Source organism: Oncorhynchus gorbuscha, linkage group LG15 (genome assembly GCF_021184085.1).
Source record: "Oncorhynchus gorbuscha isolate QuinsamMale2020 ecotype Even-year linkage group LG15, OgorEven_v1.0, whole genome shotgun sequence".
In the NCBI taxonomy this organism is placed as follows: Eukaryota; Metazoa; Chordata; class Actinopteri; order Salmoniformes; family Salmonidae; genus Oncorhynchus; species Oncorhynchus gorbuscha.
In genome coordinates, this window is record NC_060187.1 from 75,676,093 (window position 1) to 75,748,181 (window position 72,089).

At 44.8% G+C, this 72,089-nt stretch overlaps 2 protein-coding genes across 4 annotated transcripts in view; both read left to right on the forward strand.

Moving 5' to 3' along the window:
* The first annotated feature begins 41,728 nt into the window (after window positions 1-41,728).
* On the forward strand, window positions 41,729-46,002 carry LOC123997327 (meprin A subunit beta-like). The gene is made up of 9 exons (XM_046301467.1): window positions 41,729-41,779; window positions 43,175-43,268; window positions 43,701-43,818; window positions 43,951-44,129; window positions 44,370-44,588; window positions 44,687-44,842; window positions 44,999-45,223; window positions 45,309-45,755; window positions 45,977-46,002. The coding sequence occupies exons 1-9, from the start codon at window positions 41,729-41,731 to the stop codon at window positions 46,000-46,002; spliced, it is 1,515 nt and encodes a 504-aa protein (XP_046157423.1).
* A 15,165-nt stretch (window positions 46,003-61,167) lies between these two features.
* The window catches only part of LOC123998041 (probable ATP-dependent RNA helicase ddx6), a 16,040-nt gene continuing 5,118 nt past the window's right edge, over window positions 61,168-72,089 (forward strand). The window contains exons 1-8 of one of the 3 annotated variants that reach the window (XM_046302872.1): window positions 61,168-61,292; window positions 62,819-63,882; window positions 63,976-64,080; window positions 64,197-64,326; window positions 64,909-65,055; window positions 67,678-67,772; window positions 69,047-69,169; window positions 69,364-69,492. In XM_046302872.1, the coding sequence (XP_046158828.1) occupies window positions 63,643-63,882; window positions 63,976-64,080; window positions 64,197-64,326; window positions 64,909-65,055; window positions 67,678-67,772; window positions 69,047-69,169; window positions 69,364-69,492 (969 nt within the window). In that variant the 5' untranslated portion in view covers window positions 61,168-61,292; window positions 62,819-63,642. Of the gene's footprint in view, window positions 61,293-61,617; window positions 61,811-62,818; window positions 63,883-63,975; window positions 64,081-64,196; window positions 64,327-64,908; window positions 65,056-67,677; window positions 67,773-69,046; window positions 69,170-69,363; window positions 69,493-72,089 lie in introns of those variants that run through there. The other 2 variants (XM_046302873.1, XM_046302871.1) reach the window with 2 other exon arrangements.

Genomic DNA, 72,089 nt, shown 5'->3' on the forward strand with positions numbered 1-72,089 from the left:
GGTCAGCACATGCCTGGAGCACACATCCTGGTAATCTGTCTGGCCCTGCAGCCTTGTGTATGTTGACCTGTTTAAATGTCTTGCTCACGTCGGCTACGGAGAGCATGATCACATAGTCGTCCGTAACAGCTGATGCTCTCATGCATGCCTCAGTGTTGATTGCCTTGAAGCGGGCATAGAAGTGATTTAGCTTGTCTGGTAGGCTCGTGTCACTGGACAGCTCGCGGCTGTGCTTCCCTTTGTTATCTGTAATAGTTTTAAAGCCCTGCCACATAAGACAAGTGTCGGAGCCGGTGTAGTATGATTCAATCTTAGCCCTGTATTGACGCTTTGCCTGTCGTCTTACCGGAGTGTGCTGTTCTATCTTGCCGGTGCAGCGTATATCCCGCTAGCTGAATATAATATCCACGTCTTCATTCAGCCACAATTCCGTGAAACATTGGATATTACAGTTTTTGATGTCCCGTTGGTAGGATATTCGTGATCGTATCTCGTCTAGTTTATTGTCCAATGATTGCACGTTAGCGAGTAGTATTGATGGCAACGGCAGCTTTCCCACACGCCTTTTCCAGGTCCTGACGAGGCATCCGGCTCTTTGTCCTCTGTATCTGCATCGCTTCCTCTAACAGGAATGTTGGCCCTATCGGGTGTTTGGAGAATGTCCTGTGCGTCTTGCTTATCCGAGGTGAGGGATCGCTGTCCTGATATCCAGAAGCTCTTTTTTGCCATAATATATGGTTGCAGAAACATTATGTACAAAATAAGTTACAAATAACATGAAAAAAACACATAATAGCACAATTAGCGCCCGTAAAACTGCTGCCATTTCTTCCGGCGCAATTTTTGCATTGCTTAAATAGAGACTGTTATTTCCTGGGCCTCCTAAGTCCAGACATTTGTATCTCATTTGTATCTCTAGCTCATGTAATAATAATAATAATAATATATGCCATTCATGTGTCAGCAACAGGTTAATCCAGTGATAAGTCTCTGTCCTTTTAAATGTCAATAGTTGTAATGGCATGTGACATTCATACCCAGAAAACATGACTCTCATGTGGGTATATGGTGGGCAAAATGGGCATGGGTCATCCCACACCATCCCAACAGGGGCCATCCCACACCAGCCCAGCAAGGGCTAGCCCTCACCAAGCCCAGCACAGGCTAGCTCACAGCAAGCCCAGCACAGGCTAGCTCACAGCAAGCCCAGCACAGGCTAGCCCTCATCAAGCCCAGCACAGGCTAGCCCTCATCAAGCCCAGCACAGGCTAGCCATCACCAAGCCCAGCACATGCTGACCATCACCAAACCCAGCACAGGCTAGCCCTCACCAAGCCCAGCACAGGCTAGCCCTCACCAAGCCCAGCACAGGCTAGCTCACAGCAAGCCCAGCACAGGCCAGCCCTCACCAAGCCCAGCACAGGCTAGCCGTCATCAAGTCCAGCACAGGTTAGCCATCACCAAGTCCAGCACAGGCTAACCCACAGCAAGCCCAGCACAGGCTATCCCTCATCAAGCCCAGAACAGGCTAGCTCACAACAAGCTCAGCACAGGCTAGTCCTCACCAAGTCCAGCACAGGCTAGCCCTCACCAAGCCCAGCACAGGCTAGCTCTCATTAAGCCCAGCACAGGCTAGCCATCACCAAGCCCAGCACAGGCTAGGCCTCACCAAGCCCAGCACAGATTAGCCCTCACCAAGCACAGCACAGGCTAGCTCACAGCAACCCCAGCACAGGCTAGCCCTCACCAAGCCCAGGAACAGGCTAGCTCACAGCAAGCCCAGCAGAGGCTAGCCATCACCAAGCCAAGCACAGGCCTGCCCTCACCAAGCCCAGTACAGGCTAGCCCTCACCAAGCCCAGCACAGGCGAGCTCACAGCAAGCCCAGCAATGGCTAGCCCTCACCAAGCCCAGCACAGGCTAGCCGTCACCAAGCCCAGCACAGGCTAGCCCTCACAGCAAGCCCAGCACAGGCTAGCCCTCATCAAGCCCAGAACAGGCTAGCCATCACCAAGCCCAGCACATGCTAGCCATCACCAAGCCCAGCACAGATTAGCCCTCACCAAGCCCAGGAACAGGCTAGCTCACAGTAAGCCCAGCACAGGCTAGCCCTCACCAAGTCCAGCACAGGCTAGCCCTCACCAAGCCCAGCACAGGCTAGCCCTCACCAAGCCCAGCACAGGCTAGCTCACAGCAAGCCCAGCAATGGCTAGCCCTCACCAAGCCCAGCACGGGCTAGCCGTCACCAAGCCCAGCACAGGCTAGCTCACAGCAAGTCCAGCACAGGCTAGCCCTCACCAAGCCCAGCACAGGCTAGCTCACAGCAAGCCCAGCACAGGTTAGCCCTCACCAAGCCCAGCACAGGCTAGCTCACAGCAAGCCCAGCACAGGCTAGCCATCACAAAGCCCAGCACATGCTAGCCATCACCAAGCCCAGCACAGGCCAGCCCTCACCAAGCCCAGCACAGGCTAGCCGTCACCAAGCCCAGCACAGGTTAGCCCTCACCAAGCCCAGCACAGGCTAGCTCACAGCAAGCCCAGCACAGGCTAGCCCTCATCAAGCCCGCTAGCCCTCACCAAACCCAGCACAGGCTAGCTCACAGCAAGCCTAGCACAGGCTAGCCCTCACCAAGCCCAGGAACAGGCTAGCTCACAGCAAGCCCAGCAATGGCTAGCCCTCACCAAGCCCAGCACAGGTTAGCCATCACCAAGCCCAACACAGGCTAGCCCTCAACAAGCCCAGCACAGGCTAGCCCTCACCAAGTCCAGCACAGACTAGCCCTCACCAAGCCCATCACAGGCTAGCTCACAGCAAGCCCAGCACAGGCTAGCTCACAGCAAGCCCAGCACAGGCTAGCCATCACCAAGCCCAGAACAGGCTAGCCATCACCAAGCCCAGCACATGCTAGCCATCACCAAGCCCAGCACAGGCTAGCTCACAGCAAGCCCAGCAATGGCTAGCCCTCACCAAGCCCAGCACGGGCTAGCCGTCACCAAGCCTAGCACAGGCTAGCTCACAGCAAGTCCAGCACAGGCTAGCCCTCACCAAGCCCAGCACAGGATAGCTCACAGCAAGCCCAGCACAGGTTAGCCCTCACCAAGCCCAGCACAGGCTAGCTCACAGCAAGCCCAGCACAGGCTAGCCATCACCAAGCCCAGCACATGCTAGCCATCACCAAGCCCAGCACAGGCCAGCCCTCACCAAGCCCAGCACAGGCTAGCCGTCACCAAGCCCAGCACAGGTTAGCCCTCACCAAGCCCAGCACAGGCTAGCTCACAGCAAGCCCAGCACAGGCTAGCCATCATCAAGCCCAGAACAGGCTAGCCATCACCAAGCCCAGCACATGCTAGCCATCACCAAGCCCAGCACAGGCTAGCCCTCACCAAGCCCAGCACAGGCTAGCCCTCACCAAACCCAGCACAGGCTAGCTCACAGCAAGCCTAGCACAGGCTAGCCCTCACCAAGCCCAGGAACAGGCTAGCTCACAGCAAGCCCAGCAATGGCTAGCCCTCACCAAGCCCAGCACAGGTTAGCCATCACCAAGCCCAGCACAGGCTAGCCCTCAACAAGCCCACCACAGGCTAGCCCTCACCAAGTCCAGCACAGACTAGCCCTCACCAAGCCCATCACAGGCTAGCTCACAGCAAGCCCAGCACAGGCTAGCTCACAGCAAGCCCAGCACAGGCTAGCCATCACCAAGCCCAGAACAGGCTAGCCATCACCAAGCCCAGCACAGGCTAGCCCTCACCAAGCCCAGCACAAGCTAGCCCTCACCAAGCACAGCACAGGCTAGCTCACAGCAAGCCCAGCACAGGCTAGCCCTCACCAAGCCCATGAACAGGCTAGCCCTCACCAAGCCCATGAACAGGCTAGCTCACAGCAAGCCCAGCACAGGCTAGCCCTCACCAAGTCCAGCACAGGCTAGCCCTCACCAAGCCCAGCACAGGCTAGCCCTCACCAAGCCCAGCACAGGCTAGCTCACAGCAAGCCCAGCAATGGCTAGCCCTCACCAAGCCCAGCACAGGCTAGCCGTCACCAAGCCCAGCACAGGCTAGCTCACAGCAAGTCCAGCACAGGCTAGCCCTCACCAAGCCCAGCACAGGCTAGCTCACAGCAAGCCCAGCACAGGATAGCCCTCACCAAGTCCAGCACAGGCTAGCCCTCACCAAGCCCAGCACAGGCTAGCCGTCACCAAGCTCAGCACAGGCTAGCCCTCACCAAGCCCAGCACAGGCTAGCTCACAGCAAGCCCAGCACAGGTTAGCCCTCACCAAGCCCAGCACAGGCTAGCTCACAGCAAGCCCAGCACAGGCTAGCCCTCATGAAGCCCAGCACAGGCTAGCCCTCACCAAGCCCAGCACAGGCTAGCTCACAGCAAGCCCAGCACAGGTTAGCCCTCACCAAGCCCAGCACAGGCTAGCTCACAGCAAGCCCAGCACAGGTTAGCCCTCACCAAGCCCAGCACAGGCTAGCTCACAGCAAGCCCAGCACAGGTTAGCCCTCACCAAGCCCAGCACAGGCTAGCTCACAGCAAGCCCAGCACAGGTTAGCCCTCACCAAGCCCAGCACAGGCTAGCTCACAGCAAGCCCAGCACAGGCTAGCCCTCATGAAGCCCAGCACAGGCTAGCCCTCACCAAGCCCAGCACAGGCTAGCTCACAGCAAGCCCAGCACAGGTTAGCCCTCACCAAGCCCAGCACAGGCTAGCTCACAGCAAGCCCAGCACAGGTTAGCCCTCACCAAGCCCAGCACAGGCTAGCTCACAGCAAGCCCAGCACAGGTTAGCCCTCACCAAGCCCAGCACAGGCTAGCTCACAGCAAACCCAGCACAGGCTAGCCCTCATGAAGCCCAGAACAGGCTAGCCATCACCAAGCCCAGCACATGCTAGCCATCACCAAGCCCAGCACAGGCCATCCCTCACCAAGCCCAGCACAGGTTAGCCCTCACCAAGCCCAGCACAGGCTAGCTCACAGCAAGCCCAGCACAGGCTAGCCCTCATCAAGCCCAGAACAGGCTAGCCATCACCAAGCCCAGCACAGGCTAGCTCACAGCAAGCCCAGCACAGGTTAGCCCTCACCAAGCCCAGCACAGGCTAGCTCACAGCAAGCCCAGCACAGGCTAGCCCTCATCAAGCCCAGAACAGGCTAGCCATCACCAAGCCCAGCACATGCTAGCCATCACCAAGCCCAGCACAGGCTAGCCATCACCAAGCCCAGCACAGGCTAGCCCTCACCAAGCCCAGCACAGGCTAGCCTTCACCAAGCCCAGCACAGGCTAGCCCTCACCAAGCCCAGCACAGGCTAGCCGACAGCAAGCCCAGCACAGGCTAGCCCTCACCAAGCCCAGCACAGGCTAGCCCTCACCAAGCCCAGCACAGGCTAGCTCACAGCAAGCCCAGCACAGGCTAGCCCTCATGAAGCCCAGAACAGGCTAGCCATCACCAAGCCCAGCACATGCTAGCCATCACCAAGCCCAGCACAGGCCAGCCCTCACCAAGCCCAGCACAGGTTAGCCCTCACCAAGCCCAGCACAGGCTAGCTCACAGCAAGCCCAGCACAGGCTAGCCCTCATCAAGCCCAGAACAGGCTAGCCATCACCAAGCCCAGCACATGCTAGCCATCACCAAGCCCAGCACAGGCTAGCCATCACCAAGCCCAGCATAGGCTAGCTCACAGCAAGCCCAGCAATGGGTAGCCCTCACCAAGCCCAGCACAGGTTAGCCCCAACCAAGCCCAGGAACAGGCTAGCTCACAGCAAGCCCAGCAATGGCTAGCCCTCACCAAGCCCAGCACAGGTTAGCCATCACCAAGCCCAGCACAGGCTAGCCCTCACCAAGTCCAGCACAGACTAGCCCTCACCAAGTCCAGCACAGACTAGCCCTCACCAAGCCCAGCACAGGCTAGCTCACAGCAAGCCCGGCACAGGCTAGCTCACAGCAAGCCCAGCACAGGCTAGCCCTCACCAAGCCCAGCAATGGCTAGCTCACAGCAAGCCCAGCACAGGCTAGCCGTAACCAAGCCCAGCACAGGCTAGCCCTCACCAAGCCCAGCACAGGCTAGCTCACAGCAAGCCCAGCACAGGCTAGCCCTCACCAAGTCCAGCACAGGCTAGCCCTCACCAAGCCCAGCAAAGGCTATTCCTCACCAAGCCCAGGCTAGCGCACATCAGGCACAGCACAGGCTAGCCCTCACCAAGTCCAGCACAGGCTAGCCCTAACCAAGCCCAGCAAAGGCTATCCCTCACCAAGCCCAGGCTAGCTCACATCAAGCACAGCACGGGCTAGCCCTCACCAAGCCCAGCACAGGCTAGCTCACCAAGCCCAGCACAGGCTAGCCCTCACCAAGCCCAGCACAGGCTAGCTCTCACCAAGCCCAGCACAGGCTAGCTAACAGCAAGCCCAGCACAGGCTAGCCCTCACCATGTCCGGCACAGGCTAGCCCTCACCAAGCCCAGCACAGGCTAGCTCACAGCAAGCCCAGCACAGGCTAGCCGTCACAAAGCCCAGCACAGGCTAGCCCTCACCAAGCCCAGAGGAGGGGGCTCATTCACATGTTTTCTAGTTAAAAAAAAAAAAAAAAAGTTTGCTGGGTAAAATGTTCAGAGTTCCACTTTGGAATGTGCTACAGACAGATGTGTCTTACTCTTCCCTCTGGCTGGGTCCCCACTGTGTATGAGTGTCTTTCTGTGGGCACACACACACACACGTGTCACACCTCCATGTTCACGTCCCCTCCTCCATCCAGCGTGGAGGGGCAGAGTCCACTGACAACAGGACATGTGGGCTTCTCAGTCTTTCCCCCGATACTGAGAAACAACTCACTCAAACATTAAGCCGACAGTACACAAACACACTGTGGAGGGACAAACAGACGTGTGAGGGGCACATATGGAGGAGAAATCACAGCAGTGAAAATTATAATGAGTCATAGCAGGTTCAGACAGTGTACTCTCCTAATATGAAGCCATCTTAGACAAACCTGCTTAGTGCCTGTCTTCATTTTTTGTAATCTATTTTTTTAAACTACCCAATTTCTTTCCTAAGCAGAGGCAACGTTTCCTTGAATATATGTCCACATGATCTCCAAAGCTTCCTGATTCAGGACGAGGGTCCGGCAGGAAAACAAATGCTGATTTCAGATGACACCCTCTCAGATGGCACCGAGGGGGGGGCTCTGTCTGTTCACACACACCCATCACTCAGGAGGACACACCATCACAGAGCCAAAAGGCATCGTTAAACCCTGATCAAATGGCCTTCCTCATCCCAACAGAGGAGTGTAGTTTAGAGTCATATACAGTATCTCCCTCATCTCATTGACTGTCTATTGAGGAAGACATGATTTTTTAAATTTCACCTTTATTTAACCAGGTAGGCTAGTTGAGAACAAGTTCTCATTTGCAACTGCGACCTGGCCAAGATAAAGCATAGCAGTGTGAACAGACAACACAGAGTTACACATGGAGTAAACAATTAACAATGATGGCCTATTGAACCATATGATGGGACCTGGGAAGACGTCGAGAGGTAGTCAATCAGTGGAAAGACACAGGACGGGAGTCTCTTTGAACAAGCTGCGTCTTGCAGCTTATCCCACTATGGTGGTGACGCACAGAAGGAGATTAGACATTGTTTTGATGCAGATAAGAGGTTGTTCCAGAAGGAATGGCTGTAGTCAGGGATGGTTTGGTTCTGGCATCAGAAGAAGTGGACATGAGGAGATACTGTGGATAACAAGCACATGTAGATGAGTCATTGTAAATATCCAACCCTGAAGGCAGTGTTTCATTGTGTTGTTTTACCCCAGCATTCCCTTTGATATGACTTGGATCAGACCAGATTGTTTGTAATACAAGGGCCCTGTACAACAACATCCACATAGCTGGTGTATTTTTTAATCCCATTTATATGGGTGCTGTTTGTGATGCATTTCCCTATTCATAAATGTGTGTGCTAACCAGCTGTTGGGATATGAGGGAAATACCTTTTTTAAAATCTGATTTATCTGATCCCAGGGCTGTCTGGGATTTCCTTCAGAATAATAATAGTGGGAGTGCTAAGAGCAGCAGTAAGTTAGACTTTCCTGCCACCTGGTGTCAAAACTGTGATACTGCAAGAGAGATGGAGCGAGAGAGAGAGAGAGAGAGAGAGAGATCTACATCATTACAACACTGTATATAGCCATAACATGACATTTGTAATGTCTCTATTCCTTTGCAACTTTTGTAAGTGTCATGTTTACTGTTCATTTTTTATTGTTTATTTCACTTTTGTTTATTATCTATTTCACCTAGCCATCCAAATCCGCCTGTTTAAGGGAGAGAGAGATATGTTTTGTTTTTTGCATGGGCTGCGTCGCAATCTACCGCATCTGCCGATATTGCTCTTCTGCATCTGCGGTGAAAGGTGGCAGAGCTAGAGTGGTGTTTGTCAACCATGAGACTTCCCGAAAATAGGTCTTCTCACAAAAACGTCTGTAGTGTCCGAACGGTTTGGCCTACGAAGTATTCTGACCCCTCTATTGAAAGACGAGACTCTCACTATTGTGTTCTTGACATGTCTGAAGTCGGTACAGCCTCTTCTGCCAACTTCTGACTGTAGCGTCCGAACGGTTTGGGCTACACACTAATATGACCACTCAGTGGACAGCTGAGACTCTCATGAACACTCTCATGAATGGTCTGAATGTCCCCAGTACCAGTTAAAGAAACAAATGGAAGGGAAAGGGGGATACCTCGTCAGCTGTCCAACTGAATTTATTCAACTGAAATGTGTCTTCCGCATTTAACCCAACCCTTCTGAATCAGAGAAGTATAAGGTACCGGTCAACAGTTTTAGAACACCTACTCATTCAAGGGTTTTTCTTTATTTGTACTATTTTCTACATTGTAGAAAGACGCTCTATTGGGTTGAGGTCTGTGGACTGACCAGGTCTGGGGACTGACCAGGCCACTCAAGCAAACTGAGCTCGCTGTCATGTTCTAGGCAATGTTTTTCCACTCCTCAATTGTCCAGTGTTGGTGATCGCTTGCCCACTCGAGCTGCTTCTTCTTGTTTTTAGCTGATAGGAGTGGAACCCAGTGTGGTCATCTGTTGCAATAGTCCATCCATGACAAGGATCAACGAGTTCTGTATTCCGAGATGCCGTTCTGCACACCACTGTTGTACTGCACCCTTATTTGTACGTTTATGGCCCGCCTGTTAGCTTGTACGACTCTTGCCATTCTCCTTCAACCTCTCATTAACGAGCTGTTTTCGCACCATTCTCGGTAAACCCTTGACAGTGTGAAAAAAAGCCCAGGGGGGAGGTCGTCTTTGAGATACTGCATCCAGCACGCCTGTCACTGATGTTCATTCCACACTCAAAGAAATTTAGGCCACCTGTTTTGTGCATTCTAACGTAACTGAATGCCTCGATGCCTGTCTGCCTACTTTATATACAGTAGCAAGCCACGGCCACATGACTCACTGTTTGTAGGAGCAATCCATTTTCGTGAACGGGGTTCTGTACATAAGAAACGGGCTGATATGTGTATATCCAGTATATACAGTACCAGTCAAAAGTTTGGACACACCTACTCATTCAGGGGTTTTTGCTCCCCCCCGCCGTCCCGGCCTGGACGGGTTGCTAAGGTCAGGCGACCACAAATACCGTCCTTTGTGTAGCCAACCTGCAGGTTACTATGAACCTTGGCATGTGGTGTAAGTGTGTGCTGGGGCCTACTTTTTCTTTGTGTGTGTCGTGTTGCCGCAAACCTATAACCATTTTTTTTTAGAAACAAAATAATTGAAGAAACAGTAACTTTGACTGTCTGCATCCTGCCTTTGTCTGTTGTTAGCGGAACCTACAAAACGTTTTGACACAAGTAGTGAAGTAAATGGTTTAAGTTGAACAATTTCTTATCCAGTGTGTTTCTTCCTGAGCGTGCCATGGTTATTTAATAATAAAATAGTTGTGTTAGGCAGTGGTCCAGACCCAAATACAGCTTCTAACTTCACGGTGCTTCATCAGATTAGAACTACGCTCTTAGTAAAATGGTTTCAAAAGGGTTCTTCAGCTATCCCCATTGGAGAACCCTTTTGAGTTCTATGTAGAAGCCTCTGTGGAAAGGGTTCTACATGGAACCAAAAAGGGTTCTTCAAAGTGATCTCCTATGGGGAAAGTGACCTTGACCCTGGAAAGGATATCCAGAGAGAATATATATGCATGCCTGTCTTGTTGTGAGCTTAACTGTCTCACGTTTTGGCTGGGGCAAGTAAAGGGTACTTTCCACACATATTTATTTTATTATTTAGAAGGCCTACTCTAATTTATGTCTGTAGCTCAATATGTTAAAATAACTATGTTGAATTTGATAGAATATAATTTATTGTATTGTGAGAAAATTATATGCAAGTTATGCAAAACCGTAAATCTAAAGATAAAATACATTTTTAGAATTGTGTTTTTGATCATTTCTTGTCTTTAAAAACAATCTATCATTCTCCCCAGGCTGTTCCTAAGGTCACAGGTAGGTCTGGATATTTTAAATGAAAATAAAATGTACTGGCTACAGTCTTTGGACCTGAGTTCTATTTTTTGGAATGAACATACTTATACTGTAGCAGGTGTTTATGTATATGGTGCTTACCATTAATATTATAGACTTTTTCCTCTTCAAGACATCGGAAATGAGTTGGGCATTGACAAAATAAACAAAGGTAAGGTTGACCTTAAATAAAAACATATGCAATTAATTATACAGTACATAATGCATGAATAAAACACATATTTGTCACAGTTGTGTTGAAAGAATACAGATTTATAGAAAGTCAATTAATATTTTAATAACATACTACTTATTAACCCATATCGGTTTTCTTCAGACATACGTTTACGTGAAGGGGACATGATGGAGGTGGTTACAGCAATGGTTTACATTATTTATATGTTTTAAATTATAAAGTCTACATCTGAAGAACATGGGTTAACCAAACCGTAGTGTTCCAGAAATATCACGGGAATGACATTCTGGGGGATAACAAACGCTGGCAGTCTCCAGTTCCCTATGTTTTATACTCAAGTCTTGGTGAGTAAAGACATGGAAATCTAATTTTGACTATCTTGTATCAAATATCATACAACTGTAGCATCTATGCTGTAAGCAGAAAAGTCACTTGTTCAAGTCCAGTTCCCAGCTGTATTATATTTATTTTGTATCACATTACTGATCTTTCTAATGTGGTCACTGTATTTTCTATTTGCACAGATATGAACACTAAAGGGATCATTCTGCGAGCCTTTGACCAGTTCAGGCTAACCACGCATGGACTTCCAGCCCAGAGACTCTGAGATGTACTACCTGACGATTGAGAAACGTACAGGGTAAGACATGTACTGGTAGATATTTTGCTAATCAACAATGAATTATATTGTATTTGTGTTAACATGTCTATCCCTGGTAGGTGCTCCTCCTATGTAGGGAGAACATTTCCAAATGGACAGGTTGTTTCCATTGGACAGAACTGTGATATTATTGCCATCGTGGAACATGAGCTTCTACATGCTCTGGGCTTCTGGCATGAGCAGTCCAGATATGACAGGGGTGAAGATGTAACCATGGTCAATGAAAACATCCTAGAAGGTCTGAGTCAATGTTTTTCCCAACTAAACAACAGCTATTTATCGTTTGTGTAGTTTTCAGATTATAGCTTTAATTTGGGATTGTTCAGTCATCTACTGCTTCTGATGAACATTAATGATGTGTAGTGAATGAATACTGTACAGTTCTAAGTCCTCATATTAGAGAAAAGGGGGAAATGTAAAATATACAGTTTGAATTAATCCAGTAGACCTTACAGTGAAATGCTTACTTACGAGCCCCTAACCAAAAGTGCAGTTTCAAAAAATACAGATAAGAATTAGAGAAAAGTAACAAGCAATTAAAGAGCAGCAGTAAAAAAAAAATATATATATACAGGGGAGTGCTGGTACAGAGTCAATGTGTGGGGGCACCGGTTAGTTGAGGTAGTATGTGCATGTAGGTAGAGTTCATTAAAGTGACTACGCATAGATGACAACAGAGAGTGGCAGTGGTGTGGAGAGGGAAGGGGGCAATGCAAATAGTCTGGGTAGCCATTTGGCTAGATGCTCAGGAGTCTTATGGCTTGGAGGTAAAAGCTGTTAAGAAGCCTCGTGGACCTAGACTTGGCGCTCCGGTACCGCTTGCCGTGTGGTAGCAGAGAGAACAGTCTATGACTAGGGTGGCTGGAGTCTTTGACAATTTTTAGGGCCTTCCTCTGATACCGCCTGGTATAGAGGTCTTGGATGGCAGGAAGCTTGGCCCCAGTGATGTACTGGGCCGTTTGCACTGTTGTCCTGGCACCACACTGCCAGGTCTCTGACCTCCTACCTATAGGCCGTCTCGTTGTTGTCACTGATCAGGCCTACCACTATTGTGGCATCTGCAAATGTAATGATGGTGTTGGAGTTGTGCCTGGCCGTGCAGTCATGAGTGAACAGGGAGTGCAGGAGGGGGCTGAGCACGCACCATTGAGGGGCCCCTGGGTTGAGGATCAGCGTGGCGGATGTGTTGTTACCTGCCGTTACCACCTGGGGGCGGCCCGTCATCAGGAAGTCCAGGATCCAGTTGCAGAGGGAGAGTGTTTAGTTCCAGGGTACTTAGCTTAGTGATTAGCTTTGAGGGCACTATGGTATTGAACGCTGAGCTGTAGTCAATGAATAGCATTCTCACATAGGTGTTCCTTTTGTCCAGGTGGGAAAGGGCAGTGTGGAGTGCAATAGAGATCACATCATCTGTGGATCTGTTGGGGCGGTATGCAAATTGGAGTGTGTCTAGGGTTTCTGGGATAATGGTGTTGATGTGAGACATGACCAGCCTTTCAAAACACTTCCTGGCTACAGATGTGAGTGCTATGGGTCGGTAGTAATTTAGGGAGGTTACCTTGGTGTTCTTGGGCACAGGCACTATGGTGGTCTGCTTGAAATATGTTGGAATTACAGACTCTGTCGAAGACAGGATGAAAATGTCAGTGAAGACACTTGCCAGTTGGTCAACGCATGCTTGGATTACATGTCCTGGTAATCCGCCTGGCGCTGCGGCCTTATGAATGTTGACCTGTTTAAAGGTCTTACTCACATAGGCTATGGAGAGCGTGATCACACAGTCGTCCGCAACAGCTGATGCTCTCATGCACGGTATCTCTGTGCATTGAAATTGGGGCGGCAGGTAGCCTAGTGGTTAGAGTGTTGGGCCAGTAACTGAAAGGTTGCTAGATAATATCCCCGAGCTGACAGGGTAAAAATCTGTCATTCTGCCCCTGAACAAGGCAGTTCACCCACTATTCCCAGGCCATCATTGTAAATAAGAATTTGTTCTTAACTGACTTGCCTAGTTAAATAAATATAAATAAAAATGGCTATTGATAAAATGCAATTGTGTTGGTTATCTGTAGATTATGCCTGCCCATACCATAACTCCACCGCCACAATGAAGCACTCTGTCAGCGAGTGCCACTCATCAGCAAACTGCTCGCCCACATGACGACATACACTCTGTCTGCCATCTGCCCGGTACAGTTAAAAGCGGGATTCATCCGTGAAGAGCACACTTCTCCAGCATGCCAGTGGTGAGCATTTTCCCACTCAAGTCGTTTACGAAGCCGAACTGCAGTCAGGTCAAACCCTGGTGAGGACAAGGATTTTTAAATTCTTCGCTTTTACTAACCTACAGTTTCATTAGTTGTCCGGGTGGCTGGTTTCAGACGATTCCAAAGGTGAAGTAGCCTGATGTGGAGGTTCTGAGCTGGTGTTGTTACACGTGTTCTGCAGTTGTGAGGCTAGTTGGACGTACTGACAAATTCTCTAAAACGATGTTGGAGGCGGCTTATAGTAGAGGAATGAACATTAAATGATCTGGCAACAGCTCTGGTAGACATTCCTGCAGTCAGCATTCCAATTGCACGCTCATCTGTGGCATTGTGTTGTGTGCCAAAACTGCACATTTTAGAGTGGCCTTTTATTGTCCCTAGCACAAGGTGCACCTGTGTAATTATCATGTTGTTTAATCAGCTTCTTGATATGCTACACACTTGGCAACGAAGAAATGCTCACTAACAGGGATGTAAACATTGGGAAATGCTTAGCCTAATGGTTGTGTTTTCATATTCTAATGATTGGGACGTAGTGGCTTATTATGTTTAAGTGCTTAGCCTTTAACATTATGCTGATTGTGACTGCTGTCTTTCCATCAGCCCTATGCAGTGGTGTAGCAGAGCCTGGTTAAGTGGGTATACTCAAACTGGCCTGCCCAGCAAAGAAAAGGCACCCTGTGTGAAAAATCATATGAGTCTTAAAAATATATTTCTCTGATTTTCACTCTCAAAAATCACAATTTTGATTAATGGAAAAACAAAAATGTGTTGTGATTATAGAATACAGCATATCTTTGTTTGTATATGTATATGTATATGTAAGACTACAGTTTCAGTGGTTTGTTCCAAACATCAGAAACCAAAGACTGTCCAACTACTCATTATTATGTCAACTTTTATTTGAAATGTTTCTGTATCCTTTGTTGTGGGCTCATTGCCACCACTCTCCCTCCTCCAACAACGACTGAGGACACAACCACTCTCCCTCCTCCAACAACGACTGAGGACACAACCACTCTCCCTCCTCCAACAACGACTGAGGACACAACCACTCTCCCTCCTCCAACAACGACTGAGGACACAACCACTCTCCCTCCTCCAACAACGACTGAGGACACAACCACTCTCCCAACAACGACTGAGGACACAACCACTCTCCCAACAACGACTGAGGACACAACCACTCTCCCAACAACGACTGAGGACACAACCACTCTCCCAACAGCGACTGAGGACACAACCACTCTCCCAACAGCGACTGAGGACACAACCACTCTCCCAACAACGACTGAGGACACAACCACTCTCCCAACAGCGACTGAGGACACAACCACTCTTCCAACAACGACTAAGGAAGTTAACCCCTCCCCCTTTACACATTACTCTAACGTTACCTCATGTCAACATTGTGGCCATAACAGTAGGTAATACATACATAATACATCATTAAAGTGAATTCTAGCCAAAGAAAATGAACACTATAATCTTTATCTCACCTCTAGCATCCTTGCCTCCTCCCCTGTGGTCATCCTTCTGACTCATCTGCTGCTGTTGACTCACTGATGTGACAGCTCCCATCCTCACCTGGCCTGTGAATAAAGGGAGCAGGAGTGAAAGTCTGGTCCTGGTTGTAGGAAGTCGAGCTAGCCTATTCTCAAACCCATAGATGTTTTTTGCATTTACCAATGTAAGGAATCTGTTTAAATTCATCTTGATTTTGTCCACAACTGACAATAGGATGAGTCATCTCATGTACAGATAATTGTGAATGCAATGACAAAATGGCAAATTGACACAATTGATCATTAATGGTGGGGGACCTATATAATGACACTTTTTAAAATACTGATTTTATTACATTTTATATTTTTCTTTCAATGAGCAGTCAATGTATTAATTCACTCCACTTCTTCTAGTTATGTTTGACTGTTATGATTGAAAATAATATATATATTACTTAGTTATGATCATACCTAATTGTCAATGAAAATAGAAAAAATGATAAAGTAAATGTACCTTCTCAATGAATGCGATCTAATATCTTAATAATTTGAATGTGTTTCTAATAAACTGTCAGTGTGCAGCGGTGAGTCAGGCGCAGGACACAGAACCGAGTAAAATAACGTACTTTACTCGAAAAGAAAACCATAAAATTCCACGCAGGGAAAAAACACCATAACACAGCAGTCTAATACTCAACAAGGAACAAACATGCACAAAACATATTGGGAACCAGAGGGTTAAATAGGGAAAAGAATTATAACGGAATGGGAACCAGGTGTGTACAATCAAGACAAAAGAAATAGAAAAAGAAACGTAGATCGGTGGCAGCTAGAAAGCCGGTGAGCCGAACACCGCCCGGACAAGGAGAGGCACTAACTTCTGCGGAAGTCGTGACATAAACACTATCACACTAACACATGCCCCTTTCAGTCCCCCAATATGCTTCTACATCCTTTATTTTGAAACAAGTCTTACCGTGTTTGTTTAAAACGTTACCTAGTAAATGAATATAACCTTTGTGTCACAGTGCCATGTTTACCTTCTACGTGCAAATAACAGTCTGACATGGATGTTGTGACTTTGAAAGAATGTATACAAGTCAATCAATCAATACAAATCACTCATCCCTCATATCAGCGCAAATATGTGTAACAACAGGAACAAATAGCAACAAACCTTGCGTCACCATAGACAACAACTGACAGTAACTCTGTTTGATGCTCTTGCAGCTGACTGAAATATGTACAGTTGTCTCTGCATGAGTGATGACACTGTTTCTTGCTTGATGATGTGTATCACAAAAGGACAGACTAACCTGATGCGTCTTTGTCTTTTCAGACATTTCCCATCTCTAATGTCTTGCATAACAGTGAGCACTGACACTTGACGAACTGTCCCCACTCTTTCCTGAACACATCTATTTACGGTCTTATACTGTATGAAGAAAACACTAATCAGGTCATATCAAATATTGCATGTGTCTTAGCTGGAAGGTAAAATGTGACAAATTATCGGCTTACATAAGTATCAGCTTACATAGACTACTGTATATGGTGGTTGGTGGTCCACAAATACTCCTTTCCTCAAGAAGGCTGAACTGGTGTCTTTCATTTTGCTCTTTTGCTTTTTAATGATTTGGAGGTCAGATATAAAGATCTAATATTAATTACCTCATCCGATTTCCACAGTTTAGTGAAACAGTAAAAAAAAAGATTTGAATGAGAAATAAAAATCATCACTAGGGATATTTAGATGAATGAGGTGATCTTTCTAGTTGCGTTGGAGTGTAATTATTACACTGTCTTTTGTTTTGATGAAAATATAATATGTAAGGGTGTGGGCAATAATGTGAGCCTGCAGCATCTTGACAATGTTTCTTGAGGTCTGGGAACACCGTTAGAATAAGGGAATCCATGTATAGGCTCAACCTTTTCCTCCTCATAAGTGTGACTGTGAAGACAGTTTGAGGGAAATCAGAGCTGCTGAAGTTCAGTTGAGGAATAGTCATCCCCATCCAGGTGGATTCTCAGATAAGGTTCCACTGATTAAGTTTGGACCAAAGCATTAGGGCAGCAGATGGCCTGGCAGTTAGAGCAATGGACCAGTAACTGAAAGGATGCTAGTTCGAAACCATGAGCTGACAAGGGGAAAAAATATTTCGATGTGCCCTTGAGCAAGGTACTTAACCCTAATTTGTCCAGGGTCGCTGTTGATAATGGCGAACCCTGGCTGTGATCCCACTCTCCCAAGGGTCTCAGGGAGAGTTGGGATATGCAAAAAACCATTGCATATCATCCAATACAGACTTATACGTGATATATATAAATGATCATTTGTTTAACTGTACGATACAGTGATTGCATGACTAAGCAGTCAAGAAAACACTATTGTTCGCAGTCGAATTCCTTTGATGGAAAGAAATTACAGATTATACAGAACTATATTACTAAATGTTTCTGTTGCAACTTTGTCTAATCAGGCAGCTTGACTGTTACAAGGACAAGGGAGGATGTATACTTCTTGTGGTGAGCTTGACTGTTACAAGGACAAGGGAGGATGTATACTTCTTGTGGTGAGCTTGACTGTTACAAGGACAAGGGAGGATGTATACTTCTTGTGGTCAGCTTGACTGTTACAAGAACAAGGGAGGATGTATACTTCTTGTGGTGAGCTTGACTGTTACAAGGACAAGGGAGGATGTATACTTCTTCTGGTGAGCTTGACTGTTACAAGGACAAGGGAGGATGTATACTTCTTGTGGTGAGCTTGACTGTTACAAGGACAAGGGAGGATGTATACTTCTTGTGGTGAGCTTGACTGTTACAAGGACAAGGGAGGATGTATACTTCTTGTGGTGAGCTTGACTGTTACAAGGACAAGGGAGGATGTATACTTCTTGTGGTGAGCTTGACTGTTACAAGGACAAGGGAGGGTGTATACTTCTTGTGGTGAGCTTGGCTGTTACAAGGACAAGGGAGGATGTATACTTCTTCTGGTGAGCTTGACTGTTACAAGGACAAGGGAGGATGTATACTTCTTCTGGTGAGCTTGACTGTTACAAGGACAAGGGAGGATGTATACTTCTTGTGGTGAGCTTGACTGTTACAAGGACAAGGGAGGATGTATACTTCTTGTGGTGAGCTTGACTGTTACAAGGACAAGGGAGGATGTATACTTCTTGTGGTGAGCTTGACTGTTACAAGGACAAGGGAGGGTGTATACTTCTTGTGGTGAGCTTGGCTGTCTCACAACGTATGTTTCTGGTACGAATATGATTCATTACTACCTACAATTTAAATATCCAATGAGTTAAAATCGATTTCCGCATGAATTAAAACTGGGACATTAGGCCTACATTTTCATTATGTTGCACTACTGTTGTGTTTCTTTGTTTGACCATATCTCGTGTTTCAAAACTGTAGCTTAATTCAACCAACAAATCCTAAGTTATCGATGATATAAGAACAGATTTGTCAATGTTTCAAACCCAGACATTAATTGTCACGACTTCCGCCGAAGTCGGTTCCTCTCCTTGTTCGGGAAGCGTTCGGCATTGACAGTCTTCTAGCCATCATCGATCCACTTTTCATTTTCCAATTGTTTTGTCTTATCTTCCCACACACCTGTTTCTCATTACATGTTGTGTATTTAACCCTCTGTTCCCCCCATGTCCTTGTCCGGAATTGTTTATTGTAAGTGCAGGTGCACGTTATTCTGGTGTGCGACAGGTTTTGTACCCATTGATTGTTTGTTCTGGATGCCGGTGGTTTTATGTATTAAACTGCTCCGTTGTAAACCCAGTTTTTGCCAGACTTCCCTGCCGCTAGTACGCACCCCATACATTAATAAACTGTCATATTTATCTGTGTGTTCAGCCTGAACTAGAAACCTAATACGCACCCCGTACATTAATAAACTGTCATATTTATCTGTGTGTTCAGCCTGAACTAGAAACCTAGTACGCACCCCGTACATTAATAAACTGTCATATTTATCTGTGTGTTCAGCCTGAACTAGAAACCTAGTACGCACCCCGTACATTAATAAACTGTCATATTTATCTGTGTGTTCAGCCTGAACTAGAAACCTAGTACGCACCCCGTACATTAATAAACTGTCATATTTATCTGTGTGTTCAGCCTGAACTAGAACGCACCCCGTACATTAATAAACTGTCATATTTATCTGTGTGTTCAGCCTGAACTAGAAACCTAGTACGCACCCCGTACATTAATAAACTGTCATATTTATCTGTGTGTTCAGCCTGAACTAGAAACCTTACGCACCCCGTACATTAATAAACTGTCATATTTATCTGTGTGTTCAGCCTGAACTAGAAACCTAGTACGCACCCCGTACATTAATAAACTGTAATATTTATCTGTGTGTTCAGCCTGAACTAGAAACCTAGTACGCACCCCGTACATTAATAAACTGTCATATTTATCTGTGTGTTCAGCCTGAACTAGAAACCTAGTACGCACCCCGTACATTAATAAACTGTCATATTTATCTGTGTGTTCAGCCTGAACTAGAAACCTAGTACGCACCCCATACATTAATAAACTGTCATATTTATCTGTGTGTTCAGCCTGAACTAGAAACCTAGTCATATTTATCTGTGTGTTCAGCCTACGCACCCCGTACATTAATAAACTGTCATATTTATCTGTGTGTCAGCCTGAACTAGAAACCTGAACTACATTAATAAAGTCATATTTATCTGTGTGTTCAGCCTGAACTAGAAACCTAGTACGCACCCCGTACATTAATAAATTAATGAAACTGTAAACTGTCATATTTATCTGTGTGTTCAGCCTGAACTAGAAACCTAGTACGCACCCCGTACATTAATAAACTGTCATATTTATCTGTGTGTTCAGCCTGAACTAGAAACCTAGTACGCACCCCGTACATTAATAAACTGTCATATTTATCTGTGTGTTCAGCCTGAACTAGAAACCTAGTACGCACCCCATACATTAATAAACTGTCATATTTATCTGTGTGTTCAGCCTGAACTAGAAACCTGTGTGTTCAGCCTAGTACATTAATAAACTGTCATATTTATCTGTGTGTTCAGCCTGAACTAGAAACCTAGTACGCACCCCGTACATTAATAAACTGTCATATTTATCTGTGTGTTCAGCCTGAACTAAAGATTTAACCTAGAAGTACGCACCCCGTACATTAATAAACTGTCATATTTATCTGTGTGTTCAGCCTGAACAGCCTCAGCCTGCACCCCCGTACATTAATAAACTGTCATATTTATCTGTGTGTTCAGCCTGAACTAGAAACCTAGTACGCACCCCGTACATTAATAAACTGTCATATTTATCTGTGTGTTCAGCCTGAACTAGAAACCTAGTACGCACCCCGTACATTAATAAACTGTCATATTTATCTGTGTGTTCAGCCTGAACTAGAAACCTAGTACGCACCCCGTACATTAATAAACTGTCATATTTATCTGTGTGTTCAGCCTGAACTAGAAACCTGCAACATTAATAAACTGTCATATTTAAGCCCTAGAAAACTGTCATATTTATCTGTGTGTTCAGCCTGAACTAGAAACCACGCACCCCGTACATTAATAAACTGTCATATTTATCTGTGTGTTCAGCCTGAACTAAACCTACGCACCCCGTACATTAATAAACTGTCATATTTATCTGTGTGTTCAGCCTGAACTAGAAACCTAGTACGCACCCCGTACATTAATAAACTGTCATATTTATCTGTGTGTTCAGCCTGAACTAGAAACCTAGTACGCACCCCGTACATTAATAAACTGTCATATTTATCTGTGTGTTCAGCCTGAACTAGAAACCTAGTACGCACCCCGTACATTAATAAACTGTCATATTTATCTGTGTGTTCAGCCTGAACTAGAAACCTAGTACGCACCCCGTACATTAATAAACTGTCATATTTATCTGTGTGTTCAGCCTGAACTAGAAACCTAGTACGCACCCCGTACATTAATAAACTGTCATATTTATCTGTGTGTTCAGCCTGAACTAGAAACCTAGTACGCACCATTAATAAACTGTCGTATAAACTGTCATATTTATCTGTGTGTTCATTAATAAACTACGCACCCCATACATTAATAAACTGTCATATTTATCTGTGTGTTCAGCCTGAACTAGAAACCTAGTACGCACCCCGTACATTAATAAACTGTCATATTTATCTGTGTGTTCAGCCTGAACTAGAAACCTAGCACCCCGCACCCCGTACATTAATAAACTGTCATATTTATCTGTGTGTTCAGCCTGAACTAGAAACCTAGTACGCACCCCATACATTAATAAACTGTCATATTTATCTGTGTGTTCAGCCTGAACTAGAAACCTAGTACGCACCCCGTACATTAATAAACTGTCATATTTATCTGTGTGTTCAGCCTGAACTAGAAACCTAGTACGCACCCCGTACATTAATAAACTGTCATATTTATCTGTGTGTTCAGCCTGAACTAGAAACCTAGTACGCACCCGTACATTAATAAACTGTCATATTTATCTGTGTGTTCAGCCTGAACTAGAAACCTAGTACGCACCCCGTACATTAATAAACTGTCATATTTATCTGTGTGTTCAGCCTGAACTAGAAACCTAGTACGCAGTACATTAATAAACTGTCATATTTATCTGTGTGTTCAGCCTGAACTAGAAACCTAGTACGCACCCCGTACATTAATAAACTGTCATATTTATCTGTGTGTTCAGCCTGAACTAGAAACCTAGTACGCACCCCGTACATTAATAAACTGTCATATTTATCTGTGTGTTCAGCCTGAACTAGAAACCTAGTACGCACCCGTACATTAATAAACTGTCATATTTACCCCGTACATTAATAAACTGTCATATTTATCTGTGTGTTCAGCCTGAACTAGAAACCTAGTACGCACCCCGTACATTAATAAACTGTCATATTTATCTGTGTGTTCAGCCTGAACTAGAAACCTAGTAGCACCCCGTACATTAATAAACTGTCATATTTATCTGTGTGTTCAGCCTGAACTAGAAACCTAGTACGCACCCCGTACATTAATAAACTGTCATATTTATCTGTGTGTTCAGCCTGAACTAGAAACCTAGTACGCACCCCGTACATTAATAAACTGTCATATTTATCTGTGTGTTCAGCCTGAACTAGAAACCTTACAGTACATTAATAAACTGTCATATTTATCTGTGTGTTCAGCCTGAACTAGAAACCTAGTTACATTAATAAACTGTCATATTTATCTGTGTGTTCAGCCTGAACTAGAAACCTAGTACGCACCCCGTACATTAATAAACTGTCATATTTATCTGTGTGTTCAGCCTGAACTAGAAACCTAGTACGCACCCCGTACATTAATAAACTGTCATATTTATCTGTGTGTTCAGCCTGAACTAGAAACCTAGTACGCACCCCGTACATTAATAAACTGTCATATTTATCTGTGTGTTCAGCCTGAACTAGAAACCTAAACTGTAATATTTACGCACTAGAAACCCGTACATTAATAAACTGTCATATTTATCTGTGTGTTCAGCCTGAACTAGAAACCTTACGCACCCCGTACATTAATAAACTGTCATATTTATCTGTGTGTTCAGCCTGAACTAGAAACATTCATTAATAAACTGTCATATTTAGTCAGCCTGAAGTTGTACATTAATAAACTGTAATATTTATCTGTGTGTTCAGCCTGAACTAGAAACCTTACCCCGTTTAAACTGTAATATTTATCTGTGTGTTCAGCCTTAGAAACCTTGGTACGCACCCCGTACATTAATAAACTGTCATATTTATCTAATGTGTTCAGCCTGAATAGAAACCTAGTACGCACCCCGTACATTAATAAACTGTCATATTTATCTGTGTGTTCAGCCTGAACTAGAAACCTAGTACGCACCCCACACATTAATAAACTGTCATATTTATGGTTCAGCCTGAACTAGAAACCTAGTCCTCATTAATAAACTGTCATATTTATCTGTGTGTTCAGCCTGAACTAGAAATTACGCACCCCGTACATTAATAAACTGTCATATTTATCTGTGTGTTCAGCCTGAACTAGAAACCTAGTCCTAATAAACTGTCATATTTATCTGTGTGTTCAGCCTGAACTAGAAACCTATGGTCATTAATAAACTGTCATATTTATCTGTGTGTTCAGCCTGAACTAGAAACCTACGCACCCCGTACATTAATAAACTGTATATTTATCTGTGTGTTCAGCCTGTCATGCTAAACTGTAATATTTATCTGTGTGTTCAGCCTCTCCACATTAATAAACTGTCATATTTATCTGTGTGTTCAGCCTGAACTAGAAACCAGTACGCACCCCTACATTAATAAACTGTCATATTTATCTGTGTGTTCAGCCTGAACTAGAAACCTAGTACGCATACATTAATAAACTGTCATATTTATCTGTGTGTTCCCTGAACTAGAAACCTCCAGTATGTTTATATAATTTGGTTCATGTTTTTCTTCCATATGGTCATGACCCCCACACCATCACCTAATGGTAGATTATCATTTGTTTCTTATCGTTTTGTTTTTAACTCTCCCTAATGGTCATGCTTCCCCCACACCTCCTAATGGTCATGCTCCTCTCCATATGGTCATTCCCCCACACCTCCTAATGGTCATGTTCCTCTCCATATGGTCATTCCCCCCACACCTCCTAATGGTCATGCTCCTCTCCATATGGTCATTCCCCCACACCTCCTAATGGTCATGTTCCTCTCCATATGGTCATTCCCCCACACCTCCTAATGGTCATGTTCCTCTCCATATGGTCATTCCCCCACACCTCCTAATGGTCATGCTCCTCTCCATATGGTCATTCCCCCCACACCTCCTAATGGTCATGCTCCTCTCCATATGGTCATTCCCCCACACCTCCTAATGGTCATGCTCCTCTCCATATGGTCATTCCCCCCACACCTCCTAATGGTCATGCTCCTCTCCATATGGTCATTCCCCCACACCTCCTAATGGTCATGTTCCTCTCCATATGGTCATTCCCCCCACACCTCCTAATGGTCATGCTCCTCTCCATATGGTCATTCTCCATATGGTCATTCCCCCCACACCTCCTAATGGTCATGCTCCTCTCCATATGGTCATTCCCCCCACACCTCCTAATGGTCATGCTCCTCTCCATATGGTCATTCCCCCCACACCTCCTAATGAACATGCGCTGACCAACTCAAATGTGTCTTCACTGACATTTTCAACATGTCCCTGGCCGAGTCTGTAATACCAACATGTTTCAAGCAGACCACCACAATCCCTGTGCCCAAGAACACTAAGATAACCTGCCTAAATGACTACTGACTCATAGCACTGACGTCTGGGAACATGCTTTGAAAGGCTGGTCATGGCTCACATCAACACCATCATCCCAGAAACCCTAGACCACCTCCAAATTGTATACCGCCCCAACAGATCAATAGATGATGCAATCTCTATTGCACTCCACACTGCCCTTTCCCACTTGGAAAAAAGGAACACCTATGTGAGAATGCTATTCATTGACTACAGCTCAGCGTTCAACACCATAGTGCCCGCAAAGCTCATCACTAAGCTAAGGACCCTGTGATTATACACCTTCCTCTGCAACTGGATCCTGGGCTTCCTGACAGGTCGCCCCAGGGGGCGAGGGTAGGCAACAACACATCCACCATGCTGATCCTCAACACAGTGGCTCCACAAGGGTGCGTGCTTAGTCCCCCTTGTACTCCCTGTTCACCCATGACTGTGTCCACATCACTAAGGACCTATCATGGTCCAAGCACACCAACACAGTCGTGAGGAGGGCACGACATCGCCTCTTTCCCCTCAGGAGGCTGATAATATTTGCCACGGGCCGAAAGATCCTCGAAAAGTTATACAGCTATACTATTGAGAGCATCTTGACTGGCTACATCACCGCTTGATACGGCAACAGCTTGGCATCTGACCGCAAGGCGCTACAGAGGGTAGTGCATATGACCCAGTACATCTCTGGGGCCGAGCTCCCTGCCATCCAGGACCTCCATACCAGGCGGTGTCAGAAGAAGACCCTAAAAATGGTCAAAGATTCCAGCCACTGTTGTCTATGCTACCACATGACAAGCGGTACTGGAGCACCAAGTCAAGGACAGAAATGATTCTGAACAGCTTCTACCCCCCAGCCACAAGACTGCTAAGCAGTTGATCAAATGGCCACCCAGACTATTTTTGTTGTTGTTGCACTGGCTCTATGCACACTCACTGGACTCTACCCACACACTTACTACACCAACACTCCTACACACACACACACACTCACAAAAAATACACACACACACTCACAAAAAAACACACACCAAAGCATATGTTGATGCCACACACACAGACACACTATCACATTCTTCACATACACTGCTGCTACTGTTTATTATCTATCCTGATGGCCTAGTTAATTTTACCCCTACCTACTGTGCCTTCAGAAATATCAAAGTGGAATCATATTTTACAAATTAAAAATGAAAATCTGAAATGTCTTGAGTCAGTAGCTATTCAACCCCTTTGTTAATAAGGCAAGCCTGAATAAGTTCAGGAGTAAAAATTTGCTTAACATTAGTCCTGGACATAATTTTTTAATGACTACCTCATCTTTGTACCTCACACACAATTATCTGTAAGGTACATCATTCGGGCAGTGAATTTCAAACAGATTCAACCACAAAGATATTACAATGCCTCGCATAGAAGGGAACCTAGTGGTAGATGGGTAAAAAAATAAAAAAGCAGACTTTGAATATCCCTTTGAGAATGGTGAGGTTATTATTTACACTTTGGATGGTGTATCAATACACCCAGTCACTACAAACATTCAGGCGTCCTTCCTATCTCAGTTGCCGGAGAGGAAGGAAACAGCTCAGGGATTTCACCATGAAGCCAATGGGGACTATAAAACAGTTGCATAGTTTAATGGCTGTGATAGGAGAAAACTGAGGATGGATCAACAACATTATAGTTACTCCACACTACTAACCTAATTGACAGAGTGAAAAGAAGAAAGCCTGTACAGAATAAACATATTCCAAAACATGCATGCTGTTTGCAACGAGGCACTAAAGTAATACTGCAAAAAATGTGGCAAAGCAATTAACCTTTTGTCCTGAAAACTACGTTTTATGTTTGGGGCAAAAACAATACCGCACATTACGGAGTACTACTCTCCATATTTTCATACAAAGTAGTGGCTGCCTCATGTTATGGATATGCTTGTAATTGTTAAGGACTGGGAGTTCTTCATGATTAACAAAAACAAGTATTGGAGCTAAGCCCAGGCGAAAGCCTAGAGGAAAATCTGGTTGTCTGCTTTCCACCATACACTGAGAGATGAATTCACATTTCAGCTGGACATTAACCTAAAACACAACGCCATATCTACACTGGAGATGCTTACCAAGAAGAGGGTGACTGTTCCTAAGTGGCCGAGTTACAGTTTTGACTTAAATCTACTTGAAAGTCTATGACAAGACCTGAAAATCAGCAAAAGTTGCACAATCCAGCTGTGGAAATATCTTAGAGACTTACTTAGAAAGACTCTTTCTCAGTCAGTTGAAGTCGGAAGTTTACATACACTTAGGTTGGAGTCATTGAAACTCATTTTTCAACCACTCCACAAATGTCTTGTTAATAAACTATAGTTTTGGCAAGTCGGTTTGGACATCTTTGTGCATGACACAAGTAATTTTTTCAACAATTGTTTACAGACAGATTATTTAACTTATAATTCACTGTATCACAATTCCCGTGGGTCAGAATTTGACATACACTAAGTTGACTGTGCCTTTAAACAGCTTGGAAAATTCCAGAAAATGATGTCATGGCTTTAGAAGCTTCTGATAGGCTAATTGACATCATTTGAGTCAATTGGAGGTGTACCTGTGGATGTATTTCATGGCCTACCTTCAAACACAGTAACTCTTTGCTTGACATCATGGGAAAATCAAAAGAAATCCACCTCAGAATTTTTTTTGTAGACCTCCACAGGTCTGGTTCATCCTTGGGAGCAATTTTCAAACGCCTGAAGGTTCCACTTTCATCTGTACAAACATTAGTATGCAAGTATAAACACCATGGGACCACGCAGCTGTCATATCGCTCAGGAAGGAGACGCCTTCTGTCTCCTAGATATTAGCGTACTTTGGTGCGAAAAGTGCAAATCAATCCCAGAACAACAAAGGACCTTGTGAAGATGCGGGAGGAAACAGGAACAAAAGTATTTATATCCACAGTAAAACGATTCCTATATCGAAATAACCTGAAAGGCCGCGCAGCAAGGAGGAAGCCACTGCTCCAAAACCGCCATAAAATGCCAGACTACGGTTTGCAACTGCACACGGGGACAAAGATCGTACTTTTGGGGGGAATTTCCTCTGGTCTGATGAAACAAAAATATAACTGTTGGCCATAATGACCATCGTTATGTTTGGAGGAAAAAGGGGAATGCTTGCAAGCCGAAGAACACCATCCCAACCGTGAAGCACGGGGGTAGCCAGAGGGACGAGCACAGAGACAGATGGGTTGGTGCTCTCACCTCTACTTTCATCCCTGGTGAGGACTGTCTAGTTGCTGAGCAGTTTATTAACCAGAGGGACGAGCACCGAGACAGATGGGTTGGTGCTCTCACCTCTACTTTCATCCCTGGTGAGTACTGTCCCTGGTGAGTACTGTCTTATCTTAGCAATTTCTTCTCAGCTAGCTACATAGCCGTCTTTGTATCAAAGATAATTGCGTAATTATCGTATTTCGCCGTCCTAACGTAGTCTTCACTAGCCAGCTAGCTAACGTCCACTGATTAGCTGCACTGGAGAAACTGTTACACTCAACTGAACGACTTGATTAGTTTAGTGTTAGCTAGCTACATAGCTGTCTTTGCTGTCATCGTATCATCGTATCCAAGATAATTGTGTTGTTTAGGTTTAGAGTGTGTAGTCTTAGAGTGATTATCTTAATTTACCGAGGTTAGCTAGCCAGCTATTTGTCGTCCTTAACGTAGGTGACTCTGCTAGCTAGCCAACAGCTAGCCAACGCTAGCCAACGTCTTCTGTATAGAACTCAACTACCCGGTCGCATTCACAGGTTGTATCACATTTTCACTTCATTTTCATTACAGTACAACGGTTTGATTTGTTTGATCGTAGCTAGCTACTTAGCTAGCTACATAGCCGTCTTTGTATCAAAGATAATTGTGTAGTCTAGAGCTATTTTCTAGGTTCGCTAGCCATCTATTGTCGTTCTTTTAACGCAACGTAACGTAAACAACACTTAGCTAGCCTGCTAGTGAATAGCAACACTGCAGAAACTATTACACTCAACGGAACGACTTGATTAGTGTAGTGTCAACAACGCACCCACTGCCAGCTGGCCTACTTCAGCAGTACTGTATCATTTTAATCATTTTAGTCAATAAGATTCTTGAACGTAGCTTAACTTTCTGAACATTCGAGACGTGTAGTCCACTTGTCATTCCAATCTCCTTTGCATTAGCGTAGCCTCTTCTGTAGCCTGTCAACTATGTGTCGGTTTATCCCTGTTCTCTCCTCTCTGCACAGACCATACAAACGCTCCTCACCGCGTGGCCGCGGCCACCCTACTCTGGTGGTCCCAGCGCGCACGACCCACGTGGAGTTCCAGGTCTCCGGTAGCCTCTGGAACTGCCAATCTGCGGTCAACAAGGCAGAGTTCATCTCAGCCCATGCCTCCCTCCAGTCCCTCGACTTCTTGGCCCTGACGGAAACATGGATCACCACAGACAACACTGCTACTCCTACTGCTCTCTCTTCGTCCGCCCACGTGTTCTCGCACACCCCGAGAGCGTCTGGTCAGCGGGGTGGTGGCACCGGGATCCTCATCTCTCCCAAGTGGTCATTCTCTCTTTCTCCCATTACCCATCTGTCTATCGCCTCCTTTGAATTCCATGCTGTCACAGTTACTAGCCCTTTCAAGCTTAACATCCTTATCATTTATCGCCCTCCAGGTTCCCTCGGAGAGTTCATCAATGAGCTTGATGCCTTGATAAGCTCCTTTCCTGAGGACGGCTCACCTCTCACAGTTCTGGGCGACTTTAACCTCCCCACGTCTACCTTTGACTCTTTCCTCTCTGCCTCCTTCTTTCCACTCCTCTCCTCTTTTGACCTCACCCTCTCACCTTCCCCCCTACTCACAAGGCAGGCAATACGCTCGACCTCATCTTTACTAGATGCTGTTCTTCCACTAACCTCATTGCAACTCCCCTCCAAGTCTCCGACCACTGCCTTGTATCCTTTTCCCTCTCGCTCTCATCCAACACCTCCCACACTGCCCCTACTCGGATGGTATCGCGCCGTCCCAACCTTCGCTCTCTCTCCCCCGCTACTCTCTCCTCTTCCATCCTATCATCTCTTCCCTCCGCTCAAACCTTCTCCCACCTATCTCCTGATTCTGCCTCCTCAACCCTCCTCTCCTCCCTCTCTGCATCCCTTGACTCTCTATGTCCCCTATCCTCCAGGCCGGCTCGGTCCTCCCCTCCCGCTCCGTGGCTCGATGACTCATTGCGAGCTCACAGAACAGGGCTCCGGGCAGCCGAGCGGAAATGGAGGAAAACTCGCCTCCCTGCGGACCTGGCATCCTTTCACTCCCTCCTCTCTACATTTTCCTCCTCTGTCTCTGCTGCTAAAGCCACTTTCTACCACGCTAAATTCCAAGCTTCTGCCTCTAACCCTAGGAAGCTCTTTGCCACCTTCTCCTCCCTCCTGAATCCTCCCCCCCTCCCCCCTCCTCCCTCTCTGCAGATGACTTCGTCAACCATTTTGAAAAGAAGGTCGACGACATCCGATCCTCGTTTGCTAAGTCAAACGACACCGCTGGTTCTGCTCACACTGCCCTACCCTGTGCTCTGACCTCTTTCTCCCTCTCTCTCCAGATGAAATCTCGCGTCTTGTGACGGCCGGCCGCCCAACAACCTGCCCGCTTGACCCTATCCCCTCCTCTCTTCTCCAGACCATTTCCGGAGACCTTCTCCCTTACCTCACCTCGCTCATCAACTCATCCCTGACCGTTGGCTACGTCCCTTCCGTCTTCAAGAGAGCGAGAGTTGCACCCTTCTGAAAAAACCTACACTCGATCCCTCCGATGTCAACAATTACAGACCAGTATCCCTTCTTTCTTTTCTCTCCAAAACTCTTGAACGTGCCGTCCTTGGCCAGCTCTCCCGCTATCTCTCTCTGAATGACCTTCTTGATCCTAATCAGTCAGGTTTCAAGACTAGTCATTCAACTGAGACTGCTCTCCTCTGTATCACGGAGGCGCTCCGCACTGCTAAAGCTAACTCTCTCTCCTCTGCTCTCATCCTTCTAGATCTATCGGCTGCCTTCGATACTGTGAACCATCAGATCCTCCTCTCCACCCTCTCCGAGTTGGGCATCTCCGGCGCGGCCCACGCTTGGATTGCGTCCTACCTGACAACCAGGTGGCGTGGCGAGAATCTGTCTCCTCACCACGCGCTCTCACCACTGGTGTCCCCCAGGGCTCTGTTCTTGGCCCTCTCCTATTCTCGCTATACACCAAGTCACTTGGCTCTGTCATAACCTCACATGGTCTCTCTTATCATTGCTATGCAGACGACACACAATTAATCTTCTCCTTTCCCCCTTCTGATGACCAGGTGGCGAATCGCATCTCTGCATGTCTGGCAGACATATCAGTGTGGATGACGGATCACCACCTCAAGCTGAACCTCGGCAAGACGGAGCTGCTCTTCCTCCCGGGGAAGGACTGCCCGTTCCATGATCTCGCCATCACGGTTGACAACTCCATTGTGTCCTCCTCCCAGAGCGCCAAGAACCTTGGCGTGATCCTGGACAACACCCTGTCGTTCTCAACTAACATCAAGGCGGTGGCCCGTTCCTGTAGGTTCATGCTCTACAACATCCGCAGACCACGACCCTGCCTCACACAGGAAGCGGCGCAGGTCCTAATCCAGGCACTTGTCATCTCCCGTCTGGATTACTGCAACTCGCTGTTGGCTGGGCTCCCTGCCTGTGCCATTAAACCCCTTCAACTCATCCAGAACGCCGCAGCCCGTCTGGTGTTCAACCTTCCCAAGTTCTCTCACGTCACCCCGCTCCTCCGTTCTCTCCACTGGCTTCCAGTTGAAGCTCGCATCCGCTACAAGACCATGGTGCTTGCCTACGGAGCTGTGAGGGGAACGGCACCTCAGTACCTCCAGGCTCTGATCAGGCCCTACACCCAAACAAGGGCACTGGTTCATCCACCTCTGGCCTGCTCGCCTCCCTACCACTGAGGAAGTACAGCTCCCGCTCAGCCCAGTCAAAACTGTTCGCTGCCCTGGCCCCCAATGGTGGAACAAACTCCTCACGACGCCAGGACAGCGGAGTCAATCACCACCTTCCGGAGACACCTGAAACCCCACCTCTTTAAGGAATACCTAGGATAGGTTAAGTAATCCCTCTCACCCCACCCCCTAAGTTTTAGATGCACTATTGTTAAGTGACTGTCCCACTGGATGTCATAAGGTGAATGCACCAATTTGTAAGTCGCTCTGGATAAGAGCGTCTGCTAAATGACTTAAATGTAATGATGTAATGTAGCAGCATCATGTTGTTGGGATGCTTTGCTGCAGGAGGGACTGCTGCACTTCACAAAATAGATGGCATCATGTGGCAGGACAATTATGTGGATATATTGAAGCAACATCTCAAGACATCAGTCAGTGTCACGAGTCCGACCAAGGGTGGCTTCCCTTCCCGGGTGGGTGGCGCTCGGCGGTCGTTGTCACCGGCCTATTAGCTGCCACTGATTGTCTTTCCTCCCCCTCCTTGTATGTTTATTGGTAGCACCTGTTTATGTATGATTACTTTGTCTTTATTAGACAGCCGGCCCGCCTGGTTGTTGTGCGGGATTATTTCAGTGTAACCTTCGGCTCTGTTGTAGAGGTACGTGTTAGTGCCTGGTCGTGATTTTTTCCGTTGTACATTTTTCATTCCCTGTGTTTGGGGCCGTTACTATTGTGAGCACCCTGTGGTGTGTTGGTGCTATTAAAGACGCACAGCATTGAACTCTGTCTCCTGCGTTTGACTCCACACCCACGACACCCGGAGCATTACAGTCAGGAACAATTTTAACGGCAATTTAAAGGCAATGCTACCAAATAACAATTGAGTGTATGTTAACTTCTGACCCAGTGGGAATGTGATGAAAGAAATAAAAGCTGAAATAAATAATTCTCTCTACTAATCTTCTGACATTTCACATTCTTAAAATAAAGTGGTGATCCTAACTGACCTATGACAGGGAATTTTTGCTAGGGTTAAATGTCAGGAGTTGTGACAAACTGAGTTTAAATGTATTTGGCTAAGGTGTATGTAAACTTCTGACTTCAACTGTATTTTATACTTTCTGTTGCATCTTGCCTATGCCGTTTTGCCATTGCTCATCCAAATATTTATATGTGAATATTCTTATTCCACTCCTTTACTTAGATTTGTGTGTATTAGGTAGTTGTTGTGGGATTGTTAGATTACATGTTAGATATTGTTGCACTGTCGGAACTAGAAGCACTAGCATTTCGTGACACTCACAATAACATCTGCGAACCTAATGTAATCGACCAATATAATTTCATTTGAAGTGTTGAATTACAATCGACACAGCAATACAAGTACCATGTCAAGTAAAGGCATACTTCTACTTATTATTTTTGTACTCAGGAAAGGAGCACACTTTTGAAAAACGCAGCGCAAGTCAAACCAGCACCCTAGGTACCCCGTTTGACTAGACCTCGGCGATGCACTACGGAAAAGAAGACTTCACCAATGGCAACGGATCCATCGTCATCACTAAGCAAGCAGAATGTAGTTGGCCAACGTCTGGACATGAGCTCCAATGACGTCTTAAATCTTAACATGCTGTATAACTGCAGTAAGTAAGCTATAGAACTTTGCTCAGTGAAAGAATGAAACCAAACCATGGACTTATGTGTTTCATTAGCAGCATGTCGATAGATTTTATATTGTATCGGTCGTAAAGTTGACAAGGTGTTACGTCATCGGTCAGTGTTTCATTCAAAGTCAAATTTACTTTGAATGAAATACATGTAATGTATTTGAAGCTAATGGGTTCTCAGAACAGTGCATAGTGTGCATAGTCCAATGATATTTGGAGGTTATACAACATAGTGCAGGATTTGCCTTTAGCTAGTGCCTTAAGCACTATGAGTAATCCATGTGTTTGCATCACTACTTGTCTACCATGCAAATACTTCCCTTGTTCCAATTATGCAGCATCTGCGGTCACATTCCTAGAGACATGCAGCTTTGAGGACAACCAGGTGTGTGGTATGACCCTCTGTGCCAGTATCAGTGCCAGCTGGGAGAGAGTGGGCAGTGTCCAAGAGGGGCCAACCTCAGACCACACCAAGCTGGGTCCTTTAAGGGGTAAGCCTCCATGTTACAATTGTTAGGGCATATTTCAATCAAACATGAAAACTTCACATTTTAATTTGACACATGATATAAGGAGTTAAACATTGATATGTTAGGTGCTGGCAGACTGGCAGTTATGTGTTTTTATTGTTAGAAGTCATCCCTGATAGTATGGTACATCTTGTGTTTTCCAGGCTCAAAGCTCACCAAACCATGTCGCTTGACTAATTCCTCATGGCCTTCTATGATCAAGTTGATTCTGCTGATCAGATTCAGAATCACATACTATAGATCAGAACCTCATTTCCCCCTGATGTCATTGATAATACGAAGCTGACGCCAGTGTTCATGGGTCCCTCTCATATATTGATTTTTTATTTCTGACAGATACTGATCCAGAGTCTGTGGATAACAGTACCACTTTTCAAAATGGTATGTATACTGACTGACTATATACAAATTGTCTGGTGTTTTATTTACGACATACATATTTTTGCTCAATATATTATTTATTTGTTATTTTTACAGAGACTGCCCTTACTTCTGCTACTAACATGTCAACCACTGACAGGGAAATCAGAACCTGTACTTGTAGAATTGTATCAACTTATATCACCTTTATAAACCATTTATTAGAGAGCAAATGAAACAATAAAGCGTTTTCCCCACCTCTGTTTCGGTAACAAGCTGAGGGATGGGGCTGGAGAAAAGTGACCACTCTCAAATTCTTAGACAGACCTATGGATGCAAGGACTGTCCATCCATGATGTCAAAATAATAGTTTTAACCATTTTGAGGCTATTTAATATATGTTTACATCTACTTTGTTTGCAAACATTGGAGTATAACAAGCTTATATTTTGGGTTCTGATGAGGTACGCCAGTTGAACTAAGCTTGCGAGGCATTTAAGTTATATTCTTCAGGAATCTATGGGTCCATATCATTCATTTATAAGTGCAAAAAATGGATGTAGCAACTGCTGATTTCCCCTTAATAGGTCGTCCAGGTAATTCGCCTTTCCTCTTTTGTTCTCTATTACTCTTCCATTGTACCTCAAGCAAGGAGGCTGATGACATCGCGGATTCCCATCAGACAAACTCCTTGAATGCCCTACCCCTTGAAGTTTGCAATTGCCCCCAAAAAAATGTTTTACCCTTAAGTGTGTGTACTTTACTTTATTTATACATTGGATATCACTTCAACAGTAACAGTTCAGAAATCGCTGGAGGACGTCTTTAAGAATATAACATAAATGCCTCATGAGCTTAGTTCAACTGTCGTATCCCACCAGAAACCATAATATAAGTTTGTATTAAAGCAATGTAATTGCAATGAAAAGCAAAAGGCATGAGGAGGTAGGCAATAAATAGGCCATAGGAGCGAATAATTGCAATTTAGCAGATTAACACTGGAGTGATAAATGAGCAGATGATGATGAGCAAGTAGAGATATTGGTGTGCAAAAGAGCAGAAAAGTAAATCAAATAAAAACAGCATGGATGAGGTAGATAGTCCATCTGTAAATAGCCCACCCAATCTGTCATGTTTTGTCATTTATTATCTTGTCTTGTCCCTGTGCTTCCTTCTATTCGTTTCCCTCTGCTGGTCTTATTAGGTTCTTTCCCTCTTTCTATCCCTCTCTCTCCCCCTCCCTCTCTCACTCTCCCGCTCTCTCTTCTCTCTATCGTTCCGTTCCTGCTCCCAGCTGTTCCTATTCCCCTAATCAATCATTTAGTCTTCCCACACCTGTTCCCGATCCTTTCCCCTGATTAGAGTCCCTATTTCTTCCTTTGTGTTCCGTTCCTGTCCTGTCGGTTCCTTGTTTAGAATTCACCGTGCTGTGTTTGTGTATCGCCCTGTCGTGTCGTGTTTTCCTCAGATGCTGCGTGGTGAGCAGGTGTCTGAGTCTGTCTGGTTCAAGTGCCTTCCCGAGGCAACCTGCTGTTCACCTGCTGTTCAAGATCGAGTCTCCAGTTTGTCCTCGTCATTTCGAGTGAAAGTTGTGTTTTTTTTGATTGTATTTACTTTACTGGATTAAAGACTCTGTTTTCGCCAAGTCGCTTTTGGGTCCTCTTTCACCTGCATGACAGAAGGAACCGACCAAGGAATGGACCCAGCGACTTCAGACGCTCGTTACACTGCCGTCGAGATCCAAGGAGCCATGCTCGGCAGACACGAGCAGGAATTGTCTGCTGCTCGCCATGCCGTGGAGAACCTGGCCGCTCAGGTTTCCGACCTCTCTGGACAGTTCCAGAGTCTTCGTCTCGTGCCACCTGTTACTTCCTGGCCTGCCGAGCCTCCAGAACCTAGGGTTAATAACCCACCTTGCTACTCCGGGCAGCCCACTGAGTGCCGCTCCTTTCTCACGCAGTGTGAGATTGTGTTCTCTCTCCAACCCAACACATACTCTAGAGAGAGAGCTCGGGTTGCTTACGTCATTTCACTCCTTACTGGCCGGGCTCGAGAATGGGGCACAGCTATCTGGGAGGCAAGGGCTGATTGCTCTAACAAGTTCCAGAACTTTAAAGAGGAGATGATTCGGGTTTTTGACCGTTCAGTTTTTGGTAGGGAGGCTTCTAGGGCCCTGGCTTCCTTATGCCAAGGTGAACGGTCCATAACGGATTATTCTATTGAGTTTCGCACTCTTGCTGCCTCTAGTGAGTGGAACGAGCCGGCGCTGCTCGCTCGTTTTCTGGAGGGACTCCACGCAGTGGTTAAGGATGAGATTCTCTCCCGGGAGGTCCCTTCAGATGTGGACTCTTTGATTGCTCTCGCCATCCGCATAGAACGACGGGTAGATCTTCGTCACCGGGCTCGTGGAAGAGAGCTCGCATCAACGGTGTTTCCCTGCTCCGCATCGCAACCATCTCCCTCCTCTGGCTCAGAGTCTGAGCCCATGCAGCTGGGAGGGATTCGCATCTCGACTAAGGAGAGGGAACGGAGGATCACCAACCGCCTGTGCCTCTATTGCGGAGTTGCTGGACATTTTGTTAATTCATGTCCTGTAAAAGCCAGAGCTCATCTGTAAGCGGAGGGCTACAGGTGAGCGCAACTACTCAAGTCTCTCCATCAAAATCCTGTACTACTTTGTCGGTCCATCTACGCTGGACCGGTTCGGGTGCTACATGTAGTGCCTTGATAGACTCTGGGGCTGAGGGTTGTTTCATGGACGAAGCATGGGTTCGGAAACATGACATTCCTTTCAGAGAGTTAGAGAAGCCTACGCCCATGTTCGCCTTAGATGGTAGTCATCTTCCCAGTATCAGATTTGAGACACTACCTTTAACCCTCACAGTATCTGGTAACCACAGTGAGACTATTTCTTTTTTGATTTTTCGTTCACCGTTTACACCTGTTGTTTTGGGTCATCCCTGGCTAGTATGTCATAATCCTTCTATTAATTGGTCTAGTAATTCTATCCTATCCTGGAACGTTTCTTGTCATGTGAAGTGTTTAATGTCTGCCATCCCTCCCGTTTCTTCTGTCCCTACTTCTCAGGAGGAACCTGGCGATTTGACAGGAGTGCCGGAGGAATATCATGATCTGCGCACGGTCTTCAGTCGGTCCCGAGCCAACTCCCTTCCTCCTCACCGGTCGTATGATTGTAGTATTGATCTCCTTCCGGGGACCACTCCTCCTCGGGGTAGACTATACTCTCTGTCGGCTCCCGAACGTAAGGCTCTCGAGGATTATTTGTCTGTGTCTCTTGACGCCGGTACCATAGTGCCTTCTTCCTCTCCGGCCGGGGCGGGGTTCTTTTTTGTTAAGAAGAAGGACGGTACTCTGCGCCCCTGCGTGGATTATCGAGGGCTGAATGACATAACGGTTAAGAATCGTTATCCGCTTCCCCTTATGTCATCAGCCTTCGAGATTCTGCAGGGAGCCAGGTGCTTTACTAAGTTGGACCTTCGTAACGCTTACCATCTCGTGCGCATCAGAGAGGGGGACGAGTGGAAAACGGCGTTTAACACTCCGTTAGGGCATTTTGAGTACCGGGTTCTGCCGTTTGGTCTCGCCAATGCGCCAGCTGTTTTTCAGGCATTAGTTAATGATGTTCTGAGAGACATGCTGAACATCTTTGTTTTTGTCTATCTTGACGATATCCTGATTTTTTCTCAGTCACTCGAGATTCATGTTCAGCACGTTCGACGTGTTCTACAGCGCCTTTTAGAGAATTGTCTCTACGTAAAGTCTGAGAAGTGCTCTTTTCATGTCTCCTCCGTTACTTTTCTCGGTTCCGTTATTTCCGCTGAAGGCATTCAGATGGATTCCGCTAAGGTCCAAGCTGTCAGTGATTGGCCCGTTCCAAGGTCACGTGTCGAGTTGCAGCGCTTTTTAGGTTTCGCTAATTTCTATCGGCGTTTCATTCGTAATTTCGGTCAAGTTGCTGCCCCTCTCACAGCTCTTACTTCTGTCAAGACGTGTTTTAAGTGGTCCGGTTCCGCCCAGGGAGCTTTTGATCTTCTAAAAGAACGTTTTACGTCCGCTCCTATCCTCGTTACTCCTGACGTCACTAGACAATTCATTGTCGAGGTTGACGCTTCAGAGGTAGGCGTGGGAGCCATTCTATCCCAGCGCTTCCAGTCTGACGATAAGGTTCATCCTTGCGCTTATTTTTCTCATCGCCTGTCGCCATCTGAGCGCAACTATGATGTGGGTAACCGTGAACTGCTCGCCATCCGCTTAGCCCTAGGCGAATGGCGACAGTGGTTGGAGGGGGCGACCGTTCCTTTTGTCGTTTGGACAGACCATAAGAACCTTGAGTACATCCGTTCTGCCAAACGACTTAATGCCCGTCAAGCTCGTTGGGCGTTGTTTTTCGCTCGTTTCGAGTTTGTGATTTCTTACCGTCCGGGTAGCAAGAACACCAAGCCTGATGCCTTATCCCGTCTGTTTAGTTCTTCTGTGGCTTCTACTGATCCCGAGGGGATTCTTCCTTATGGGCGTGTTGTCGGGTTAACAGTCTGGGGAATTGAAAGACAGGTTAAGCAAGCACTCACGCACACTGCGTCGCCGCGCGCTTGTCCTAGTAACCTCCTTTTCGTTCCTGTTTCCACTCGTCTGGCTGTTCTTCAGTGGGCTCACTCTGCCAAGTTAGCTGGTCATCCCGGTGTTCGAGGCACTCTTGCGTCTATTCGCCAGCGCTTTTGGTGGCCGACTCAGGAGCGTGACACGCGCCGTTTCGTGGCTGCTTGTTCGGACTGCGCGCAGACTAAGTCGGGTAACTCTCCTCCTGCCGGTCGTCTCAGACCGCTCCCATTCCTTCTCGACCATGGTCTCACATCGCCCTAGACTTCATTACCGGTCTGCCTTTGTCTGCGGGGAAGACTGTGATTCTTACGGTTGTCGATAGGTTCTCTAAGGCGGCACATTTCATTCCCCTCGCTAAACTTCCTTCCGCTAAGGAGACGGCACAAATCATTATCGAGAATGTATTCAGAATTCATGGCCTCCCGTTAGACGCCGTTTCAGACAGAGGCCCGCAATTCACGTCACAGTTTTGGAGGGAGTTCTGTCGTTTGATTGGTGCGTCCGTCAGTCTCTCTTCCGGGTTTCATCCCCAGTCTAACGGTCAAGCAGAGAGGGCCAATCAGACGATTGGTCGCATACTACGCAGCCTTTCTTTCAGAAACCCTGCGTCTTGGGCAGAACAGCTCCCCTGGGCAGAATACGCTCACAATTCGCTTCCTTCGTCTGCTACCGGGTTATCTCCGTTTCAGAGTAGTCTGGGTTACCAGCCTCCTCTGTTCTCATCCCAGCTTGCCGAGTCCAGCGTTCCCTCCGCTCAAGCGTTTGTCCAACGTTGTGAGCGCACCTGGAGGAGGGTGAGGTCTGCACTTTGCCGTTACAGGACACAGACTGTGAGAGCCGCCAATAAACGCAGGATTAAGAGTCCAAGGTATTGTTGCGGCCAGAGAGTGTGGCTTTCCACTCGCAACCTTCCTCTTACGACAGCTTCTCGTAAGTTGACTCCGCGGTTCATTGGTCCGTTCCGTGTCTCCCAGGTCGTCAATCCTGTCGCTGTGCGACTGCTTCTTCCGCGACATCTTCGTCGCGTCCATCCTGTCTTCCATGTCTCCTGTGTCAAGCCCTTTCTTCGCACTCCCGTTCGTCTTCCCTCCCCCTCCCGTCCTTGTCGAGAGCGCACCTATTTACAAGGTACATAAGATCATGGACATGCGTTCTCGGGGACGGGGTCACCAATACTTAGTGGATTGGGAGGGTTACGGTCCTGAGGAGAGGAGTTGGGTTCCGTCTCGGGACGTGCTGGACCGTTCACTCATTGATGATTTCCTCCGTTGCCGCCAGGATTCCTCCTCGAGTGCGCCAGGAGGCGCTCGGTGAGTGGGGGGGTACTGTCATGTTTTGTCATTTATTATCTTGTCTTGTCCCTGTGCTTCCTTCTATTCGTTTCCCTCTGCTGGTCTTATTAGGTTCTTTCCCTCTTTCTATCCCTCTCTCTCCCCCTCCCTCTCTCACTCTCCCGCTCTCTCTTCTCTCTATCGTTCCGTTCCTGCTCCCAGCTGTTCCTATTCCCCTAATCAATCATTTAGTCTTCCCACACCTGTTCCCGATCCTTTCCCCTGATTAGAGTCCCTATTTCTTCCTTTGTGTTCCGTTCCTGTCCTGTCGGTTCCTTGTTTAGAATTCACCGTGCTGTGTTTGTGTATCGCCCTGTCGTGTCGTGTTTTCCTCAGATGCTGCGTGGTGAGCAGGTGTCTGAGTCTGTCTGGTTCAAGTGCCTTCCCGAGGCAACCTGCTGTTCACCTGCTGTTCAAGATCGAGTCTCCAGTTTGTCCTCGTCATTTCGAGTGAAAGTTGTGTTTTTTTTGATTGTATTTACTTTACTGGATTAAAGACTCTGTTTTCGCCAAGTCGCTTTTGGGTCCTCTTTCACCTGCATGACACAATCTATGTACAGCTGCAGCGATCGGTTAGCTGCTCAGATAGTTGATATTTAAAGTTGGTGAGGGAAATAAAAGTCTCCAACTTCAGCGATTTTTGTCATTCGTTCCAGTCACTGGCATCAGAGAACTGGAAGGAAAGGCGGCCAAATGAGGTGTTGGCTTTGGGGATGATCAGTGAGATATACCTGCTGGAACGTGTGCTACGGGTGGGTGTTGTTATCGTGACCAGTGAACTGAGATAAGGCGGAGCTTTACCTAGCATAGACTTATAGACGACCTGGAGCCAGTGGGTCTGGCGATGAATATGTAGCGAGGGCCAGCCGACTAGAGCATACAGGTCGCAGTGGTGGGTGGTATAAGGTGATTTGGTAACAAAAAGGATGGCACTGTGATAGACTGTATCCAGAGTGTTGGAAGCTATTTTGTAGATGACATCGCCGAAGTCGAGGATCGGTAGGATAGTCAGTTTTACTAGGGTAAGTTTGGCGGCGTGAGTGAAGGAGGCTTTGTTGGGAAATAGAAAGCCGATACTATATTTGATTTTAATGATGAGGAAAATGTTCCATTTAATCAATTTTAGAATAAGGCTGTAACGTAACAAAATGTGAAAAAGTCAAGGGGTCTGAATACTTCCCGAAAGCACAGTATGTACACCGAGGATACAAAACATTAGGAACACCTTCCTAATATTGAGTTGCACCCCCTTTTGTCTTCAGAACAGCCTTGATTTGACTGTTTAAGATATACTTTGAAGAGGTAGGGTTTCAGATGTTTTCAGAAGATGGGCAGGGACTCTGCTATCCTAGATTTTAGGGGGAAGCTGGTTCCACCATTGGGGTGCCAGGACAGAGAAGATCTTGGACTGGGCTGAGCGGCAGCTGCCCTCCTGTAGGGGTGGGAGGGCCATGAGATCAGAGGTGGCAGAAGAAAGTGCTCAGGTTGGTGTGTAGATTTTAAGCATAGCCTGAAGGTAGGGTGGGACAGTTCCTCTTGCTGCTCCGTAGGCAAGTACCATGGTCTTGTAGTGGATGCGAGCTTCGACTGGAAGCCAGTGGAGTGTGCGGAGGAGTGGGGTGACATGGGAGAACTTAGAAAGGCTGAACAGCAGGCGGCTGCAGCGTTCTGGACCAGTTGCCGGGGTGTGATGACACAAGCGGGGGGCCCAGACAACAGAGAGTTGCAATAGTCCAGATGGGAGATGACAAGTTCCTGGATGAGGACCTGCACCGCTTCCTGTCTGAGGTAGGGTCATACTCCACAGATGTTGTAGAGCATGAACCTGCAGGAGCGAGTCCCTTGTTTTCAGAGAACGACAGGGTGTTGTCCACGGTCAAGCCACGGTTCTTAAGTGCAATTACCTATTGTTATTCAGTAATTAAATCCATTATAATTACTACAGTTATTACCTGGTCATTGATTCCCCCACCTCTTTCTTACCTCCATACATCATACACCCAGATGATTTGCTTTGACAATGAAGAAGATGTCATGTTTGTTCAAGGTACACCATTTGTTACCTTGGGCAAATAAATGTTAATTTACAGTATGATAATTGTGTTTGTGATGAATAGTTGTTTGCAATGCTAACTCACAGGTCTGCAAGGAAAAACTATGATAATAAAGAGAGTGTAAAAGTTCCAAGTCACTTCACTTCAAGTCTGGATCCTTTGCAATACCTGGACATACACTACTATAAAGACACAGAGAAGAGAAGAAACACAAGATTTGAATACGTTTGTCTTATGATTTACAACTTTCTTTTCACATGACAACATTTGGTTTGGTGTTTGTGTTGTTGTAGAGTATTTCGAATTTGAGGTAACTTGACCACAGCAAGGACATATGTTTCGTATCCATAGGAGAATGTATATTTATATTTTCCTAGTTGTGGACTTCATAACGTTGTCTCGGGTAAGAGATTGAACTGTGAATACCAATTTTATATTGATTTAAAAAATGTATTACATTTTCAAATTACAAAGACATGATCAGAAATTTTTACATGGTTAAGTTATTTATTCATTTACCCGGAATTGCTACCAAATCATATTTGTTTCTTCATCCGCAGCCTCAAGCGATTTTCAGAGGTGAGTTTGTATACTCTAGCCATACATCATTTTATTTCATATAATAACCAGAGAAATAGATATACTGGGGAGTTTGAGTAGTCCAGACCAAAGGTTTTGCATTGGCCTATATGGGATTGACAACATTTTTTAAATGTACACTTTTGGAAAACTGTTGCCTTTAATCTACATTCAAATACAAATACAAAATGGATACTAACAATTATTAATCATTTTCAAACTTTTTGTTATTTTGTCATTTTTCAAGATATTGAGGATTTCGACTTGGACATCAACAGAATAAACATGGGTAGGTTAAGCTGAGTTATGCAACTAGAGTTGGTTGTTGTCAGTATGTACTGCAATATTCTTTTAGACTCTGTTTTACCCTGATTCCATAGTGAATAATAATTTACAGCATTTAAACTTCCAGACTTAGACTTACGCGAGGGTGATATAATCGAGGTCAGTACACCCTACAAAAGATGATGAATTTTGATGAATATTCTGCTGGCTTCAGATGTACTCTTTCACTGTCATTTACTATTTCTGGTGTATTCAAATCATGTAGCCTCCGCATAAACGAAGGGTTCCAAGGAATACCGTTTTGAACAAGGACAAACTATGGGACCTTCCCGTCCCCTATGTGCTAGACAAAACCCTTGGTGAGTAAAAATCTTCATCAGGTCTCCATTTATAAGTCCATATATGGACAGACATCTACAAGTAACATCACACAGTAGATTATGCCTGTCACTTGTGGGATGTCTTCAGGTGGGATGTCATATGTCTATACACAGAACGTTGGCTTGTTCTTTATAAATGGAGAACTAATGATAACCTAAGTGGCCAAAACACGGTCTCCAATAAAGCACATGGGAGCTAAGATTGTAGTCTCTTTTGACCATTTACTGAACATATTATTCTGCATCCAGCATCTGCTCAGAAACAGTGGTTGTACGGATGTAATCTGTTCCTATACTGAGTGAAGGCCTTCCCACCCGGTTGATAAATAAAGGTTGGATAAGTGATGGATCGTTAACCCAAAGGCCTTAATTTGCCATCACTTTTACCATATGTTTTCTATATGAACCCAGCTTTGAATGCAAAAGGGATCATTCTGCGGGCCTTTGAGCAGTTCAGACTAAAATCCTGCGTCAACTTCAAGCCCAGAGGCTCTGAGTATCACTTCATTTCAGCCCAGAAAAACAGAGGGTAAGATCATTTTTTCACTGCCTGACCACTTGAGGGAACATGGGTAGTTTGCCCCTTTTTACTGAAGATATCTGACTTGCTTGATATTGATACAGGTTCATTTTTGTGTCTCCTTGCTTTCTTTTAATGTAGGTGTTCCTCCCACGTAGGGAGATCTTCCAAGTATGGACAGCCTCTTTCCATTGGAAATTACTGTGATCATATTGGCATTGTGGAGCATGAGTTTCTACACGCTCTGGGAATCTGGCATGAACAGTCCAGATATGACAGGGATGAATATGTGACCATTGTTTGGAAAAACATAAGACGTGGTTTGTTTACATTTTCAGTTATAAATTCTAATAATAAGGTCTACATATTATGCATTTTTTTGTTATTAAATTAACTTTATATTCATGATGTCTTCACGATATTAGCAAAATATTGTTTGTGAAAGTAAATTATGGTTATTTATCATGAGTGTAATAGGCTGTTTTTCAAGACTTTAATTTCAGGAAATTTTAGGTTGTAAAGCAGTAATTAAGTGTCATGAATCCACTCCTTGTCTACAGGTCACGAGAGGAACTTTGTGAAAGTCTCTCCCCATTATTCGACCACCCTGGGTTTCCCGTATGACTACAGCTCGGTGCTGCATTACAGTGAGACATCCTTCAGCAAGGGAGAGGGACCTACCATCATCACTAAGCAACCTGAGTACCAAAAGATTATTGGACAACGCCTTGAAATGAGCCCACAAGATGCCTTAATGCTGAACAAGCTATACGGCTGCAGTAAGTGTGTGTCATGAAACCAAGCATGTCTACTGTCCTGCATGTCCAAGTTGAAAAACATGTATATTCTTCTCCTCCTTTCTGTTTTCCTCCTGGAGAAAAATCTATTTCATTTATGGAACATTGCAACTTCGACAACCAGAGATTGTGTGGGATGAGTCGCTGCACTAAGAGTTTGGTAGGTGGCTGGAAAAGAATGAAGACTGTCATTGGGGGGCCCTATTCTGATTTCACCAACCTGGGGAAGACAGACGGTGAGATTTAACGCTGTAGTACAGCTCACACTTTACCAACAGTTGACTACTTCATGAAAATGCTGTTAATACAGACAGTAAACTGAACTTGTGCTGTAGGACCATTAGATACAAATATCAGACAATTGTTAAACATGCTTACCCTACTTTACCCAGGTACTGGTTTCTTTATGCACGCCAGCACAGCGTCAGGCCAGGAGGGGGACACAGCCCGGCTGGAGAGCAGGGAGATGACTCCCAGTAGGAAGTGCAGTGTCCAGTGTCTGCAGTTCTACTACTACCACAGTGGTAACGAGTCAGACCAGCTCAACATCTGGATGAGAGTGTATCGTGATGAGAGAAACCCTAATGGAACTCTACGCCACATGGGCCAGATCACAGGTTAGGATGATGAGAAGGTGAATCAACCACTTGGAAAATTCACTCCTAGAAATAATTGTTTAATCTCTAGTGTCTCTCTCTGAAGGTTCCCCAGGATCTCACTGGATGCCCTACCACGTGCCCCTGAATGCCACCAAAACGTTCCAGGTGGAGTTTGAGGTGCGTAAAGGAGCAGGACAGTCTACAGGTGGGTTTTCCATCGATGACATCAACCTGTCAGAAACCGAATGCCCCCATCACACCTGGCAGATTAAAGACTTTGAGAATCTTTTAACCACCAGCGACATTAACACTGTTGTGTACAGCCCCAGATACTACTCCCCAGAGGGCTATGCCTACCAGATTTCCATTTATCTTCGTGAAATGTTGTTTGGAGTCTATGTGCGCTTAGTCTCAGGAAAGTATGATGACCAACTCCAGTGGCCTTGCCACCATCGACAAGTGACGATTCAACTGCTGGACCAGAATCCCCACACTCAGCAACGCATGTCCAAGCAAATCAGCATTACCACTGAACCCTCACTTCAGGACGGTAAGAGAAATTTAAACATTCAAACGAGTGTGTCCAAAACACAATTGAATATAGTAAGGGCACAGCTCATTTGCAATACCCAGCCTAGCTTTGATCACATTTACAAACAAACCCTTTCGAGACAGTGGCAAACAGAAATGGCCATGCCTATGAGTCAGATGACTGAATACAAATGCTAATATTATGAGAGCCCCCATTCCCTTGCATGTGTATGACGCTAGGTATTCCTCCATTTTGCAGACTATGATTCCTGGAACAATCCCCGTAAAGTCGGAATTCTAGAAAACAGGGGTGATGAGTCCTTCTATGTAAACCCTGCAGTTGGCTACTTAAAATTCCTAACCTTGACGCAACTGAAGCATAGACAATTCCTCAAGGGAGGCAACATTTTCTTCCTCATCACCATGCAAGGTGAGCCATCAAATCCAGATGCGATTTTATTTTATTTTATCAATGGTCAACATCAGATAACATTTAATTAGGTTGAATCAGATACATAATTTAATTTTCTGTTCAGTTTTTTCCTACACACCACTTATAATGCTGATCATATTTATTTTCTCCAGATATCTCCAGTCTGCATTTTACCAACTCCCTGCCCTGTCCCAAATGGTCACCACAGAACTTAATTATAAACCCAAACAACCGTGATGAAGGCCCATGTGCCACAAAGTAAGAAAGATCAGATCAAGGACAGATTAGCATAGATTTGACTCATTCCAGGTAAATATCGTATTTTTTTATTTAAAATCAGGATGCCCATGGTCATTATGTTATTTAGATTCATTTAATTGTATTATGTTCTATATTTATTGTAAACATCTTGCCCACCTAAATGCCATCCTGGGACAGATTATGCCTATTATAGTCTTAACTATAATAGGCCAGTATTGATAGCAAGATTTACATCTAGTACCTGTTGACCACATTCTCCTTATCCTGCTTCAGTATGTGTTAACATGTCCTATGTTTATTTATAATCATAACTAACAACTGACTGTAATTCTGTCATAAAAACACACACTTTGCATAATACTGGATGTATGTTTTATGAGATTGAAAAAGCAACAAATTGGGTGATTTGAATTTTTCCCCTGTGACACTACATTTTGTTTGTGAAAATTAGAATATCCTCAGTGTAGGTCATTTGTCCAGTAAAAAAGTTAGGTTTGAGACATTTATCTGCATATACTGTTGAAGTCGGAAGTTTACATACACTTAGGTTAGAGTCATTTAAACTAGTTTTTCAACCACTCCACAAATGTCTTGTTAACAAACTATAGTTTTGGCAAGTCGGTTAGGACATCTACTTTGTGCATGACACAAGTAATTTTTCAAAAAATTGTTTACAGACAGATAATTTCACTTATAATTCACTGTATCAAAATACCAGTGGGTCAGAAGTTTACATACACTTAAGTTGACTGTGCCTTTAAATAGCTTGGAAAATTCCAGAAAATGATGTCATGGCTTTAGAAGCTTCTGATAGGCTAATTGACATTATTTGAGTCAATTGGAGGTCTACCTGTGGGTGTATTTCAAGGCCTACCTTCAAACTCAGTGCCCCTTTGCTTGACATCATGGGAAAATCAAAAGAAATCAGCTAAGACCTCAGAAAAAAACATTGTAGACCTCCACAAGTCTGGTTTGTCCTTGGGAGCAATTTCCAAATGCCTGAAGGTACCACGTTCATCTGTACAAACATTAGTACGCAAGTATAAACATCATGGGACCACGCAGCCATTATACCGCTCAGAAAGGAGACACCTTCTGTCTCCTAGAGATGAATGTACTTTGGTGTGAAAAGTGCAAATCAATCCTAGAACAGCAGCAAAGGACCTTGTGAAGATGTTGGAGGAAACAGGTACAAAGTACCTATATCCACAGCGAAACAAGTCCTATATCAACATAACCTGAAACTCCACTCAGCAAGGAAGAAGCCACTGCTCCAAAACCGCCATAAAGAAGCCAGACAACGGTTTGCAACTGCACATGGGGACAAAGATCATACTTTTTTGAGAAATGTCCTCTGGTCTGATGAAACAAAAATAGAACAGTTTGTGTCATGTTTGTCATTTATTATCTTGTCTTGTCCCTGTGCTCCCCATTCTATTCGTTTCCCTCTGCTGGTCTTATTAGGTTCTTTCCCTCTTTCTATCCTTCTCTCTCCCCCTCCCTCTCTCACTCTCTCGCTCTCTCTTCTCTCTATCGTTCCGTTCCTGCTCCCAGCTGTTCCTATTCCCCTAATCATCATTTAGTCTTCCCACACCTGTTCCCGATCCTTTCCCCTGATTAGAGTCCCTATTTATTCCTTTGTGTTCCGTTCCTGTCCCGTCGGTTCCTTGTTTTGTATTCACCATGCTGTGATTGTGTTTCGCCCTGTCCTGTCGTGTTTTTTGCCTTCATCAGATGCTGCGTGTGAGCAGGTGTCTCTGTCTACTACGGCCTGCGCCTACCCGGCGACCTGCAGTCTGTGGCCGCTTCTCTTGTTATTCCCCTCTACAGACTAGAGGATTTCTGTTATTCCCTGTTTGGATTTGAATAAACTCTGTTTCTGTTAAGTCGCTTTTGGGTCCTCTATCACCTGCATGACAGAAGGAACCGACCAAGGAATGGACCCAGCGACTTCAGACGCTCGTTACACTGCCGTCGAGATCCAAGGAGCCATGCTCGGCAGACACGAGCAGGAATTGTCTGCTGCTCGCCATGCCGTGGAGAACCTGGCCGCTCAGGTTTCCGACCTCTCTGGACAGTTCCAGAGTCTACGTCTCGTGCCACCTGTTACTTCCTGGCCTGCCGAGCCTCCAGAACCTAGGGTTAATAACCCACCTTGCTACTCCGGGCAGCCCACTGAGTGCCGCTCCTTTCTCACGCAGTGTGAGATTGTGTTCTCTCTCCAACCCAACACATACTCTAGAGAGAGAGCTCGGGTTGCTTACGTCATTTCACTCCTTACTGGCCGGGCTCGAGAATGGGGCACAGCTATCTGGGAGGCAAGGGCTGATTGCTCTAACAAGTTCCAGAACTTTAAAGAGGAGATGATTCGGGTTTTTGACCGTTCAGTTTTTGGTAGGGAGGCTTCTAGGGCCCTGGCTTCCTTATGCCAAGGTGAACGGTCCATAACGGATTATTCTATTGAGTTTCGCACTCTTGCTGCCTCTAGTGAGTGGAACGAGCCGGCGCTGCTCGCTCGTTTTCTGGAGGGACTCCACGCAGTGGTTAAGGATGAGATTCTCTCCCGGGAGGTTCCATCAGATGTGGACTCTTTGATTGCTCTCGCCATCCGCATAGAACGACGGGTAGATCTTCGTCACCGGGCTCGTGGAAGAGAGCTCGCATCAACGGTGTTTCCCTGCTCCGCATCGCAACCATCTCCCTCCTCTGGCTTTGAGACTGAGCCCATGCAGCTGGGAGGGATTCGCATCTCGACTAAGGAGAGGGAACGGAGGATCACCAACCGCCTGTGCCTCTATTGCGGAGTTGCTGGACATTTTGTTAATTCATGTCCAGTAAGAGGCCAGAGCCCATCAGTAAGCGGAGGGCTACTGGTGAGCGCTACTACTCAGGTCCCTTCATCTAGATCTTGTACTACTATGTCGGTCCATCTACGCTGGACCGGTTCGGGTGCTACATGCAGTGCCCTGATTGACTCTGGGGCTGAGGGTTGTTTCATGGACGAAGCATGGGTTCGGAAACATAACATTCCTTTCAGACCGTTAGACAGGCCTACGCCCATGTTTGCCTTAGATGGTAGTCATCTTCCCAGTATCAAATTTGAGACACTACCTTTAACTCTCACAGTATCTGGTAACCACAGTGAGACTATTTCTTTTTTGATTTTCCATTCACCGTTTACACCTGTTGTTTTGGGTCATCCCTGGCTAGTATGTCATAATCCTTCTATTAATTGGTCTAGTAATTCTATCCTATCCTGGAACGTTTCTTGTCATGTGAAGTGTTTAATGTCTGCCATCCCTCCCGTTTCTTCTGTCCCTACTTCTCAGGAGGAACCTGGCGATTTGACAGGAGTGCCGGAGGAATATCATGATCTGCGCACGGTCTTCAGTCGGTCCCGAGCCAACTCCCTTCCTCCTCACCGGTCGTATGATTGTAGTATTGATCTCCTTCCGGGGACCACTCCTCCTCGAGGTAGACTATACTCTCTGTCGGCTCCCGAACGTAAGGCTCTCGAGGATTATTTGTCTGTGTCTCTTGACGCCGGTACCATAGTGCCTTCTTCTTCTCCGGCCGGGGCGGGGTTCTTTTTGTTAAGAAGAAGGACGGTACTCTGCGCCCCTGCGTGGATTATCGAGGGCTGAATGACATAACGGTTAAGAATCGTTATCCGCTTCCCCTTATGTCATCAGCCTTCGAGATTCTGCAGGGAGCCAGGTGCTTTACTAAGTTGGACCTTCGTAACGCTTACCATCTCGTGCGCATCAGAGAGGGGGACGAGTGGAAAACAGCGTTTAACACTCCGTTAGGGCATTTTGAGTACCGGGTTCTGCCGTTCGGTCTTGCCAATGCGCCAGCTGTTTTTCAAAATGATGTTCTGAGAGACATGCTGAACATTTTTGTTTTTGTCTATCTTGACGATATCCTGATTTTTTCTCCGTCACTCGAGATTCATGTTCAGCACGTTCGACGTGTTCTACAGCGCCTTTTAGAGAATTGTCTCTACGTAAAGGCTGAGAAGTGCTCTTTTCATGTCTCCTCCGTTACTTTTCTCGGTTCCGTTATTTCCGCTGAAGGCATTCAGATGGATTCCGCTAAGGTCCAAGCTGTCAGTGATTGGCCCGTTCAAGGTCACGTGTCGAGTTGCAGCGCTTTTTAGGTTTCGCTAATTTCTATCGGCGTTTCATTCGTAATTTCGGTCAAGTTGCTGCCCCTCTCACAGCTCTTACTTCTGTCAAGACGTGTTTTAAGTGGTCCGGTTCCGCCCAGGGAGCTTTTGATCTTCTAAAAGAACGTTTACGTCCGCTCCTATCCTCGTTACTCCTGACGTCACTAGACAATTCATTGTCGAGGTTGACGCTTCAGAGGTAGGCGTGGGAGCCATTCTATCCCAGCGCTTCCAGTCTGACGATAAGGTTCATCCTTGCGCTTATTTTTCTCATCGCCTGTCGCCATCTGAGCGCAACTATGATGTGGGTAACCGTGAACTGCTCGCCATCCGCTTAGCCCTAGGCGAATGGCGACAGTGGTTGGAGGGGCGACCGTTCCTTTTGTCGTTTGGACAGACCATAAGAACCTTGAGTACATCCGTTCTGCCAAACGACTTAATGCCCGTCAAGCTCGTTGGGCGTTGTTTTTCGCTCGTTTCGAGTTTGTGATTTCTTACCGTCCGGGTAGCAAGAACACCAAGCCTGATGCCTTATCCCGTCTGTTTAGTTCTTCTGTGGCTTCTACTGATCCCGAGGGGATTCTTCCTTATGGGCGTGTTGTCGGGTTAACAGTCTGGGGAATTGAAAGACAGGTTAAGCAAGCACTCACGCACACTGCGTCGCCGCGCGCTTGTCCTAGTAACCTCCTTTTCGTTCCTGTTTCCACTCGTCTGGCTGTTCTTCAGTGGGCTCACTCTGCCAAGTTAGCTGGTCATCCCGGTGTTCGAGGCACTCTTGCGAATTCGCCAGCGCTTTTGGTGGCCGACTCAGGAGCGTGACACGCGCCGTTTCGTGGCTGCTTGTTCGGACTGCGCGCAGACTAAGTCGGGTAACTCTCCTCCTGCCGGTCGTCTCAGACCGCTCCCCATTCCTTCTCGACCATGGTCTCACATTGCCTTAGACTTCATTACCGGTCTGCCTTTGTCTGCGGGGAAGACTGTGATTCTGACGGTTGTCGATAGGTTCTCTAAGGCGGCACATTTCATTCCCCTCGCTAAACTTCCTTCCGCTAAGGAGACGGCACAAATCATTATTGAGAATGTATTCAGAATTCATGGCCTCCGTTAGACGCCGTTTCAGACAGAGGCCCGCAATTCACGTCACAGTTTTGGAGGGAGTTCTGTCGTTTGATTGGTGCGTCCGTCAGTCTCTCTTCCGGGTTTCATCCCCAGTCTAACGGTCAAGCAGAGAGGGCCAATCAGACGATTGGTCGCATACTACGCAGCCTTTCTTTCAGAAACCCTGCGTCTTGGGCAGAACAGCTCCCCTGGGCAGAATACGCTCACAATTCGCTTCCTTCGTCTGCTACCGGGTTATCTCCGTTTCAGAGTAGTCTGGGTTACCAGCCTCCTCTGTTCTCATCCCAGCTTGCCGAGTCCAGCGTTCCCTCCGCTCAAGCGTTTGTCCAACGTTGTGAGCGCACCTGGAGGAGGGTGAGGTCTGCACTTTGCCGTTACAGGGCACAGACGGTGAGAGCCGCCAATAAACGCAGGATTAAGAGTCCAAGGTATTGTTGCGGCCAGAGAGTGTGGCTTTCCACTCGCAACCTTCCTCTTACGACAGCTTCTCGTAAGTTGACTCCGCGGTTCATTGGTCCGTTCCGTGTCTCCCAGGTCGTCAATCCTGTCGCTGTGCGACTGCTTCTTCCGCGACATCTTCGTCGCGTCCATCCTGTCTTCCATGTCTCCTGTGTTAAGCCCTTTCTTCGCACCCCCGTTCGTCTTCCCTCCCCCCTCCCGTCCTTGTCGAGAGCGCACCTATTTACAAGGTACATAAGATCATGGACATGCGTTCTCGGGACGGGGTCACCAATACTTAGTGGATTGGGAGGGTTACGGTCCTGAGGAGAGGAGTTGGGTTCCGTCTCGGGACGTGCTGGACCGTTCACTCATCGATGATTTCCTCCGTTGCCGCCAGGATTCCTCCTCGAGTGCGCCAGGAGGCGCTCGGTGAGTGGGGGGTACTGTCATGTTTGTCATTTATTATCTTGTCTTGTCCCTGTGCTCCCCATTCTATTCGTTTCCCTCTGCTGGTCTTATTAGGTTCTTTCCCTCTTTCTATCCTTCTCTCTCCCCCTCCCTCTCTCACTCTCTCGCTCTCTCTTCTCTCTATCGTTCCGTTCCTGCTCCCAGCTGTTCCTATTCCCCTAATCATCATTTAGTCTTCCCACACCTGTTCCCGATCCTTTCCCCTGATTAGAGTCCCTATTTATTCCTTTGTGTTCCGTTCCTGTCCCGTCGGTTCCTTGTTTTGTATTCACCATGCTGTGATTGTGTTTCGCCCTGTCCTGTCGTGTTTTTTGCCTTCATCAGATGCTGCGTGTGAGCAGGTGTCTCTGTCTACTACGGCCTGCGCCTACCCGAAGTGACCTGCAGTCTGTGGCCGCTTCTCTTGTTATTCCCCTCTACAGACTAGAGGATTTCTGTTATTCCCTGTTTGGATTTGAATAAACTCTGTTTCTGTTAAGTCGCTTTTGGGTCCTCTATCACCTGCATGACAGTTTGGCCATAATGACCATTGTTATGTTTAGAGGAAAAAGGGGAATGCTTGCAAGCCAAAGAACACCATCCCAACCGTGAAGCAAGGGTGTGGCAGCATCATGTTGTGGGGGTGCTTTGCTGCAGGAGGGACTGGCGCTGTTCACGAAATAGATGGCATCATGAGGGAAGAAAATTATGTGGATATATTGAAGCAACATCTCAAGACATCAGTCAGGAAGTTAAAGCTTGGTCGCAAATGGGTCTTCCAAATGGACAACGAACCAAAGCATACTTCCAAAGTTGTGACAAAATGGTTTTAGGACAACAAAGTCAGTGTATGTAAACTTCTGACCCAGTGGGAATGTGATGAAAGAAATAAAAGCTGAAATAAATAATTCTCTCTATTATTCTGACATTCCACATTCTTAAAATAAAGTGGTGATCCTAACTGACCTAAGATAGGGAATTTTTACTAGGATTAAATGTCAGGAATTGTGAAAAACTGAGTTTAAATGTATTTGGCTAAGGTGTATGTAAGGTGTATATGTAAACTTCTGACTTCAACTGTATCTAATCTGTCATGTTTTAGGTGCGGCAGGGTAGCCTAGTGGTTAGAGCGTTGGACTAGTAACCAGAAGGTTGCGAGTTCAAACCCCCGAGCTGACAAGGTACAAATATGTTGTTCTGCCCCTGAACAGGCAGTTATCCCACTGTTCCCAGGCCGTCATTGAAAGTAAGAATGTGTTCTTAACTGACTTGCCTAGTTAAATAAAGGTTCAAATAAACAGATTTATTAAATATGAATTCATAATGTTTTGCATTTTGCTCAGACTTATACCGTTTAATCTTTGATTTCTCGTTTATTCCGCAAGCAGCTGTGTCTTTGTGTCATATGTTTGTACATGCAGGTATGATCCTCATCATGATCGTCCTGAGTTGATGGGGATGATTTCTAGTGAAAAGGCAAAGGTTGGCATGACAATGTAAGATTATGTGTTATTGACTTGTTAATTGTTTACTCCATGTGTGTTGTCTGTTCACACTGCTATGCTTTATCTTGGCCAGGTCGCAGTTGCAAATGAGAACTTGTTCTCAACTAGCCTACCTGGTTAAATAAAGGTGAAATAAAATAAAAAAATTAATTAAGATGAGGTGGAATCTGAACTTGTTTGATCACCTCCATGACGAAGGTGAGCCATTTTGCAAATCATCAAAACATACCTGAAGTTTATCACACAGTGCAGCAATAATGTTGCTTTATAGATCCCTTGAAAAAACTTGTTTGAATTTAAATAGATATTTATTTTTATTTTTTACAGGTGTGAATGTTATAAAGACCTGATGTGATTGATTTTCTTGCTGCAGATAATTGTGAGTCCATAGTTAATTGAGCATCCAGACTTTTTATATGTACCTTCTTAATTTCACAATTATATGTATCACTGCACCATTGTAGAGAACAGAATGTAAAGTACTGTATGTATTCTGACATTTAAATTAGTCTCACACAGTAGAGAAAGACTGAACAAACCAGCTCTGTGATCACCTGGACGCAGTGGTTAAAACTCTGTTTATGACGTTCTGCAGGGGAAGCCATGAAACTAGATTTACAACACCACTCTTAACTGAATATACAGTTGACCACCTTAAAATACATATGAAAGACTGACATTCAAATGACAATGCTTTCATTCTCATTTTTAAAAAGTGATGCAAACATGTATGGTTATGATTACAACCAATCAAATCAATTGGAGCAGGTGTCATCCTATCTTTGAATTTTAGCTCTAACAGTATTATTTGTTTTTATTCAATATAACTCCAAGTGTTCTCATGGTTCTAATATTACAAAATCCAAATAAAGCCCTATAACATGACAGCCTTTATGAGCCTGATGCACAATTGTTCAGAAAACCACATCTAATTAAATGAAGAAAATACTCATAACATTAGGCTTGAGGCTACGTGACATGCTTTCCTGTCTCCCCGTCTAACTCATTGTGTGCAAATGTAGATGTCACTCAACATCATCTCTTACTGTTCGGTTCTTTTTCTGACGACACTTGGAACAAACTGGTCTCACAACCAACTCATTCAAGACATGTCAACAAGAATCAACCCTCACAGCTGTGCAATAGATGACATGCAGCAGTACATTTTTTTAATGTGAGAACCTTAACCCCTTTCTACTGATGGAGATGTGGTGTGACGGAGAACGTTGAAAACCTGTACTTTCAAAATGACACCCCATGTAAAAACACAACCAATTGGTAGACGTAAGTGGTTCTCAACCAGGCATACTAGCACCTATCCGCAGAGGCTACTTGAGAAGAGGGAGATGACGTGGAAACCGGACACTTAGGGGAAGAGTGAGCGCTGTTACCTTCAAGTAGGTTTCGGTTTGGCTAAGGCGTTGTGGGCGGGGATGGCAGATGGGCGTAAAGGCATCCGCATCCTTCCCATTCGAAACAATTAGGAAAAGTTTGTGCATATATTATGATGACATTTTGTTTGTTTTGGACTACAGCAAGTTTTTTTTTTGCCTGTTCGGCACACAGATTTTTTCCGAGGCAAGCCGAAGTCGGTGATTGGTCAACAATAAAAATGTTGTTGTCATTCAATGAGATATTACTTGTTTTCATGCACATTTCATTGACAAATACTGCACCAAACATCTTAGTTAGATGTAAAATTGTCCGACTAAGATCTCTTCGTCAAAAATGTGAAAATTAATGACATTTCGTTTTTTTTGTTTCTTAGATTTACTATTTTGAGAAAGTATATACTGGCAAGTGTATAAAAATGGACAAACAGTATCGTTGACACTTTTATCGCTTTTTCAAAGAGAAGGGCTTTTAATAAGAGAGTATGCAAGCACACTCATTCGGTTCACCTAACCGACTTCGGCTAGGCGCCAGCCTAACTGTAACATGCTGACGCCGTATGCATCTGCCTCAGGTGCCAAAGGTTGCATGTTCAAATCCAGCGATAAAGTTAACTTTTGTATTTCTGTTTTAAGCGTATACCAAACCTTAACCCTTACAGTAAATTCAGAAAGTATTCAGACCCCTTTCCATTTTCACATTTTGTTACGGTGCAGCCTTATTCTAAAATTGATTTTTTTAAAAGGATTTCCCTCATCAATCTACACAGAATAGCCTATAATGACAAAGCAAAAACAGGTTTATAGATGTCTTTACATAAATATTCAGACCCTTTCCTCACTACTTTGTTGAAGCACCTTTGGCAGCGATTAAATCCTTGAGTCTTCTTGGGTATGACACTACAAGCCTGGCACCAGTGTATTTGGGGAGTGTCTCCCATTCTTCTCTGCAGATCCTCTCAAGCTCTGTCAGGTTGGATGGTGAGTGTCGCTGAACAGCTATTTTCAGACCTCTCCAGAGATGTACGATCAGGTTCAAGCTAATGAGGATCCAACTAAACAAATAAACTAGCACTCTCCCTCTGACAACGACTGAGGACACCACCCCTCTCCCTCTGACAACGACTGAGGACACCACCCCTCTCCCTCTGACAACGACTGAGGACACCACCCCTCTCCCTCTGACAACGACTGAGGACACCACCCCTCTCCCTCTGACAACGACTGAGGACACCACCCCTCTCCCTCTGACAACGACTGAGGACACCACCCCTCTCCCTCCGCCAACAACGATTGAGGACACCGCCAACAACAATTGAGGACACCGCCACTCTCCCTCCTTCAAAAGCAACTGTATGCTATCGTTGGCTGGTCCTCGTTACATATTCGTCGCCAAACCCACTGGCTTCAGGTCATCTATAAGTCCTTGTTAGGTAAAGCTCTGCCTTATCTCAGCTCACTGGTCACCATAGGAACACCCATCCGTAGCACACGCTCCAGCAGGTATATTTCACTGGTCATCCCCGAAGCAAACACCCTCTTTGGCCGCCTTTCCTTCCAGTTATCTGCTGCCAGTGACTGGAATGAATTGCAAAAATCACTGGTTGGAGACATATCTCCCTCACTGACTTTAAGCTTCAGCTGTCAAAGCAGCTTACCGATCGATGCAGCTGCACACAGCCCATCTGTAAACAGACCATGCAACCAACCAACCCATATTTGTTTTTGTTTTTCTGCTCTTTTGCACACCAGTATTTCTACCTGCACATCCTCATTTGCACATACAGTTGAAGTGTGAAGTTTACATACACCATTGCCAAATACATTTAAACTCAGTTTTTCACAATTCCTGACATTTAATCCTAGTAAAAATTCCCTGTCTTAGGTCAGTTAGGATCACCACTTTATTTTAAGAATGTGAAATATCAGAATAATAGAGAGAATTATGGATTTCAGCATTTATTTCCTTCATCACATTCCCAGTGCGTAAGAAGTTTACACGCACTCAATTTGTATTTGGTAGCATTGCCTTTAAAATTGCTCAACATGGTTAAAATGTTTTGGGTAGCCTTCCACAAGCTTCCCACAATAAGTTGGGTGAATTTTGGCCCATTCATCCTGACAGAGCTGGTGTAAATGAGTCAAGTTTGTAGGCCTCATTGCTCGCACACACTTTTTCAATTCTGTCCACACATTTTCTATGGAATTGAGGTCAGGGTGTTGTGACGGCCACTGCAATACCTTGACTTTGTTGCCCTTAAGCCATTTTGCCACAACTTTGGAAGGATGCTCGGGGTCGTCGTCCATTTGGAAGACCCATTTGTGACCAAGCTTTAACTTCCTGACTGCTGTCTTGTGATGTTGCTTCAATATACAGTGGGGCAAAAAAGAATTTAGTCAGCCACAAATTGTGCAAGTTCTCCCACTTAATAAGATGAGAGAGGCCTGTAATTTTCATCATAGTTACACTTCAACTATGACAGACAAAATGAGGAAAGAAAATCCAGAAAATCACATTTACAAGACCCTGCAGCAGTGCAAGTTTTGTAAAGTACCCCCCCCCTTATCTCAGCTCGCCAAACCCACTGCTCCATGTCACCCCATAGCATCTCCCACCTCTCCCACCTGTAGCACACGCTCCAGCAGGTATATCTCTCTAGTCACCCCCAAAACAAATTATTTCTTTGGCCGCCTCTCCTTCCAGTTCTCTGCTGCCAATGGTTGGAACGAACTACAAAATCTCTGAAACTGGAAACACTTCTCTCCCTCACTAGCTTTAAGGACCAACTGTCAGAGCAGCTCAAAGATTACCACACCTGTACATAGCCCACCTATAATTTAGCCCAAACAACTACCTCTTTCCCTACTGTATTTAATTTATTTATTTTGCTCCTTTGCACCCCATTATTTTTATTTCTACTTTGCACATTCCTCCACTGCAAATCTACCATTCCAGTGTTTTACTTGCTATTTTGTATTTACTTTTCCACCATGGCCTTTTTTTGCCTTTACCTCCCTTATCTCACCTCATTTGCTCACATCGTATATAGACTTGTTTATACTGTATTATTGACTGTATGTTTGTTTTACTCCATGTGTAACTGTGTCTTTGTTTGTGTCGAACTGCTTTGCTTTATCTTGGACAGGTCGCAATTGTAAATGAGAACTTGTTTTCAACTTGCCTACCTGGTTAAATAAAGTTGGAAAAAAATCAAATAAAAATAGGTCACCACCAAGCCACAGAAAAACACAGCCATTTTTTCCAGCAAAAGATAGCAGTCACAAAAAGCACAAATAGAGACTAAATTAATCACTAACCTTTGATGATCTTCATCAGATGACACTCATATGACGTCATGTTACACAATACATGTATGTTTTGTTTGATAAAGTTCATATTTATATCAACATCTGAGTTTACATTGGCGCGTTACATTCACTAGTTCCAAAAACATCCAGTGATTTTGCATAGCCACATCATTCAACAGACATACTCATCATAAATGTAGATGATAATACAAGTTATACACATGGAATTATAGATATACCTCTCCTTAATGCAACCGCTGTGTCAGATTTTTTAAAAAAATTACGGAAAAAGCAAACCATGCAATAATCTGAGACGGCGCTCAGAAAAATAGTCAAATTAGCCGCCATGTTGGAGTCAACATAAACAAGAAATTACATGCTAAATATTCCCTTACTTTTGATGATCTTCATCAGAATGCACTCCCAGGAATCCCAGGTCCACAATAAATGTTTGTTTTGTTCGATAATGTCCGTTATTCATTTCCAAATACCTCCTTTTGTTAGCGCGTTTGGTATGCATATCCAAACGCTCGTTCTGGTCAGCGTTACGTCGGACAAAAACTTTTAAAAGTTATATTACAGGTCGAAGAAACATTTCAAACTAAGTAAAGAATCAATCATGAGGATGTTTTTAACATAAATCTTCAATAAAGTTCCAACCGGAGAATTCCTTTGAATCTTGACGAGCAAAGGAACGCAAGTATTAATGAGAAATTTGCGTGACCAGAAAATGGTTGACTGCCAGACACCTGATTCATTCTGCTGTCATTCAGTCCCACAACACAGTAGAAGCCTCGATCAAATTTCTATAGACGGTTGACATCTAGTGGAAGCCCTAGGAAGTGCAACTTCATTAATATCTCAAGGGGATTTCAATGGGAACTGTGTTGAATACATACCAACCTCAGATTTCTCACTTCCTGTTTTGATTTCTCCTCAGGTTTTTGCCTGCCATATGAGTTCTGTTATAGTCACAGATATCATTCAAACAGTTTTAGAAACTTCAGTGTTTTCTATCCAATACTAATAATAATATGCATTAATTAGCAACTGAGACTGAGGAGCAGGCTGTTTACTTTGGGCCATAAGAAGTTAACAAGAAATTTGTGGAGTGGTTGAAAAAAATAGTTTTAATGACTCCAACCTAAGTGTATGTAAACTTCCGACTTCAAATATCACTCCAGTGTAAATTACTAAAAAGTTTATGGCGCTAAATTGTAGAAATACACATGACTGTAAGTCGCTTTGGATAAAAGCGTCTGCTAAATGGCATATATTATTATTATTATTATTAATAACTTCGTCATTATTGGCCAATTTATTGCCTTACCCCCTTCATTCGCACACAATGTATACAGATGATTCTATTGTGTTTTTGACTGGATTGTTAATCCCATGTGTAACTCTGTTGTTTTTGTCACACTGCTTTGCTTTATCTTGGCCAGGTCGCCGTTGTAAATGAGAACTTGTTCTCAACTGGCCTACCTGGTTAAACAAAAATTTAAAAAACTGAGGAAGACAACAGGTATTCAACTATTCCCCTCTTTTATGAAGTTACTCACTGAAGAGGGTTAAACCAAGACCTCATACCTTTTAAAGGGTTAATAAATTGGGTTATGATAAACTGTAAGGTCTCCTGTTCTAGGAGACCTCTGTGTGTGTATTAACACCTGTTTTGAGTGTTGTGCCCTTCAGACATTATCAGAAGGCGGAAACCGCCTACGTTCATACATACTCCTCCTGTCTGGGCCCCACCTGGGTATCTGAGGTTCTGAGAATACCACTGGTTTCCTGAGAACACAAGGCTGCCGCAGGCCTGAAGAAAACAGCCACCTGTCAGAAGATGCTTGGACTCGTTCACCTTGTTATGACCCTATACTTGTGATTGTTTTTTAAAATTACGTTTTACTTTCATTGAGTGTGATATGTGTTTGTATTACCTAACTTCATGAGTTGAATGATATGTACTGTGCAGAATCCTTGGACGTCCCTACCCCCATTGAAGTTGAAATCTAAAATGGTTAAGCAAAGGGTTAGGAAAGGCATTAAATGCGTCAGCATGCTTCAGTTCTGTTGGCGACTAGCCGAACCGAGTGTGCAAGCATAGTACTGTTTGTCCATTTTGCGACGCGGTAGCCAGTTACACTTCCCCAAAATAGTCAGAACTAATCGAAGATATCCCAGGAAATGTCATGAATGTTGACGTTGTTACCGAATAAATCTTAGTCGCGCAATTGTACATCTAAGGCTTTTTTTGTGCAGTATTTCTCAATTAAATAATGTGCATAAAGACGAGTCGTCTCTGGTTGAATAACAACAAAGACTTTATTTAATAATCCCCACTGTTGACCAATCACCGACGAAGGGGCGTAGACATCGGCTCCGAACTTCGGCTTGCCACCAGAAAAAAATGTTATTTGCCCGAACAACAACCGAAAAAAAACTCTCACCGAAGTCCAAAATGAACAAAATCTCGACATAGGTATGTGCACGAACTCTACCGAACTTTGTCGCCCAGGAAGCAAGCAAACTTTTTACGTACGTCCCAAGAACCTAGATATCTGGAAACAATTTGAGTTCGAAACAGGACACGCTGATTGGGTAGTTCATGTACCTGCGCAGCCAGACGATGGGTTCCATTAGTTACTACAGTCACAAAGTCCAAATGGGTTATATTGTAAAAATGCATAAAAAATAATGAATTTGCCCTTAAGGTTAGGCATACAGCTATCAGGTTAAAATCACATTTTAAGAAGATAAATTGTATAAATGGGTGGGGCTTATGACTTTGTGGCTGTGGTAACTAGTGACGAACCAGTAGGAAAGCGAAAGAGACAACCAGCTAAAGGCGAGCGCGCGGCCATGTTGAATTGTCGTTTTTTTAAGAAGAGACAATAGAGAGACAAGTCGGTGGGTTTCACGAAACACAAACAGTTTCATAATACTTGGGAAATTTGCTTTAATTAAGTTAACGAGAGAAGACGTTCGATGAACATCAAGGTAACGTGTTGTATTTGTTTGAAGTAGCTGCTACTCGGCTGCCTATGCTAGCATGTTTGAAGGAGAGTCGACCAGTCAGCCTACGCTTAACGTTAGTTACCATAGCTAGCTAACCAGCAATGTTTGCTAAGCAAACGTGTTAGCTAGTTATTTCATATTTTACTTTCTAAAATCTGTCGACTTTATCTAAATCGTAAGCCTCAGCTCGAACATGTGTCGTGAACGTACTGCTAGCCTCCTAGTAGTCAGTCAAAATATCTCAGCCCAAAAACTTCGATTAACACGTTGTCACAGCTAGCTAGTTAACGTTAGTTGACACACACAACTCTAGCTAGCTACATTAGCTTAGCTAATCTACTTTACCGGGCATTCAATGCCACTATCAACATAATTAGTAAAGTTTGCCTACCGTTAGTTTGCCATCTAACGTTTGCTGGTAAACCAATTGTGGGTCTCTGTTGGCTGCTCAACAATTTGTTAATTGTTTCATGAGTACACTGATCACCAACTCGGCGCTAACTAAACTATTTTGTTGAACTCAGCTAGCTATCGTAGTGTTTTAGCACAGCCAACTTGTGCGTAGCTAACGTGTACTCATAACTTATGTTTGGATCTTTTTAAAACAGTTTTTCTGCTTTGCTTTAGCCCCAGATCGCTGCACTTGGTAACTAACGTTAGCTAACTACTCTTATATCGGCAATTTCTACCACGTAACCTAACTAGCTAGCTAAACATTTTGCTAATATGTCCAGTTCGCTAGTTACACGTTAAAACTAAAATGCTCAAGTTTAACGTTAGACTCGATTAGCTCACGTTCTGGAAATAAACATAATTTCAAGTGTAGTCCTAGTTAGTGGTTGTTTTGTTTAGAAGTTGAGATTAATTTACATGTTTAAATTGTTGAAACCAATCTCCACTTCCTTTTAGTATTAGCTACGGTCAATAGCAGCACAGGCACAGGCACTTGTGATGCTTTTGTCCTTATGATGTATTGTTGCTTTCGTGCAGGTAACCAGGAGTTGAATGCAAATGTGACTGAGTGTGTCAGCTCCACATCTACCACAGCAAAAGAAGAGCACAACAGCAGAACACACATTGTTACTGTCAAAGTGAACAGCACAAAGGGTTGGAACTATTTCCCTCAGTGTTTTGTGTAAGTCAATTTTTTGTGGTTGTCAAGCGCACAATTTTTTTTGCTTCATAATACACACAAAAAAACACCAAGTTGAGAGATTCAGAGAAACATAGGGATAGTCCATGTGAATCAGAAGAGAGTACAGGTCTGTTTGAATGTAAAAGACTAAAAGCACTTGAGACTAACAAAGACACAGCCACTCCAGTCCAGGAAAAACGGCGAAAAGGTCTTTGAACATAGAAACAATATTAAAAACTTTACAGGTTGTTGTACACCGAAAACAGACTTCAGAAAAAGTTATTTTCGCCAGGAATAAGACTGCTTCAGGATAATTTACTTTAATGTTTGAATTCTGAAACACTTTCGCAAAGGTTTGTTTTTTGAGCGGATATATGATCTATTTATTCATATAAATGCTAATTTCTCCCTTTTTGGGGAGCGTCGTCTTGTAAATATACAATTTTCATACGCCAGACTCTTCTTTTCAAGAGGGCTGTACGTATAAGTATACATACATTCTTTAAATTAGAAATCCTGAAAACAAGATTTTATTTTTGTGAACTAAATAACAAGGACAATAGTTCCACGAGTGGATAAACAAGATCTAAGGAAACATTGGATAGGGAAAAAAAAGTTTAGCTTTACACTGTGAGTGACTAAGGCATTGACAGACTGTGAAGGACAACCTCTCTAAGCCATGTCTACAGCAAGAACAGAGAACCCAACATCCATAATGGGACTGAACAAGCCCAACGGGCAGTTTAGAGGACCACTCAAGCCAGTTGGACTAACACCAGGATCCCTGGCAACTACCCCACAACCAGATGCCCACCAGAAGGGAGGCAACATTCCCCAGGGCAGTGGGGGCATCCGTTTTGGCGATGACTGGAAGAAGTGCCTGCAGCTTCCACAGAAGGACTGCAGATTTAGAACATCAGTAAGTCCTAGTGATACATTCACAGTTTAATAAAGCAAGTCCATCAATCAATAATGACCCCAGCTTCAACCTTGATGTCTACTCTTTCCCCAGGATGTGACATCGACCAAGGGGAATGAGTTTGAGGACTACTGCCTGAAGCGGGAGCTACTGATGGGGATCTTTGAGATGGGCTGGGAAAAACCATCTCCTGTACAGGTGACTTCCCTCTGCTGCTCTGTCCATGACTATTTTGGAATTTTGTTGAATGTGTGTTGGTGTTTGCTCATGTTTGTGGAACTCTCTCACCACCCTGTGTCTGTCTGTCTCCCCAGGAGGAGAGCATCCCCATTGCTCTGTCAGGAAGGGACATCCTGGCCCGGGCTAAGAACGGCACCGGGAAAAGCGGAGCCTACCTCATTCCTCTCCTGGAGAGGATAGACCTGAAGAAGGACCACATACAGGGTGAGAACTGCACCAGCTGCTACTCAATACCGTTTCAACATCAATCCATGTAATCTCATTTGCTTGTTTAAATCAATTTTGGTACGAAGTCCGTCTGTGAAGTCTGCACTTAATGTTTTATGATTAATTTGGCCTATTGTGGCGTAATCACTGGTGAACACCCCTATGTAGTTGCCTGAACAATTCACTAGATTGATGCACAAGTAAGCACACATTCAGTGTATGGAGAGGCCATTACAACGGTCCAGTACGCCTGGTGGGACACGGAATCTCTTGATATACGGACTGACCCAGTGTCACAAACCTAACGCCCACACAGTGTGCTCTAATAGAGCTGGACCACAAAGGAACTGCATGCCACAGATTCATAATATGTCAAGGCCACTTCAGTTTAGTGAGTTTGATAAATTACATTCAGTTAAGCCAGTGCCTGAGCTCATCACCTGTCAGTGAAATTGAGCTTTTTAATGGTCTCCAGTTATAGGTTATTTATTCCAATTGGTTTGTGGAGATTTTTTCTCTTGTCCCTCATTCCCCAACTGTATCTCTGCATAATCCTTCATTTCTCCCTCATCTCTGCAGCCATGGTGATGGTTCCTACACGAGAGTTGGCCCTGCAGGTGAGCCAGATCAGCATCCAGGTGAGCAAGCACATGGGTGGGGTCAAGGTCATGGCCACCACGGGAGGCACCAACCTGAGGGACGACATCATGCGCCTGGACGAGACTGGTAACTACCACTCAGTCACGGGGGACGGGCAGTCGGAAGGGTTATAGTGTCATATCCAATGTGTGAAGAATTGCAGCTGATTATAGCTCTACATGCATTATGGATATTGTTTGCTTGTGTGACGGACACTGAACTTTGTTACTTTAAATCCAGTTTGGCTGTTGATCAAGAGACTTGCCTGTGTTACGTGACAGCACATTGTGCAGATCCTCATTGTGCCTTTATGTACTGTACTTACTAGGGCTGTAATGATCAGTACCCGATTGAAATGTTTAAGATACTTTTGGTCATGTAGTGTATGTGAACACCTGCTCGTCGAACATCTCATTCCAAATTCATGGGCATTAATATGGAGTTAGTCCTCCCTTGGGGCAGTTGTCATTCTACTGGCATCTGCCAAACCCAGATTTGTCCTTTGGCCTGCCAGACGGTGAAGCTTGATTCATTACTCCAGAGAACGCGTTTCTAGTGCTCCAAAATCGAATGGTGGCGAGTTTTACACTACTCCAGCCGACACCATGCGCAATGCCAAGCGATCTTGGGCTTGTGTGCGGTTGGTCGGCCATGGAAACCCATTTCATGAAGCTCCCCGACAAACAGCTCTTGTGCTGAAGTTGCTTCAAGGCAGTTTTGGAACTCTATAATGAGTGTTGCGAACGAGGACAGACTATTTTTATGTACCTCAGCACTACCACTTTGTTGCTGAGCCATTATTGCTCCTAAATGTTTCAACTTCACAATAACAGCACAGACAGTTGACCTGGGCAGCTTTAGCGAGGCAGACATTTGGGGAACTGACTTGTTGGAAAGGTGGCATCCTATGACTGTACAATCTATGGAGATTGCATGGCTGTTTTATACACCTGTCAACAACTGGTGTGGTCGAATCTACTAATTTGAAGAGGGGTCCACATACTTTTGTATATAGTGTGTATGAGTTATTTTGTCCGCTGTAACGATAGCTCCCTGATTTCAAATGTTTAAGGTATAAGTGCATTGATCATCAGGACCCCTAACCAATCCAAATGTAACATGCATCCTCAGAAAATCGATTCAAATGTTACGAATTGCCGATTCACTTTTTTGTTATTGCTCAAATTACTTTCTACTTTCCGAAACTACCTAATCTTTTATGGCAACTGCGTCCTCTCCTTACTGTTGAACTAAGCATGTAATTATGTTGACTGTCATTGATCTAAAAGTCATTTTGCCTGCTCAACAACCCCAGTCAATATCAGTAGACTGGTCACTCTGTGTCCTGTGTGCAGCTTCGCACGCTGTCCAACGATGGGTATTCCTGATCTGGTATATTTGCGACTCACATACAGCATTCAAATGTTGGTAAAATGGCTTGCGCAATATTAGCCTTTTTAGGTGAGTGACAGCCAATGACATTTTTCTAGTTAAAAAAAATATAAAAATAAAATGCATTTTTTAAAAGGTGGGTAGGCTACATACTGATCAGGGCATGCATTCAATTTTATTTTGATCACTATCAGCAGTAGTTTTGCTTAAAACAATCTGTATTTGTCATTTTTAGCTATAGAAGGTAAAAGTTTATAATTTCATAACGAAGACTGCAATCACTTTTTCTATCTACTACATGGTCTGGTCGAAGTTAGAGAAGAAAACGAGCTCACTGAGTCCGTCAACTTCCAAACGGTCAAAACCAACTCTTACCCTACGAGGTCCGGAGCCTGCTGGTTTTCTGTTCTACCTGATTATTAATCGCACCCGCCTAGTGGCGCAGGTCTAAATCAGTCCTTGATTTAGAACCTCCTCATGCCTTTTGCACACATTGTATATAGACTCCCCTTTTTTTCTACTGTGTTATTGACTTGTTAATTGTTTACTCCATGTGTAACTCTGTGTTGTCTGTTCACACTGCTATGCTTTATCTTGGCCAGGTTGCAGTTGCAAATGAGAACTTGTTCTCAACTAGCCTACCTGGTTAAATAAAGGTGAAATAAATAAGAATGAACAACAGAAAAATGCTGTGGATCTGGCTTCGAGGCCTAGAGTTACGTTTCAGGGGTCTAAACGGTCCGATTGTGAGACGGGTGAAATACAAAGTTGTGCTATGTCACAGTAGGTTTTTAAGTATTTATACATTACTAGCTCTAACACTTAATCAGCAAAAATGACATTCATTAGTGGGTGATGGTGATTTTCCTTATGGCTCAGATCAGATGCCTACATGCATCATTTACACACAGATCCAGCTCCAAGATACCCAGGGGTGGCAGGTAGCCTGACAAGGTGAAAATCTGTTCTGCCCCTAAACAATGCAGTTAACCCATGTTCCCCGGTAGGCCGTCATTGTAAATAAGAATTTGTTCTTAACTGACTTGCCTAGTTAAACTTAAAAAGCTCATGAGCTCCAAATCTGCAGCAGATTTGAAATTAGAATGGAAAATGAATGTGTTTATACAACAGATGTTAGTGGATCGCATCGATATGTTCCTCTAATCGCACTGAATCGTTTCAAACTAAAACATATTGTACCTGTATCGGTGACAATTTCTTAAGATGCGTAACAGCCAGTCTTAAAAGGGAAATATGAACATCCCCAGTACTTACTGTTAATTTTCACAATTTTCTCTTCCTCGTCCCGTCTCTCAGTGCATGTGGTGATAGCAACACCAGGCAGGATCCTGGACCTGATAAAGAAGGGCGTGGCCAAAGTGGACAAAGTCCAGATGATGGTGATGGATGAGGTGAGCTTTACTGGCTGTTTTATTGAAGCGGCATATGTTACGAAATCTGGAAAGTATGTTTTTTGTGGAAGAATCCGTAGTTGCTCATTTTGTTTTGCTAATGGAATAATATTATTTTGCTAATGGAATAATATTGTTTTAATAAGCCAAGTGAACACAGCCCCACTTTGCCACCTGCTCTGTTTGAAATAGTTAATGTGCTGAGGATTCACTCAATTGGGTCATTAACTTGGTGACTGGGAGCAGTATTTTCACATCTGGATGAAATTCAACTGCCTGCTACTCATCCCCATAAGATAAGATATGCATATTATTAGGAAGTTTGGATAGAAAACACTGAAGTTTCTAAACTCTTGAATCATGTCTGTGAGTATAACAGAACTTATGTAGCAGGCGATACCCAGAGGAAAAAACATTCTGATTTTTGTTGTTGTTGAGGTCACTCTCTTTTCAATGGGCTTTCATTGGGAATCCAGATTTCTAAGGGACCTTCTTGCAGTTCCTACTGCTTCCACTGGATGTCACCAGTCTTTAGAAATTTGTTGAGGTTTTTCCTTTGTGTAATGAAATAGCCCTGTTCAAAACGAGGGTCACTTCAAGTGTACTGTTAGAGGCGCGTGACCAGAAAGGTAGCCTCAGTTTGTTTTCTTCCAGTATTGACCACAGATCATCCCGTCTTCAATTTGATAAATTATTTACTTTAAAAAATACCTAAAGTTGTATTACAAAAGTAGTTTGAAATGTTTTGGCAAAGTTTACAGGTAACTTTTGAGATTTTGTCGTCACGTTGAGCAAGTTGGAACCAGTGTTTTTCTGGATCAAACGCGCCAAATAAATTGACATTTTGTATATATATATGACAGAATTAATCAATCAAAAGCACCGTTTGTGATGTTTGGGACATATTGGAGTGCCAACAAGACTCTCGTCAAAGGCATGATTTATATTTTTATTTCTGCGTTTTGTGTCGCACCTGCAGGGTTGAAATATGTTTTCTCTCTTTGTTTATGGAGGTGCTCCCCTCGGATAATAGCATTGTTTGTTTTTACCTAAAGGCCTGTTTGAAATCTGACATGTTGGCTGGATTCCCAACACGTGTAGCTTTAATTTGGTGTCTTACATGTGTTATTTCATGAAAGTTTGATTTTTATAGTAATTTATTTGAATTTGCTGCTTTGCATTTTAACTGGCTTTTGGCCAGGTTGGGAGGCTAGCGTCCCACATATCCCAGAGAGGTTAACAAATGTCCTTGTGTCCTGACTCTCCCTCTCCAGGCAGACAAGCTGCTGTCTCAGGACTTTGTAGTCCTCATCGAAGACATCATCAGCTTCCTGGCTAAGGGGCGACAGATCCTACTCTACTCTGCCACCTTCCCCATCAGTGTGCAGAAGTTCATGGTGAGAGGACTTGACTTGATGACTGGGGGGCTAGAGAGTGAGCGAACGGGGGGAGACCAAGGGGGTGGTTGGATAGACCGAGGTGGAGATGTACATGGAGGTTCAATGAGAGAAAGGAGTCTGAATTAAAAGTTGACAACTGAATTGTCTTTACACTCAATTGTGATCTGTTTTCCCCCTGTCCCCCTCTCCAGGCGAAGCACCTTTCAAAGCCCTATGAGATCAACCTGATGGATGAGCTGACACTGAAGGGCATCACCCAGTACTATGCCTACGTCACTGAGAGGCAGAAAGTCCACTGCCTCAACACCCTCTTCTCCAGGGTGAGTCTATCTAAAGCTGTGGAGGTAGTTTGTTGAGCTATGTACAGTGCATTCGATAAGTATTCGGACCCCTTGACTTTCTCCACATTTTGTTACATTACAGCCTTATTCTAAAATGTTTTGAATGATTTTTTCCCCCTCATCAATCTACACACATACCCCATAATGGAAAAGTGAAAATAGGTTTTTATAAACTTTAGCAAGTGTATTAAAATAAACTCCTTATTTACACAAGTGTTCAGAGACTTGAAATTGAGCTCAGGTGCATCATGTTTCCATTGATCATCCTTGATGATTCTACAACTTGGAGGCCAACTGTTGTAAATTCAATTGATTGAACATGAATTGGAAAAGCACACACCTATCTAGATAAGCTTCCACAGTTGACAGTGCATGACAGATCAAAAACCAAGCCATGAAGTCGAAGGAATTATCAGTTCCGAGTCAGGATTGTGTCAAGACACAGATCTGGGGAAGGGTACCAAAAAATTTCTCCAGCATTGAAGGTCCCCAAGAACAGTCGCCTCCATCATTCTTAAATGGAAGACTCCTCCTAGAGTCTTCTATTCCTTTGCGTCCTCAGAGCATGTGCATACCAGCTGGCTGGTGTGTTTATGGACATATTCAATCAATCCCTATCCCAGTCTACTGTTCCCACATGCTTCAAGAGGGCTACCATTGTTCCTGTTCCCAAGAAAGTTAAATGAACATCGACCCGTAGCACTCACTTATGTCATCATGAAGTGCTTTGAGAGACTAGTCAAGGATCATATCACCTGACACCCTAGACCCACTCCAATTTGCTTACTGGCCCAATAGGTCCACAGATGATGCAATCACACTGCCCTAACCCGTCTGGACAAGAGGAATAACTATGTAAGAATGCTGTTCACCGACTACAGCTCAGCATTTAACACCATAGTACTCGTCAGTAAGCTCGATACCCTGTGTCTCGACCCCGTCCTGTGTAACTGGGTCCTGGATTTTCTGACGGGCTGCCCCCAGGTGGTGAGGATGGGAAATATCTCCACCCCACTGATCCGCAACACTGGGGCGCCACGAGTGTTCTGAGCCCTCTCCTGTACTCCCTGTTCACCCATGACTGCGTGGCCATGCACGGCTCCAACTCAATCATCAAGTTTGCAGACACTACAGTATGGCTTGTCACCAAAAGCACTCAAACTTCTACAGACGCACAATCGAGAGCATCCTGTCGGGCTCTATCACCGCCTGGTACGGCAACTGCATTGCCCACAACCGTAAAGCTCTCCACGGTGTAGTGCGGTCTGCACAACGCAACACCGGGGGCAAACTACCTGCCCTCCAGGACACCTACACCACCAGATGTCACAGGAAGGCCAAAAGATCATCAAGGACAACCACCACCTGAGCCACTGCCTGTTCACCCCGCTATCATCCAGAAGGTGAGGTCAGTGCAGGTGCATCAAAGCTTGAACCGAGAAGCTGTTTTTCAGTCTATCTCAAGGCCATCACTGTTAACTTCTTACGGCTGAAATCTTGTTAACGGGATTGATTTGACAACAGCCAGTGAAAGTGCAGGGCGCCAAATTCAAACAAATCTCATAATTAAAATTCCTCAAACATACAACTATTGTACACCATTTTTTTAAAAACTCAATCTGACCAGTGTCCGGTTTCAAAAAGGCTTTACGACAAAAGCATACCATGCGCTTTATGTTAAGTCAGCACCAAGTCACAGAAAAAGAGCCATTCTTCCAGCCAAAGAGGAGTCACAAAAAGCAGAAATAGAGAAAATGAATCACTAACATTTGCTCTTCATCAGATGACACTCATAGGACTTCATGTTACACAATACATGTATGTTTGGTTTGATGAAGTTCATATTTATATCCAAAAATCTGTTTACATGGCATGTTCACTAATGTTTTGCTTCCAAAACATCCGGTGATTTTTTTTTTTTGCAGAGAGCCACGTCAATTTACAGAAATTCTCAACATATATGTTGATGAAAATACAAGTGTTATGCATGGAATTAAAGATATACTTCTCCTTAATGCAACAGATTTCATAAAAGCGTTACGGAAAAAGCATACCATGCAATGATCTGAGTACAGAGCTCAGGCACCAAAACAAGCCATACAGACACCCGCCATGTTGTGGAGTCAACAGAAGTCAGAAATAGCATTATAAATATTCACTTACCTTTGATCTTCATTGGAATACACTCCCAGGAAACCCAGTTCCACAAATGTTTGTTTTGTTCGATAAAGTCCATAATGTCCAAATACCTCCTTTTTGTTAGCGTTTAGTTCACAAATCCAAATTCACAAGGCGCAGGCACTTAATCCAGACAAAGTCAAAGTTCCATTACAGTTCATAGAATCAATCTTTAGTACGTTTTTTTTATCTCAATATTCCAACTGGACAATTCCTTTGTCTTTAGAAATGAAAAGGAACGCAGCTCACTCTCTCGGCCGCGCGCATGACTTGGCTCATGGCATTCTGCCAGACCTCTTAGTCAAACAGCGCTTATTTGCTCCCCCTTCACAGTAGAGGCCTGAAACAAGGTTCTAAAGACTGTCTAGTGGATTCTATAGGAAGTGCAATCGGACCAC

Coding starts and splice junctions, on each gene's coding strand:
- LOC123997327 (XM_046301467.1), top strand. CDS start 41,729: ATGGGAGATGACAAGTTCCTGGATGAGGACCTGCACCGCTTCCTGTCT. Junction 43,269..43,700: donor TGTGCTAGACAAAACCCTTG/GTGAGTAAAAAT, acceptor ATATGAACCCAG/CTTTGAATGCAAAAGGGATC. Junction 44,130..44,369: donor TTGGAAAAACATAAGACGTG/GTTTGTTTACAT, acceptor CCTTGTCTACAG/GTCACGAGAGGAACTTTGTG.